Below are 72,089 nucleotides of genomic sequence, written 5' to 3'. Positions count from 1 at the left end.
TTTGCGGTATATAAGGTCTGACAATTTCAGGTTTTGGAAATGAAGTTGAATCATCCAAAGGTTTTTCCTTAAAACACTCAAGTATTTTAGGAACCTCTACCTTATGATTATTCTTATTACTTTGACACACCGGGCGAGTTAAAAAATCAAATGACTCATCAATTAATTCATTATTGAAGTAAACATTTGCACCCTTCTTTAGAAAATCATCTTCTTCAATATCACCATGACTTGGTCTCACAAATTGGTTGGTCATCCCACTTTTCATATGAGATTCTCTATACAATGAAGGAACCTCTTTTTATGCTTCGAGCAAATGTTCTGGATTGACATACCCTAACCCAGAGTTGAATTGAGTTTTTGAATTTCGTGGCCTATTCAAATAGATTTGTTGATAAGTTCGATTTATCTTGTACAAATTTTCTTGATAAAAATTGATTTCAATTTTGAGTTCTTCATTTGTCTTTTCAAGTTGTTGGTAAAGAGAATCTTTTATACAACAATCATATTTTACGTTAAAAATTTGATCTTCCAATTTCTTTCAACTCAGTGGTAGACTCATTTAGTTTGACATTTAATGACACTACGTCCTCTGCCAAAGCATTTGCCCAAAGCATCTCGTTGGTCTTTTCAACTTCCAATTGTGTCATGAGCTTGGTTAATTCAAGAACTTTGATTTCAAGTTCTCAGTTTTTTCAGATTTCAAATTCTCAAATTCTTTTTGAAAAAGATCAAACTTATCTTGTAAATTGAGCAAAATTTGGTATTTTTCTTTCAAATCATTGTTTATTTTTGAAATCTCTTTGTTTTTCTTTTTCCCTTCTAGAATAGTTGCTTCACTTTTATCCATATAAAAACCTAACAGTTTCTTGGGAATTGTAATTACCTCATCATCTTCTTGAGTAGAATCTGCAGCTTCATCATTTAGCTCTTTTGACTTCTTGATCTTTGTCATGAAGCACACATTCACTGCCAATTCATTAGTCTCATCATCAGTGAGGTGAAACCACTTGTCATCTTCAGCCAAAAGGGCAATTCCACTCTCTTCTTACTTTGCCAACATGAGTTTGTACTTGTAGTACTCTGAATTCTTCTTTCTGGCTTTGGTACACTCTGTGGTAATATGACCAAGAATTCCACAATTATAGCATTTTCTCTCTCCATAGAAAAAGATTTGAAAAAGAGCTAAAGCCTCTCTTGCAGCCATAGAAAAAGATTTGAAAACAAAACAAAAAGTTTAAGTTTTGAAACTGGATTTCTGAAGAATGCCGAGCTTAGACTTCGGCAAATAGAAGAAGTAGAAGAAGTTGTCTTTAACACAAGTTGAGTTGTGAAGGATGCCGAGCAAATATCTCGGTATATAGACTAAGTGTTTTGATTAGTGTCAACTTTAACTAAGTACCGAGGTTGTACTACGAAAACTAGTACAATCACTAACAGATCACCAACACTTAACCAAAATTTCTCAACTTACTTGTTTACCGAGATAATATCTCTACAAACTGAACAATTTCTTCCAACACTTAACCAAGAAATCCAAGATGTATAATCTCAATTATTTGCCGAGTTAACAACTCTGCAAATAAAGCAATATCTCCGCTCTTTGTTATATGCTTAAAATTCCCGAGCAAGAAGCTCTGCAAAGAGAACAAATCAAGATCAATAACCTCTACAAACACCAAATTTCACAAAACGACAAAATAGTCGAATATCAATCGTCTTCTTCGTCTAGCAACCCTTTCAAATGCCGAGCTAACTGTAAATCTCCATTTTCTTCTTCAATACTGGGAAATAAAACTCCAAATTTGTACCAAAATGTTCAGAATCTAAGTGCGAACAAATCCTTAAACAAATTAAACTCTAAAATCAACCAGAATTCAAACCCACTGATTTATGCTTTTGCCGAGCTTAGATCAAATCTTACTTTCTGATTGAATTAAACTCTAATTTTGATACAGGAATGATGCTAATCAAAATCCTAGATGATCGGTGAACAAACTTGGAAGAAAAACACGCTAATTTTGCTGAAATTAATCAAACAGTAATCTCGGCAAAACAGGAAGTTTATGAACAGCTCAAAAACACCAAAATTAAGAACAAATTCAGCTTATATTTTGATTCTAGATCGTTCAGATTGACTGATTTTGCTCTGATACCAAATGTAATGTATGTAATTGAGCTTTACTTTGTGTTTTAGTGTGTGTTAATGGAGGTAATGTGTGTGTTAGTGTGTGTATGTGCCAAGAGAGAAAAGTAAGAGTGTGGAAAGATTGGATAGCATGGAATGTGATCAAAGTTACAATTCAAAGTATGGAGGGGGCTTTATATACTTCCTATACAATTTACACTAGTCTCCCTTCCATACTTATGAGAATTACAAATAAGTACAAAACATTATAAACATACAAATCAACTACTAGAAATTATATTTCTAACAACCAACTCAAACCCAATCTGAAAATCTTCCAATGATGCATGTTGAATGACGCTAGACATGTACCTCTTCACTGCATCAAAGGCAATTAGATCTTCATAATATCTTTGAATAGCATTCACGTAGTGGATGTAGAGGAAAATCAAGTCATCAACCGGCAACAGTTTGAAATGAGCTTCATTGAATCTATAAATCAAGCCATTATCTCTTTTGACATGAAAACAAGGTCTTAAGATATGAGTCTTCCTTATCAAGATCACTCTGATTAGCACCACTATCCTGTACTTCCTCTGATCTTCAAGAATACTTGGATTGTAGCTATCGGCAAGTTTAAGGAGAGATCTGTATTCTTCAACTTGTTTTGGATCCTTAAACTTGTACATAGCAGCAAATTCTGGTCTTCCCACTTTGACAACTTTAATGGCTCCGTAGAAGATTGGAAATGCTCTTTCTTCCAAGAATCTTGATTTGATTGCCGCTTGCTTTGGCTTAATACCAAGCGCAACCATTCTAGCTTGATCTCTGACGAAGCGCAACTATTCACGAAGTTCCATTGTTCTTCTGTTAGTTCTATAGGGAAGTAGTCGGGAAGTGGTTCTTCTTCAGAAATGATGGCTTCTCTTAACACTTGTTTAAATGTAGACTTTTTGAAATCTTGAGAGACAGAATCTGGAGTTTTTCTTAGCTCATCAAACCCTTCAAAATCATTGAAAGAGTATTGCTTAGGAGTAGACACAGATGGAATTGTAGACTCTTCAGCTTCATTTCTTCCTGAAGTACCAGTGGTAAAATAATCAAGATCAGCAAATTCTTCAAACACTGGTTCTTCAGTTGATTTTTGAGTCTCCACAGATTCCGGAACATTCAACACTATGTTGTCTCTAATAGCTTCTGCGTCAGCCTCTCCTTCAGCAAATTCTATTATAGCCTCATCAACTACATCTTCATCAACAAACTCATTATCTTCCTCCTCTCCTTCTATTTCTCCCATTCCAAACACCTCTTCCAACCTCTTCCTTATTTCTTCCCTTTGTTCAGCATTTTCTATTTCCTCAACATTCAACCCAAGTCCTTTCCACATTTCATCAGATCTAGCCCTACACTCGGCTAATCTATCTATCTCAGCTTGATCATCCTCAACTACATCAACATTTCCACCTTCAACTCTTTCCCTCATCTCCACATCTACATTCGTTTCTTCAACTCTTGTCGTATATACATTGGTTTGACCATCTCCTTGGATCATCCCATTTGGAAGAAACCAAGGCCGGTCGGCAAGACTCAAGAGCAATTAACCTGAGCTCGAAAGCAGTAAGTTTGGCATCATATTCAGCCTTCTGAGATAGTACTTGCTCTTTCAAAGCTTCAACTTGACTTGCATGCTCTATTTCTCTTTCTCTCAACTCCAAAGCATTCAACACCCCCTATCAATCATAGTTATGTTGTCACCTTCATCCCTCAAGATATGAAGTAAATGTTTGCATGTATTTTCTTTGTCTTGTTGTTTTGAGGTTGATGAAGTTTGTTGAGGTGTTGTTGTTTTTTGAAGTGGTGTTGGTGTTTGTATAGACGGTGGAAACAACCCGGAGGTTGTTGGCACACTGGTGCTGTGACCTAAACCAGCCGAAGCTGTTTTAGGATTTCCTATAGATCCTTGGGGTAAAGCCTCACCAGCAGTTGGAGATTCAATGGCTTTACAACTAGAATCAAGGTGTGTCCTAGACTGTGATAAATCACTGTCCGGGACTTGTTGTTGGGTAACACCTCTAACAACACCGGGGTCACTGAGAATGCCCGTTAATACAGTCTCAGGTTGATCCCGAGAAACAGCAGTGTCACCTTGGCGTTCATACTGTCTCTCAGTCTCAGTGTGAGAACTGTTGCCTGCGGCTAAAGCTGGCATAACGTTAGCTAAGGCAGGACTTCCAAGCTGTCCTAGAGGGTCACACACAGTGGGTCTCTCTCTGCTTGTTCCGGCATCAGTACTAAACTGAGCTTGTTGGTCCATGTCCCTAGGAGAACTAGACTCTAGTGCACGAAATGAAGGCGAGAGGTGGGGCTGGTCCTCTCTTATTTCAACACTCTCATCCTCCAAACGAGGAGAGTGTGGTGAACGTGGTTGTTCCCCGTGCATATCTGAGACTAACTCCTGTTGTGAGGAGTCAGAATGGCTGGCAGTTGTTTGTGCATGCAAGAGTGAGGAGCTCTCGACTTCTACCCTAGGGTTATCATCCCGGCTAGACTCATTGGTTTCATCTATTGGAGGGCAAACGTTTTCTTTACGCCCTTGTCCTAACCCGGACCTCTCAACCTCTTTTGTATTTTCAACCCTTCCCTCATTCCTTCCTTGTACCTCCGGCACAACCTCATCTCCAGTGCCCATATCCTCAGAAATAACATCAGATATCACACTTGCAATAGTTTTTGTGGATCATCATCAAAGTCTGTCGAGGTACCAAAAGATTGATCAACATTAAGTGTACCCGACTCATCTCTTTTCAAGCTTGAAGATGAAGCAGAGTGTCTCTTCTTGTGCTTCTTCTTTGTAAGTTTCAACAAATCAGACTTAGATTTAATCCTTCGAGCTTGCATTTTTAATCTTCTCCCAGGGATGGGAGCGGGAATGTTTGATGTGGTTTCAAGAATTGTTGATAGTTGTGATGGAGAATGAATTGGTTGAATTGGAGAATAGATGGAAGGAAGTGGTGTAGAAGGTGTTGTAGGAATCGATGATGTTGATTGTGATGGTGGTGGTGTTGTTTGAGAAGATGATATAGTTGGTAAGATAGGAGTTTCAAATGATACTTTTTTAAGTTTCCTCCTCGGTTGCTCAACAGTCCCCTCACCTCTATCCCCTCTTTTTCTTTTAGATAACCTAGGACCCTCACTTGGCGACCTATGCACAGTTGGGGTAGGTGTCTGTCGGCTTTCAGACCCCAGAACTGTGTCTAACCACTCTCTATATGTCCTAAGATGGGGACTGTTAGCCGATACAAGATTAAGCAAAAATGGTGGAATTGGAAAAGGTTTTGCTAGCTCACTTCCTGTGCCCCTTAGATTAGACCTATACATGGCAATGACACATTTGAACGAGTCATCTAACTTAGGGATTACATCAGTAGAATCAAGAACATTTTCAATCAACAACGTGAAGAATCTGATGTATGGGATATCCTTTCTTTCTTGCCCATCTTTGCCTTTCACTACTTGAGCCATTTTCTCCCAGATTATCTTTGCATAATCACATTGAACGTTATGAGTGACAGCATAATAAAGTGACAGAGAGTGTCGTGTCATTGCATCAATTCCTTTCTGGGAGGGCATCAAGCATGTATTTAAAACATTATACATGGTGTGCCAGAGAGTAGCAACATTCATTCTCTTAAAATGTCTCAGAGATCCCAATTCCCCTTCATACCCAAGGGCTTGAATTGCAGCCAACATTTCTTCAACAGATGGCAGTTCTTCATACTCTTCTTGTTCAGGAAACCCTAGGATGGATCTGAACTGTTCCAGATTAAATTTACATAGATAATATTTTCCTTCAGATTCCAATGTATATTGTAAGTAGTCTTCAGACTTCTTTCTTTTGTCTGCCTTTGTGTACACTATAGATTCCCATAAGTCGAAAACGCACTTCTCTAGAACTATAGCTCCATTAATGAGAACTATATTAAGTAGATGGTGATTCAGAATTTCAGTTATGATTGGGAATTTTGATGCAAATGGGATGTGCAAAGCTTGATTAGCTTGCATCTTCATAGAGGCACCTTCTTCAAATATAGACATCTTTTTATAAATTTTAAAAAGAACCTGAAATGAAACCAATTTGACCAAAATTTTGACCAGATTAGCAACTTTAGACATAACATAAAGAAATATACACATGATAACAAATTAGACACACCATTTACACAATGTTTCGTTCATATATCAAGTATGAGACAATAGAGGTAGTACACAAAGGCGTTCAATACCTTGCTTCTCACCCTAATATATATAAGAAATCATTACAATTTATAGAATCACATAAGTATTTAAAGATAAGATAACAAAGGTAGTACACAAAGGCGTTCAATACCTTACCGCTCGGCAGATAGTATAAAAGAAAAGTTTTGTCCGAAAACATTACAAGTATGGAAAAAGGAGTTGAAACAACTTTTGTGCAACTTGTAACATTTGTCGAGCTTAAACTTCGGTAAACAGAAGAAATGTAAGTGAAGTCTATGATATGCCGAGCAAATACCTCGGCGTATAGAACAAATAGATTGGACTTCACTTTGAATATATATATATATATATATATGAAAAATCATTTGATTAAACAACAAGAATGTAGCCAATTGATAAAGGACCATTTCAAGTAAAAATTAGTTTCAAGTCGTTTAGAAGAGATTTTAACTGTTTGCCGAGCAAAATGCTCTGCAAATAGTATAAATTGAAAAATGTGACTTAGAAACTTTTTCAAGGAAAATTGTGATTTGCCGAGCTTATTGCTCTGCAAATGGTTCAAAATGACTTAGAAAACTTTTCATGTGAAATGTGTTGTTTGCCGAGCTTAAAGCTTCGCAAACATCTTTATTCAAGAAAATCTTATGAAAATTATTTCAAGAAGATCTCACGAAAGAATTCAAGTACAAAGTTCTGTAAACAATGTATTTTTGAAAAAGATTTATATTGATTTCCCGAGCAAAATGCTCTGCAAATGAGAACTTTGGTACTATGGAAAAAATTTCATGAAACACTGGAAGGAGTCGAGATCAAAGCTCTGCATTCATTTAAAATCCTTTGAATGGGTTCAGAGAAATCAATGGTTTGCCGAGCAAACATCTCGGCAAATGGAAATTATGCTATTCCTTCCTTGTGAAAGTTTGAGGGTCAGGTTTAACACTTTTAAAGTATGTCGAGTAAAGAGCTCTGCATCTAGTTGATAAACTCTTGAAAGAAGTTTATGAAAACACTTGTTTGCCGAGCAAATATCTCGGCATCCTTTAGAAAAGATAGAAAGTTTCAATCCCATAAATCATGAAGGTTTGAAGATGACCGTTGATACTTGTATTAATTGCCGAGCAAACACCTCGGCACTTAGAAAAAAATCAAAGCATTTTTCCAGATATTACCCAAACCATCAAATCCAACCCAAAAACTTTATTCAGATGAAAAATAGAGAAGATTAAAGTGACAAACAACACTTATACATCCTAAACATGCAACTAAATTCATCAAACAACACATCAAAACATCACAGAACTCACAATAAACATGATCAGTTCATTCATACATTTAATCAAACAGTTTGTAAGGAAATAAGAATCAAGGATTTCTACCTTTAAATCTCGATGATTTGATGATGAAAGAAGATGGAATGGACTTAGTAATACTCAGACAACACAACCCTTTCAAGATATAACCCAAACGAATCAACAAAGTGATGAAGAAATTCGTGTGAAAGTGATCGGATGAAGATGAGAGAAAACAAGCAAGTTTTGAGAAATGTGAAAAACAATAAATGATCTCTCCCGCCCATTCCTTTTCCTTTTAAATTCAAACTCGGGTCAGGGGTGTGGATCGACCTACGTGACAACCTGAGTTCATTCTAGTGGGCCTGACATGTTCGGCATAAAATCTTTTTGGATTTTCAAATTAAAAATTGGGCTTAAAAAAATAGAAAAAAAAATAACAAAAAAAAAAAGTGAGAACATAAAATAGTAGAAAAATATAAACACAACATGACATATAATAATAACAAAAACACAAATATTTACACGCAAATATGCATACTCCCCCTCGAATTACGCATACAAAAGAAAAATTAATTTACAAACTCCCCCTAAAATCATGCATTCTACCCTTTTTCTCCCCTCAAACATTGCATGTAATAACAAGTAAAACACATAAATGTTTGAAACAGAAAATGAACATAGAATACATAGCATTAAAGCAATTAAGTTTGTAAATCTAGCATGCCAAGTTTGGTTTTGAGAAAATTGAACCTTTGTTCATCCAGTGGTTTAGTGAAAAGGTCAGCCAACTGGTAGTTAGTGGGAACAAAATAGAGTTCGATGTTACCTTTCTCAACATGATCTTTAATAAAATGGTACCGAACATCTATATGCTTGGTTTTAGTATTTTGTACTGGATTGCAGGATATAGCAATGGCACTCTTGGAGTCACAGTAGATGGGAATTCTGTCAAACTGAAATCCATAATCAGTTAATTGTGTCTTCATCCATAGAACTTGTGAACAACAACTAGCTGCAGCAACATATTCAGATTTGGCAGTAGATGTAGATACAGAATTCTGCTTCTTTGAAGACCAACTTACCAACCTATCCCCTAAAAATTGTACACTTCTCGAAGTGCTCTTTCTATCCAACTTACAACCTGTATGGCCAGCATCTGAGTATGCAACTAATTGAAAGCCGGTATCCTTTGGATACCACAAACCAAGGTTCACGGTGCCTTTAAGGTAACGGAAAATCCCTTTGACGGCCTGAAAATGACTTTCTTTGGGATTGGCCTGGTACCTTGCACACATACATGTGGAAAACATAATATCCGGGCGACTGGCAGTCAAATACATGAGTGACCCTATCATACTGCGATATTTCTTTTGATCAAAAGATTTACCATTTAAATCAGCATGAATTTGTGTTCGAGTTTCCATGGGTGTTCCAATTGGTTGACAATTTATCATATCAAATTTTTTCAACATGTCAAGGATATACTTATTTTGACAAATAAATGTACCATTTGACAACTGTTTTACTTGGAGACCAAGGAAAAAGTTTAATTCACTATCATACTCATTTCAAACTTGTTGATCATTAGTGCAGAAAAATTCTTGCAGTACTTAGAGTTAGTCGACCCAAAAATTATGTCATCAACATATATCTGGATTAAAATAATGTCACCACCTTGTCTTTTGATGAAGAAGGTAGTATCAATTGAACCTTTTTTAAATCCAGATTTCAAGAGAAAAGCAGTGAGAGCGTCATACCATGCATGAGGAGCTTGTTTCAAACCATACAAGGCTTTATCTAACCTGTAGACATAATCTGGATGTTCAGAGTTCACAAAACCATCAGGTTGTTCAACATAGACCTCTTGTTTGAGAACTCCGATCAAAAATGCTGTTTTGACATCCATCTGATATACAATAAAGTTCTTGTAAGCAGCATAGGCAAAAAACATCCGTATTGCTTCAATTCGTGCAACAGGTGCAAACGTCTCATCATAGTCGATTCCATCTTGTTGACAATATCCCTTTGCAACCAAACGTGCTTTGTTGCGGACAACATCTTCGTTTTCATCCTTTTTGTTCTTGAAGATCCACTTTGTTTTGATTGGTTCTTTGTTCTTGTAAGGATTCGGAACCAATCTCCACACTTGAAGCCTCTCAAATTGATTAAGTTCTTTCTGCATAGCCTTTACCCAATCTGGATGACCGAGTGCTTCATTCACTATTTTTGGCTCAACTATACTCAGGAAATTCACAAACATGCATTCATTCACTGATGCAAATCTTGTCTGTATTCCTGAGGCTGGATTGCCAATGATCTAAGAAATCAGATGAGATCTAGTCTATTTGGTTGAATGAGGAAGAGGTTCATGTGGATCATTTAATTCTTCAGTATCAATGAACGTCGGAGTATGTTGTGCAGTTATTTGCTCAAATGAAGTTGCCAGTGGTTCAACAAACTCTTCAGTGGCATAAACTTCTGGGTTATTTGCAGGATTTGTCACTTGTGAAATATGAGTATGTGAACTTTGTGACTTAGAAGTGGCAGTATGAAGATGAGATTCAGATGATGGTAAAGATATATCTGAATTGAGTGATGGTGATGACTCATCGTCTCCATTTGGTGCTGAAGAAGTATTCATGGTACTGGAACTTGCACTTGTATCTAAACTGGGTTCAGACATTCTTGGATGATCATGGTAGAATTCTTCAAACAAAATATCCAAATTCTCTGTGGTTGGAGTACTGAATTGAGATTTGACATTGGAAGCGATTATTGTTGCGGAAGCTTGTGGTCGATTAAGTTCGGGTCTTGAATTATTTTGTTCAAGAACCATACCAGATAGTTCATCAAATCGAACATTCATACTCTCAACTATCTTCTTCGTCCGATGATTGTAGACACGATATGCAATCGATTCTCTTGAATAACCAATAAAATATGCCTCATCACCTTTTGGTTCAAATTTACCCAAATTGTCTTGATCATTGAGAACATAACAAACACATCCAAAAATGTGTAAGAAGTTCACATTGGGTTTCCTCTTATTGATCACCTCATATGGAGTTTTATCAAATCTCTTGTTGATAATGGACCTATTCTGAGTAAAACAAGCAGTAGCTACAGCTTCAGCCGAAAGATTTGGAGGTAGCTTTGAATAGGCAAGCATTGTTCTGGCTTCTTCAACAAAAGTGCGATTTCGACGTTTAACTACTCCATTTTGTTGAGGTGTTCTTGTGGCAGAAAATTGATGAGTAATGCCTTGTGATTTAAAGAGAGAATCAATTGTTGCATTCTTGAATTCTGTGCCATTGTCAGAACGAACAATTCGAACTGATGATTGAAGATTGACTTGGGTTTGTTTGATGAAATCAATAATTTCCTTTGGAGCATCACTTTTGGCATTAAGAAAGAAAACCCAAGTGTAACGAGAAAAATCATCAACAATACAAGAATGTATCTCTTTCCATGAATGCTTCTGACTTTCATTGGTCCACACAAATCCATATCTAAAAGATGCAAAGGACCTTCGGTACTCAGATGTTTCTTAGGTTTGTGAGATGCCTTCTTCATCTCGCCAATAGCACAAGCTGGACATACATGTTCGGATTCGTACTTGTAATCAGGAAGACCTTCAACAAGTTGTTTGTCTACTAAAGCATTGATAGTTTGAAAGTTAAGATGAGACAAACGACGATGCCATAACCATGAATTTTGTGCAGAGGCTTTCGAGAGAAGGCAAATGTCAGAGTCTAGAGTTGGAACATTATTCAGATCAATGGTGAACAAATTATTGTCCCTTGTTCCAGTGAGAATATCCACCCCGTCTGCGGTTTGAACTTTGCATTCATATCTCTTGAAAAGCACTTGAAGATCATTGTCACAGAATTGTCCAACACTAAATAGATTGTGACCTAATCCTTCAACATAGGAAACTCTCTTTATGGTAATTCTATTTTTGACAATGTCTCCGTAACCAAGAATAGGGGCAATATGATCATTTCCAAATCTGACAGTTCCCATGAACTTCTCAACAAAATTAGAAAGTAGATACTTGTTTCCAGTCATGTGACGAGAACATTCCGAGTCAACATACCATACACAAATCAGATATACCTGCAGAAATGAGTTATGATGTTAAGGTCCCCACATATATTGGGTCCGTGCGGGTGAGAGAGGGATACAATATGCAAATACACATATATACAAACAAGATCACACAAACATGAATTTATTCAAATTTAACAAGTAAACACACATAATTGTTCAAATTGGACATACGAATTACAGAAATAGACAAAGTTTAAACATATGTTTTGATACAAGCGGGAGTAGTTATAGATGTATTAGCCCTATCTAATGAATTTGATATACGAACAATCCACACTTGTTTGATTTGAGTAGAAATGCCATCAAGCTTGATTTTTCTAGAAGCATGTAAAAATCTATCTTTTGGAATCCATTTACTGCTACTAGTTAAGCACACGTCACCTGAAACATGAAGATTCTTGAAATTAGAAAACAAGTTTTTCTTTGAGTTCTTTCCAGGATTCTTCTTGATGGTTTCACTGCTCACTTGACTTTTCTTAATATTATTAGGTGACAACCAACCATACTAATCTTTATACTTGGTAATCCCTGAGGTTTTGTCTCTAACTACCTTCAAAGTGGACTTAAAGGTTGTTTGAGGCTTCCTAGGAGTACTAGATGTTTTGCTAGTCTTTGGTTGTTTGTTACCTAATAATTCATGCTTCACCGTCTTTGAACACTTGTGAGTTTTCACATCTCTTGATGACATAGTTTCATTTTTGACTTTTGTTGATTTAGAGTCATTAGGGGTCTTTACAACTTGAAAAACTTTTGTGGCTTTTATTGGTTTTAAGGCATCAGGGGTCTTGTCAACTTGAAAAACTTTTGAGACTTTTGTTGATTTTGTCTTCTTACCTTGTTGGGTATGTGCTGACGAGTATGATTTTCGATTCTTTATCTCAACAAAAGTTGGTTTGTTTTCCTTTCTCACAAAGATTTTTTTAAAAGCTGGTTTAAATTTATGATTTCCATCCATAAAATCATTGAATTGCTGAGATTCTGTTTCCAATTTCACACTTGTTTCAGTCAAATTTGTAGGACTTGAACTTTGCTTAAATGATTGTGATGCTTTTTCTTTGTCAATCATTGAAGTTTCAAGGTTGTCAAAGTTAGTTCCACTTTGACTTTGTTGAGTTCCTCAACAACTTTATTCATTGATCCTTTCCTTTTCAAACTTTTTGATCACATCATTAAATTCATTAAAATAAGTTTGAGTGTCCTCAGAAAACTTAGGAATTGATGTATCAAAATAAATATCATTTGGATCAATAGAAACAACATCACATTCATTTTGAGCACAGTAAGTTTGAACAGAAGCATTTACAACTTCAACATCAGTTTGAACAGATGCATTCAAAATTTCACAGATCGAACAAGTAGACTGATTTGAAGTTTTCATGTTTTCAGAATTGTTTTGCTCAGTTTCATTCACGATTTCACAAACAGAGCATCCTGGTTGGTAACAGATTGAAGTATTTGTCTTTGATGGGTTTCTTTTATTGTCATAGTGATTTTGAGTCTTCAGATTTTCTATGAGTGCATGTTTTTGTAACAACCCTACTTTTTAAATAGTATATACGTGCTAGTTAGGTTGTCTATGTTCCCGCAAGCCATAGTATAGTTGAAGCTAGTAGATAATGCCCCTAAACTTGTAATCTAAAGCTATTATTAGTGTCAAGTTCAATTTAATAAAAAGCCATTAAACAAAAAAAATTTTAGTTGATAATCAATTAATTTATAAATAATAATACAAGTCTCACAAGTTGAGATAACAATTAAAAATCCTTATAAATGTCCAACAATTTGTATCATCAACCCAACTAAATAATATTTGGTCATGGAAATAGTATGAGCATCTTAAAATATTTATAAGTCCTTTTGTACATAAAAATGCATGAATAATAATAAGTGTATATATATAAGCCTAATATAATTACAAGATTGTAACCAATGAGCCATGTAACAAACTAAAAACACAAAAATATATATATACACATATATATACACGGCACACATATAGATGTATGTCCACAACTTTTTCCTTGCTTCTAAACTAGAAAACCTTTTGAATGCATGCATGAATACACTTAACCTATACATATACATAATATATACCAACAACCATTAACCATTTTAAAATTTAAACAAAAAAAATCCCCTCTTTTCTACCCTCCCAAGGCCGGCCCCCCTTTCCCCCATATTCATCCGCCAATCAACTTATGAGACTCCTTATACTCCCCATACACACATAACACTCAATTTCCTTACACTCCCAATACACACTCTTCACCTTTTACACACACATAACTCATTCTCTCTCTCAAAAACTCATCTCCCCTCCTTTCTTTTCTTCTTATTTTCGGCAGCAACAAGCAACAAAAAGGAAGAAAAAGTTCATCTAAACACTTATTAATAATAAGGATTATAGGCTAGATTAATAAAGGGTTAATTCAAGCATAGTTTAAGGGTTATATTAAGGTTGAAACAAGGGTTGTTGGAGGCTTAAAGAGTCACGAAATTTCTGTCATATTTCCATCTTCAAAAGTGTTCTTCAAGGGTATATATCTTTATCCCTTTACTAGTTTAATTTTTTTCTTGTTTATATTAAAAAGGTTTTATCAAAAGATTGTGTTTTCTTTTGAATATACACTTGATGAGGGCAAAGTTGATAGGATCTTTCTTTCCATGCTCATGCATGTTGGATCCATGAAGAAAGATCCAAGGATTCAACTAGTTTAAAGACCCAAAAGTGTAGATATATATAATATAGCTTTTGATATGGTTTTTCTTGTGAAAGATGGTCATATTAATATATATTATGAAGTTATATTTTCTGGAAAAATTTTATAAAAATATGGATTTTATGTTGTGTTGTTAGATCTATAAAAGTTAGCATGAAAAAGTGTTGGTTGTGTTGATAGTTGTAAGAAAATCTTTTTGCATGTAGAGAAGAACATGTCTTATACAATCTTTATGTTCATATTTTCTGGAATATTTCATAAAAATATGTTTTCTTATTGATGGATTTGAGATGGATAAAGATTTATGTTAAAAAGTATTGATTTAAGTGCATACATGTTAGATTTAAGAAGGTTGGCTTGTTGTTGGATTATGAGATGGTTAAAGACTTGTATTAACTGGAAAATATGTTAATCTTAGTGAATATAATCTGGAAAAATTTATAAAAATATCAAGTATCAAGGTTTGAATCAAAACAAGCAAAATATGCTTGAAATCGCAAACCGAAAACATGCAAAAATGCATTTTGAGCACACACATGCACCATAATCTTTTGAGCATGAAATTATGATGAACCTACTGGAAATATTTCATATCAAATGTATAAAATGCAAGTCACTTGATGTATGGCAAGAATTAGCTCAAAAATCACCTTTTCGGGTCAATAAATAAGTAACCGAAAGCACAAAATTACACATATCACACCACCACCACTATCACGACTTGAACCACCAAAATATGATGAACTTACTGTAATATTTGAGTTAAGAATGAAAATCCATTTTGAAGTACCTTTATAGCTTAAGAAATGAGGCTTAAATCACTATTTCGATAAACGATTTTTAATTATAAAGTCCTCAATTTAAGCAAGACACAAGAGAGGTTGAATTGATATGAATTTTCATTGATATGAGTTGCCAAAAAGGCCTATAATTTTTGGACTAAAGCTCTTGTGGTGATTTGTAAGAATTTCTATGATTTAATGAATTAAAATGATAATTAAAAGATATATAAATTAATTAATAAATTATATAAATCATGAATCTGATCAAAACTACTTAACCAATGATAAAAGTGACCAAAACCTACTGGGGAAAAATAATTACAAGCAAGGGAACAAGAACTGTACAAATTAAAAGTAAATTATTAAGTAAAAGTCACTAATTAATCGTTATTATTAAATAAACAGAAATAATGCACAAATAAATATAAAAATCATAATATTACAAATAAAAAAAGACTTAGAAATCAGTAAATAATCCATCTATAATTATCTATGAAGTTTAGAGATAATTTAAGGACTTAAAAATAATTATAGGGAATTATTTAATTAATAAATCAATAAAATAAATAAATAATCCATTAAATAATATTAATTTAAATAAATAATTATAAATCAGTAAAATATATCAACATTAATATTATAAGAACACAAATGTCAAATATGGTTATTAAACAAAGTATGCAATGAAAAATATATATAAAACAAAGTTAAACTACCGAAATTCCAATAACCGAACAAAATCGTATAAATGGCCTTCACTACCAAATGTTTTCAAACCAAATGAGGTGAACAACATAATGTACTTGAATTCCATAATTAAACAACAACCAAAGATGGGCAAGTCTACTAGCATACATCTCATGATCTAGTTTACTAGTCATGCAACACACACTTACGTTGTGTATATTTTAAATACCAAGGTTTAGTCTTGCTCGAGGGACGACACCACTAGACGTACTTCACGCATCTGATCAGCCCCTTTTCATACTCCAATCAAGTGAGTCATAGCCCCCTTTCAAACTACTTTATGTGTATAACTATCGGGGTGAAAAGCATGACATATAAATGAAATTGCTTATATATATATATAAATGATTTTTGATAATATGACTATGAAATGAAACTGTTTAGTATGTTCAATGTGATAAATGTTTTATGATAAGCTTGAGTTCTGTCAACCCGTTTGCTTTCGGTACACTACTATTTACTCCGAAAGCGGAGGCCTGTAGTTAAAGAGTTGCGCAACTAGGTTTCGTCCACCCACCCATAAGTGTAACGGTGGAAGGTTGGTTGCCTTCGTGACAACCTTCACTTCCAGTCCGACCATAGTGGTGCTCTAGCTACCTTAAATTTAAATGGTCGTCTCCATGGCACGACCCTATTATTACTAATACGGCACTTGATTGACAGCTTGTGCTATGAAATGAATTATATATATATATTGTTGGACTTGATAAAATGGTAGTAGTAGTGGCTCAAGCATTTACTCATCAAAGCTTACTTGAATTTTGCCTATGTGGCTAAATGATATTGATATTAATATGTTGGTTATTATAAGTTGAACATACGCTTTAGAATTGATTCTTTGAAAGAATACTTGGAAAATTTTAGGACTCATTATCCTTGAATATGGTTGGTATATATTTGTGTGTTGTTAGTTAAAACCTATGAACTCACTCAACACTCGTAGTTGACACTTTTTCTTCATGCTTTTCAGGTTTAGAGCAGTAAGTTAGCTTCATGGACCGCCTCTTGGATGTTGTGTGTTTGTTATATGGTTGGACAAGTAACGCAAACATTTGATCTTTTGATTATGAATTTGGTTATGTAATGGATTTAGACGTCATCTTGAACTTGTAATCTTTTGGATTTGAATGTCATTTGAAAACTTGTTTTGATGTTTTATATTTAAATCTTTTGTACCATGTCGTTCTGTGGCATCTCGTGTTTCCGCCTTAGTCGGGGTGTTACAGTTTTTCATTAAGAGACTTCTTCAAATCATCAATTTCTTTTTACAAAACACTTTGTGGAATATAAGGTCTGACAATTTTAGGTTTTGAAAATGAAGTTGAGTCATCCAAAGGATTTTCCTTAAAACACTCAAGTATTTCAGGAACCTTCACCTCATGATTATTCTTATTACTTTGACACACCGGACGAGTTAAAAAATCAAATGACTTATCAATTAATTCATAATTGAAGTAAACATTTGCACCCTTCTTTAGAAAATCACCTTCCTCAATATCACCATGACTTGGTCTCACAAATTGGTCGGTCATCCCACTTTTCATATGAGATTCTTTATACAGTGAAGGAACCTCTTCATGTGCTTTGAGCAAATGTTCTGGATTGACATACCCTAACCCGGAGTTGAATTGAGTTTTTGAATTTCTTGGCCTATTCATATAGATTTGTTGATAAGTTCGATTTATCTTGTACAACTTTTCTTGATAAAAATCGATTTCAGATTTGAGTTCTTCATTTGTCTTTTCAAGTTGTTTGTAAAGAGAATCTTTTATACAACAATCATATTTTAGGTTAGAAATTTGATCTTCCAATTCTTTCAACTCAGGGGTAGACTCGTTCAGTTTGACATTTAATGACTCTATGTCCTCTGCCAAAGCATTTGCTCGAAGCATCTCATTGGTCTTTTTAACTTCTAATTGTGTCATGAACTTGGTTAATTCAAGAACTTTGGTTTCAAGTTCTTGCTTCTGAAGATGAAGCTTTGAATTTGGAGTAAAAGTGACTGCAGCTTTTTCAGATTTCAAATTGTTAAATTCTTTATGAAGAACATCAAACTTATCTTAAAAATTGAGCAAAATTTGGTCTTTTTCTTTCAAATCATTGTTTATTTTGAAATCTCTTTAATTTTCTTTTTCCCTTCTTGAATAGCTGCTTCACTTTTATCCATATAAAAACCTAACAGTTTCTTGGGAATTGTGATTACCTCATCATCTTCCTCGGTAGAATCTGCGGCTTCATCATTTAGCTCCTTTGACTTCTTGATCTTTGTCATGAAGCACACATTCGCTGTCAATTCATCAGTCTCATCATCAGTGAGGTGAAGCCACTTGTCATCTTCAGCCAAAAGGGCAATTCCACTCTCTTCTTACTTTGCCAACATGAGTTTGTACTTGTAGTACTCTGAATTCTTCTTTCTGGGTTTGGTACACTCTGTGGCAATGTTACCAAGAATTCCACAATTATAGCATTTTCTCTCTCCATTCTTTTTCTCTCAAATTTTTTCTCACTATCAAACTTCTTTTCTCCAACTGGTTCCTTGAAAGTCGCAAATTTAGCAGCACTTGAATGCTTGGCATATAATGAAACTGAGGAAGACCGAAGCTGATTGTTGGTAGGTTTGTTTTTGAAGAATTTCTTCTTGAAAGATTTGGTGAAGTAAGCCAACTCTTTTTACATCTCAAGATGCTTTTCATCTAGTTCTGGATCACTTACATCACTCACCTCCGAATCAGTTTCAACTTCAATTCTGCTTTTTCTTGAACCTCTAGAAGACTTCTTCTCAACAACAAGAGCCAGTGGATCAGAATGAACAGCTTCCTCTTTCATCTTTCGTGTCTTTAGAACTTGATCATTGTTCAATGTGAGTTTCTCAAACAAAGTATGAATTGTCAAATTTTCCAAAGTCTGCTTGTTGGTTCAGCTGAGTTCCATACACTTGCCACTCTTCTTCAAGATTCTTGATGAACTTGATATTCAGTTCCATGTTTGTCCTTTTTACATCATTTTTCCTCAGTTCATTGATGATATTGCAAAATCTGATGTAGACATCATTGAGAGGTTCTCCTTTTTCTGTTTGAAGGTTTCAGACATGCTCAGAACAGTTGACAGCCTTATAGTGTTAGAAATCAGAACCTTCACTCGCTGCCCTAAACCTGAAAAATCAAAAGTATGTGAGCTAGAGGTAGAACCTCCGGTAGGAAAAAAGAAACCCTAATTCTCTCTCCCTGCATGGCAATTTTGAAACCCTTCTGTCCTCTCAATTTTCTGCCCTAAATTTGTGATTCTATTACTGATTATGGTAGTCGATCGTGATCATTGTATCTCTTTTGGTGATCTGATCATATTCGATTTATTGTTTTTAGTGTAGATTTTCACGTTTTTTAGGCTTTTCTTTTTCCGTTTCTTATTCACTAAAACACTAATTTAGTTTCTTCTTTCTTCCTGATTTCGTACCTGGTCTGTAATCGCTGCTGCCTCGTGTAGTTTAGCTAGATTAGCTCGGACCTGTTAAGGGATTAAGGCGACTGATTGACAAACTAGGGTTTCTTAGGGGGGGTTTTTTTCGCTTTGTTTGTTCTTCATTGAGTCTACAGTTTTTTGTCAAATCTGGTTACTATCGGCTGCATGAGTTTATTTTGAGTATGGAGAGATCGAATGCTTCAGGTAATCCACCGGGGGTTGCCTCTAAAGTGAAAAGTATTGATAGGAAACCAAGAGTTCCTATTCGTTCTATTCTCAAAAACCCTAGTAAGGGTTCCAAGGATGGAAAAATTGTTGCGGCTCCTAGCGTCAAAAATAACGAATCTCCAAGGAGTGGCCAACCAAGTACTACAAAAGTTAATGTTAATCCGACTTTTGAATGCAACCAGAGTGATGTGGATGATGATGTAGCTGGTCGTGGACAATTTCCCGCCGGGAGCTTTTCTACTACTAAGGATCAGCTTAATGATAATCTAAAAGACGGAGCTGGGTTTTTTTCTTGCGGATCTGGTAGGGAAGATACATCCACTCCCATGGATAAACAAGATATCAAACAGGACTCTAATCCTAAGAATTCAACACCAGCTGTTGAATTGGATGAATATGGGTACCCTCTTAATGATAGTAATGCACCAAGGGCTAATACTGATGCGCATATGAATAATGGTGATCAAGGAACAAATGCCAATGCGACAAATGCTACTGATGAAGGAGTCAAACCATCATATGCTGCAAATGTACAAGTTAATTCTGATAATAAGAAAGTTAACTTTAGATTACTTGAGTCTAAAGAAGTTATCGATAATGTGGATGTTGTTATACCTAGAGAATCAGTGAAACAGGTTCAAAGTTGATATGAGAATGTATTGTATGGTTATTTTCTGGGTGATCGTTTAGCCTATCCAGTGGTTGAGTATTTTGCAAGGAAATCATGGGCGAAATATGGGATTAGTAAAATTATTATGAACGCAAATGGGTTTTTCTTCTTCAAGTTCTCAACTAGGGAAGGCATGGAAAAACTTTTGTCAGAAGGGCCTTGGCTAATAAGAAATACACCGATTTTCCTCAATAAATGGTCTCCTAATGTTATTTTGAAAAAGAAAGATATAAAAAAGGTGTCCGTTTGGGTGAAATTATATGATGTTCCTCTAGTAGCTTATTCTGATGATGGTTTTAGCTTATTAGCTTCGAAACTGGGTGTACCAAAGATGTTAGATAGCTATACTGCTGCGATGTGTGTTCAGAATCATGGGGGCGTAGTAGCTATGCTCGTGCTCTTATTGAATTAGATGCTGAAAAAGAGCTGAAAAGTCAGCTACGAGTTGCGATTTCCGTTTTGGAGGGTGAGGGTTTTACAACAGTGTCTATCAAGGTGGAATATGAATGGAACCCCCCTAGGTGCCCAATTTATTGTGTTATTGGACATAAAAATGAAACTTGTCCTAAACAGGTCCGTAATGTAATAAAATTAACAGGCAAAACTGATGAGGATGGTTTCAATGAGGTGAATCGGAAAAAGAAGAAACCGGTCTTTCCAAAGCCAAACTTCGAGTATAGACGGGTTGTTAAATCAAAGGATCAATCGAATGTCGCTAGTACATCTTCTACAACAGAAACTAATGCAAATGTTAAACTTAGTAATTCCTTTAGTGCTTTGGTTGATGAAGATCGAATGAAAGGAGGTGGATTTGATCCTTTAACTGATTATGGTACTGAACCAAGTGAACCATTGATCCAGGAAGTTAGTGAGAATGAAAAGGATGAAATATTAAAGGCAAAGAAAGTTGCGGATGCTTAGAAATCTACTGATATGGATGATAACGCTGATTCGGAGGTGGATGAATGTATTACTATAGCGGATAATGAGACTGCAGGTTTCATGACATCGGGTACTATCCCAAAGGATACTTCTATAGGGGCAAGCACTCCTGCTAATAAGGTATCCAATGGGTAGCATAGCTTCCTGGAATATAATGGGGTTGAACCACCTTTGAAACAAAAAGAGGTTCAACAGGTTGTGCGGGAAAACCAGCTTAATGTTTGTGCAATTCTTGAGTCACATATGGATGTGTCTCATCTTTTTAAGGTCTGTAAGAAGATTTGTAGATCATGGGACTGGATTTCTAACGGAGGTGTTTGTAGTAAAGGTACACGTATCATTCTTGGCTGGAATTCTGATACAGTAGATATTATGCTGCCATCTCAAACGGACCAAGTGATGCATGTTCAGGTAGTTTTCAAAGTCGATCAAAAAGCCTTCTTTTGTTCGTTTGTGTATGCGGATAATTACTATAAAAATAGAAGGGTGCTTTGGCAGAATTTGTGTTATCATAAGAATTTTGTTAAGGATCGACCTTGAAGTATTCTTGGAGACTTCAACTCTGCTTTAGAGCTTGAAGACAGCTTTTTGGGTACCTCCACTTTTAGTATTGGTATGAGGGATTTCAGGGAATGCATTAACAGTTTGGAAATGTTTGATATTAATAGTTCGGGGCTGCATTATACTTGGAATCAAAAGCCAAAAAAGGGAGTTGGTATCATTAAAGAGAGTGATCGGGTTATGGGAAATACTCAATTTACTGATTGTTTTCCATCTGCATGTGCTATTTTTCAACCTTATAGAGTTTCTGATCATTCTCCTTGTGTTTTGAAGTTACCTAATATTGCTCGAGGTAGGAAACCCCCGTTTAAGTTTGCAAATTTTTTGACAACTAAAGCTGAATTTCAGGGGATTGTTGAAAAGGCTTGGGGTACTGATATTGATGGGTTTAATCAGTTCAGAGTAGTAAAGAAGTTAAAACATTTAAAGACTCCTTTTCGTAATCTCTTATTTAAGCAAGGTACTTGCATAAGAGAGTGGAGGGGTTGTGAGCTAAACTTTATGCCATTCAGAAATCTATTGATCTAGAGCCTACTAGTGCTAGTTTGCGAGAAGTGGAAAGTGCCTATCTTAAAAGATTCCAAGAAGCTGTCTTAGATGAAGAACAATTCCTTAAGCAAAAATCTAAGGTAGATTGGTTGGCGACAGGTGATGCTAATACTTCTTTTTTTCATAATACTCTTAAATGCAGAAACCACAAAAGTCGTATTGTTGTGATCAAAGATGTTCAGGGTGTTTTACATGAAGGTGACAACGTCTCTAAGGCTCTAGTTCAACACTATGAGACATTTTTAGGTAAAGAAGGAGATGTATCGTTACAACCTGCACCTGATTTATTTATTAGTGTGCTAGATGGACAAACAATTCTCAATATGATCCGTGATGTGTCTGATGAAGAAATCAAGGATGCTATGTTTTCTATAAGTGATATCAAAGCCCCGGGGCTTGATGGTTTTACCTCTGCTTTCTTCAAGAAATCAAGGTCGACTGTAGGGAAGGAGGTTACTTTGGCAATCCACAATTTCTTCAAGAAAGGTAAGTTTGCTCAAGGAGCTTAACCATACTATTCTTGCTCTCATCCCCAAAGTTACAAATCCCTCTAGTATTACTGATTTTCGACCAATATCTTGTTGTAATGTGTTACTTAAATGCATTAACAAGATTATTGCAAATAGAATCAAGGAGGGTTTGGATGAGGTGGTTAGTGTTAATCAGTCAGCCTTTGTTCCGGGTAGAAAGATTTCTGATAATGTTCCGCTCACCCAAGAAATTATGCATAACTATCATAGAAAGAAGGGACCTCCAAGATGTGCTTTTAAGGTGGATATTCAGAAGGCTTATGATACAGTTGATTGGGGTTTTTTACGAGCTGTTATGTATGGTTTTGGTTTCCATCCGGTTTTAATTAATTGGGTGATGGTATATGTTTCCTCCACGACTTTTTCATTAAGTATTAATGGTCGTCTGCATGGTTTTTTCAAGGGAAGGAGGGGACTTCGCCAAGGTGATCCTATTTCTCCTTATCTTTTTACTCTTGTCATGGAGGTGTTAACTCTTATTCTTCAACACTCTATTCGGTTGGATTCTTCGTTTAGATTCCATAACAGGTGTGTCAAGCAGAAAGTTATCAATTTATGTTTTGCAGATGATCTGTTTCTTTTTGCTAGGCGAGATATTAACTCAGCTAAATTGATCCTGGGGGCCCTTGATTCTTTTAAAAAGATGACAGGTTTAATTCCGAGCACTCAGAAAAGCACAGTTTTCTTCTATAATGTGCCTGATTTGGTTAAAAATTTGATTTTGAATATCATGCCTTTTGAAGAAGGTACACTCCCTGTTCGATTGTAAAGTTTTGATTGAAAGAATGGAGAAAAGAATTATGGACTGGAGGAATAAGTTCCTTTCATTTGCTGGAAGAGTACAACTTATTATGTCTTTTTTGTCCTCCATGTATATATTTTGGTCGTCTGTGTTCATCCTTCCTTCTAGAATCATGGCTGATTTGGAAAAGACTATGCGTGGGTTCCTTTGGTGTCAAGGTCCTATGCAAACAGGTAAGGCTAAGGTTTCTTGGAAAGCATTATGTGTGCCAAAATACGAAGGAGGATTAGGATTGAGGAAAGTATCTGAAATGAATAAAGCTTTAATGACCTCGCATGCTTGGAGTATTGTCTCTCATAGAAAATCACTTTGGGTTGATTGGATTTATGATCACAAGCTAAGAGGAAGAAGTTTTTGGGATATACCTAGTCGATCAACAGACAGTTGGAGCTGGAGAAAAATTCTATCCTTAAGACCCATTATCCGTAATTTTATATGGACAAATCTAGGGAATGGACAAGATACATCAGCTTGGTATGATACTTGGAGTAATATTGGACCCTTATCAAATGTTTTTCGGCCGCATGATATACGAAGGGCAGGATTTTCACTTCAAGCAAAAGTAGCCGATATTAATAGGAATGGGGAATGGATTTGGCCAGTTGATTGGCTAGATTCTTTTCCCATTCTATCTAACATTCCGACTTTAGTTTTGCAGGTACACAAAAATGATGAGCTGGTCACGGTGGATAATCAAATTTTTTAGGTTGCCTAGGAAGATAAGCCTTTTTCTTCTTCCGTGGTTTGGGACACAACTAGGAGTCGAGAACAACCTGTTGATTGGGTGAAGGCTGTATGGTTTCCACAATGTGTACCAGGACATGCCTTCAATCTATGGCTGATTATACGTAGGAAACTACTCACTCAGGACCGAATCCTATAGTGGTCACCAGCTAGAAGGAAGAATATGAACATGATGTGTTGCTCACTTTGCAAGGCTGATTTTGATTCGCACACACATCTGTTTTTCGATTGTTCTTACTCTTCACAGGTTTGGGATGCGGTTAAAAGTGATGCAAACATGCCATCTACCTCAGGTTCTTGGAATAATATCACAGCTTGGTTGATTGCACTAGCTAAATCACGCTCTATAATTCATGTTATTAGTAGGCTAGTTGTTGCAGCCACTGCTTACTTTATTTGGCAGGAGAGAAACAATAGGATGTTTGCTAATCATGCTCGGCCACCCGATATATTAGACAATCTTATCAAAGATACCGTCCGTTCAAGATTATGGAGATTGAAGTTTAAAAAGACAGCTCGAGTAGTTTCCATACTTGATTCTTAGAAGATTGGGGGTGACTACCTGTTTATGAATGGCAAGTTAATCTAGTATACTTTTCGTATTTTGTCTATGTCTAAATGTCATTGTACTTAGAATAGGCGTGTTTTAGCTTGTATAAGTGTTTCGTCCCTTGTGTTTCTTGTGGACATATATAGGGCATGTCCTATGTATGAACTAGTATGATACATTAGTCGTACTACTTGTTTTGTAATGTTTTTGGATGATATAAATGTTAACGGGGACAACCCCATTTACCAAAAACATCAGAACCTTCCATTTGTTTCTCAACCTCATCCTAAATCTCCTTTCCAGTCTCATATGAGTCTACATTGCAATATATATCATCTGGGAGTGCTTGATAGAGATAAGCAATAGACATTTGATCACCTTCAACACGATTTTTCTGCTCAGCATTCCAACTTTCTTCTGGAAGTGGTTCATTGTTCACAGGGTTCTTGGGAATTTCAGGACCTTCTTTTAAAGATTTTCTGATGTTCTTGGCATTCTTTTGGCGATCAATCCAATTCAGAAATCTTTTCTTCCATCTAAACAATACTGGAGGTCTTCCATCTGAACCAAGAGCCAGAGCCTCTCTTGCAGCCATAGAAAAAGATTTGAAAACAAAACAAAAAATTTAAGTTTTGAAACTGGATTTCCGAAGAATGCCGAGCTTAGACTTCGGCAAATAGAAGAAGTAGAAGAAGTTGTCTTTAACACAAGTTAGTTGTGAAGGATGTCGAGCAAATATCTCGGTATATAGACTAAGTGTTTTGATTAGTACCAAGGTTGTACTTCGGCAACTAGTATAATCACTAACAGATCACCAACACTTAACCAAATTTCTCAACTTTACTTGTTTGCCGAGATAATATCTATGCAAACTGAACAATTTCTTCCAACACTTAACCAAGAAATCCAAGATGTATAATCTCAATTATTTGCCGAGTTAACAACTCTGCAAATAAAGCAATATCTCCACTCTTTGTTTTATGCTTAAATTTGTCGAACCATAAGCTCTGCAAATAGAAAAAATCAAGATCAACAACCTCTGCAAACACCAGATTTCACATGACAACAAAATAGTCGAATTTCAGTCGGCTTCTTCGTCTAGCAACCCTTCAAATGCCGAGCTAATTGTAAATCTCCATTTTCTTCTTCAATACTGGAAATTAAAACTCCAAATTTGTACCAAAATGTTCAGAATCGAAGTGCAAACAAATCCTTTTTTTTGGGTAAAGGGGAGTTTAACCCCGATGACTTTATATTAATTACCCAAAAACATTACAATACAAGTAGTATGAAGAGTTCATAATAGTTCATACATGAGACATGCCTCATATATGTGAACAATGGAAAACAAGAACTACATAACCAATGCAACAAGCCTAGCTATACATAAACATGAAGAAAATACAACTAGACAAAAAAAGAAGATAGAAAACTAGCTAGCCTCCATCTTGGAATTGAAACTCTCCCATAATATTCCAAGCTTCAAGTGTGTAAGACACCCAAGCTGTCTTCTTGAACTTCAAATTCCATAATCGTGCCCCCACCGTGTCTTTTATAACTTTAACCAAATTGGCAAAAGGACGAGCATGATTCTTGAAAAGTCTATTGTTTCTCTCCTGCCATACATAATACGCAGTCGCAGCAACCACATCCCGACCCAAGACACTAGAAATAGATCTGGATTTAGCTTTAGATAGAAGATATGATACTATAGAGTCCCAATCTGATGGAATATGCTGCATATTAACAGACCTTTTAACCTCACCCCAGACTCTATCAGCATATTTACACATAAAGAATAGATGTCCATGCGAATCATAATCTGATACACATAAGCTACAACACATCATATTCATCGTTTTCCTCCTAGCAGGACTCCATTGCAAAATTTTGTCCTGTGTTAAGAGTTTCTCACGCATAATAAGCCACAGATTAAACGCATGCCTGGGGATACATTGAGGAAACCATACAATATTCACCCACCCCACATGATTTTCCTTTAATCTGATTGAATCCCAAACTGTTGTAGCTGAGAATGGCACTATCTCATCATCATTCTTCCAGATAAGCTCATCACGGTTTAAAGTAAGATGAATAGGAGGGTAATTAAGAAGATTAGGATATTTATCCAACCATACCTGTGGCCATAACCAGCTCCCGTTTCTATTAATATCCGCAATAGTAGACGTTAAATAGAAGCCCCCTCTTCTAATATCACTTGGTTGAATAAAATCAGAAAGAGGACCCATATCATACCACTGCAACCATTACCTAGCTTCTTCCATACAAATTTACGAACAAAATGCCTTAGCTGAAGAAGTTTACGCCAACCCCAACTTACTGATCCTCTAATAGGGACATCCCAAAAATTCTGTCCCCTAAGATGATAATCATGAATCCAATCCACCCAAAGTGATTTCCTTCTATCCATAATACTCCAAATATGTGATAACATCAGAGCATTATTCATATCCACAATTCTTCTAATGCCCAACCCCCCTTCATATTTAAGAACACAAACCGATTTCCAAGAGACTTTGCCTTTCCATTCTGCATGGGACCTTGGCACCACAAAAAACCCCGCATGGTTTTCTCAAGATCTTTAATAACTTGCCCAAGTAGAATAAAGACAGACGCCCAATAATATGCATAGAAGAAAGCACATAAATAATCAACTGCAAACCCACCTGCAAACGAAAGATATTTGTTTTTCCAGTCCGGTATCTTCTTCTCCATCCGTTCTACAAGAATTTTACAATCCTTATATAGCAATCGAGATGATAATAAAGGAACCCCCAAATATCTAACCGACAGTTTTCCTTCCTCAAAAGGTAAAATCGAAGAATGGAAGATTTTACCGATTGAGGCACATGATAGAAAAAAGCTGTGCTTTTCTGAACACTAGGAACTAATCCAAACATTCTCTTGAAAGAATCCAAGGAGCGCATAATAAGGCTTGCAGATTTGACATCCCCCCTGGAAAACAAGAAAAGATCATCTGCAAAACAAAGATTAATTAGCTTCTGCTTCTCACATCTGTTATGAAATCGAAATGATGGTTCCAATTGAGTGGCATGTTGTAAGATAAGTGTCAACACTTCCATAACCAAGGTGAATAGATATGGTGAAATCGGATCTCCCTGTCTAAGTCCCCTTTTCCCTTTGAAGTAGCCATGAACCTGTCCATTGATACTAATAGAGAAGGACATGGAAGACACACAAGTCATGATCGGATGAAATCCAAAGCCCTTAAGAGTAAGAGGCAAAAATTCCCAATCCACTGTATCATAAGCTTTCTGGATATCTACTTTGAATGCACATCTAGGAGGACCAGATTGATTAATACTATGTAATATTTCTTGAGTTAATAAAATATTATCAGAGATCCTCCTATCAGAGACAAACGCCGATTGATTAATACTAACAACAGTCTTCAAACCATCCTTAATACGATCAGCCAGTATCTTACTGATACACTTGTAGAGTACATTACAACACGAAATAGGCCTATAATCAGTAATTGAAGATGGCGTTAATACCTTTGGCACAAGAGCAATAATAGTATGATTCAGGTCTTTCAACAGTTTACCCTTATTGAAGAAGTCGTGAATAGCCAACTAAACATCCTTTCCAACAATGGACCATGACTTCTTAAAGAAAGCTGATGTAAACCCATCCAGACCAGGCGCTTTGCACTTACCAATAGAGAACATAGCCGCTTTTATCTCATCATCAGTAACCTTACGGATCATGTTAAGGGCAGCCTGATCCTTTATAGTAGAGAAAAGTTCATGTGAAGGCAATAAATCCATTCAGACTCTGGAAGACATGCTCAGAGCATGTGTGATCGACTTTGGCAATGGATGGGATAAGCACTTACCCCTAGCAGAATTTTCATACAACAATAGTTACCATACTAGTATTAAAACTGCCCTGTTTGAGGCACTTTATGGGAGAAAGTGTCGATCGCCTATGTGTTGGGCTGAAATAGGAGATAGTCAAATCACCAGGCCCGAAATTATACATGAAACCACTGAGAAGATTGTTCAAATCCAAGAAAGGTTGAAAGCGGCAAGAGACCGCCAGAAAAGCTATGCTGACATTAGGAGAAAACCATTGGAATTCCAAGTTGGTGACAAAGTCATGTTAAAAGTATCACCATGGAATGGGGTGATACGTTTTAGCAAACGAGGAAAGCTAAATCCCAGATACATCGGACCGTTTGAAATTATCGAAAGAATTGGCCCCGTAGCATACAAGTTGAAGTTGCCACAAGAACTTAGTGGTGTTCACAACACTTTTCATGTATCTAACTTGTAGAAATGTCTAGCTAATGAGAACCTTGTTATTCCTCTAGAAGAACTCCAATTGGATAACCAATTGCATTTTATTGAAGAACCTATGGAGATAATAGACCGAGATATCAAGAGGCTGAAACAAAGTCGCATCCCAATAGTTAAAGTTCGGTGGAACTCTAGGCGAGGTCCAGAATTTACATGGGAACGTGAAGATCAAATGAAACAGAAGTATCCTCATCTTTTCTCAACTCCTCCAAAGACCACAGCATAACTTTCGGGACGAAAGTTCATTTAATGGGTAGATACCGTAGCAACCGCCAAATTTCCAGGTCAACATTTAATATAAAAATCATTTAGTAAATTATATTGAATTGTGATTTGCAATTTCTCATGTTTATATATATAAATATATATGTGTATATGCCTTTCAATTAAAAACGAAAGATCATTATTTTTCTCTTGTTATCCAAATCGGCCAAATGGCCTTAACCATAGTACTATACTCACAAAATGGTATAAAATAAGGGAATTTTCTCTAATATGATATCCAAATAAAGAAACTAGTCAAGAAACTTTTATGACTATATACAAGGTTCTATCTAGTTTAATACAAATACTTACTCTCATCTCTTACCTCACTATATTTGTAAACTAGTGGTACATAAAACAACAACTCCTCAATTACTTGGATAAGAAACGAGATGGAGAAAAGAAAGAATATACACTTTTGACTAGTTTACAACCAAGCTTCTCAATCCTTGAAGATATAGATTCTTCCATTTTTATGTAACTATCTAACCCTCATGAGGGAACAAGGGTGTTAAGACAAAAGACATTATGAGTAATAGACAAATTACAACTATCTAGCTATTAATCGGTTATGAGTAACCATCTCATTCTAGTATAACTTCAAGTATGTCATCCTTAGTTAAGACAAAGAGAAAACCATTTTGATGAAAATATATTCTACTATCTACTCCTATAGTTGCAAGTACTAACACTAAATACTATCAAGCCAAATAAGAGAGAACAAATGAATGGGACAAAAATCTTTCTTTCCATACCATCAACCCATCGTAAATGAAGAGACGAAACCTTCAAATTGGAAGACCTCTAACATTGCTTCCTTCTACTTTGAATACTAGGTTTCTCTATTTAGTGTACCTCATAAGTTGTAGGTGACATATAGGAGGAATGTAATTAATGATTGGGAACAAAAACTACTTGACAAAACTCTCTTACACTCCTGATTGATCATCTCTTCTCTCCATCAACACATCTCTATTTCATCTATAAATAGTCTTGTTCATTTAGCCAAACCTTTTGCACCAATATATCATCTATTCCTTGGAACACATTTAAACAAGTTTATAATTCTATCTTCTTACTAGTTTGAGATCAGAATAACCACATCCCAAAAACACTATTAAATCATCATCACTATGGCCATAATAATTAGTTAATATAATGTTGCTGCTCTTGGTCGCGTAGTTGCGGTTTCGAGTTGGAGTCTAGAGGTTTAATAGCACTAAAATTATGTAAGTAAACTCATGCTCTGTATCCTTCAAATTCTCGCATGTTCTTAGTGTGTTTTTAAACTCGAACCTCTTTCTCTTGTTCACTAGTAGCACCATTTCGATCATCACTGTTCAGGAGCTTGTCTCGTCACTGTCTCACTTTTCGACTCTTCTTATTGTAAGTCCCATAAACCTCATATGTTAAGAGCAATTGTCTAGTTTCCATGTCATGCCATATCCATCCACCTGCTAATACTATCATGAAATAATAGTTAGATGGTTTCCATAAGAATGTGGCGAACCCGAACAGAGCAAGGTCTAAAAGATTACATATAAATCTGCATATTAGTAATATGAACATAGGTCGAATGTTGCTGCATAAATTGGTTAATGTAAGAACCATTAGATGAGGTTTTCACTTACATGATATGCTATCACTGATCATTTATAGTCAAACGAGCCTATTCAAAAATTAATAAAAATGTCCAAGTTTTATGGAAATAAATGAAAGGCAAATTATATAAATCTATCTTCTGACTATTCAGAATTACTAATATTTCCACCCATTGATACAATCAGATATTGAGCTTTGTACATATTTAAAATCACATTATCAATGTGGAAAACCATCTAGTATGGCAAGTTGTTAAGTAATATTATAATTAATAAAAACCATATGATTTATTTAGGAAGCTCGTAACTCGGACATCGTCATAACCTCATTACCACTCTAAGGTGAGTTCATAGCCCATTTTTATAGATTTCAATTTGGGGTGAGAATACATGCATTATTTTTACTTGTTTTAAGATTGGACACAAGTACTTTGTTATTATATACTGCCTCAATTATTTCTCATCCTATTAAATCCCCTATTTCAATACCGTCGGTTATGGACTTAAGCGTGAATATTTGTGAATAGATCTATTGGGTTTGACACCCCCACCCGAGTTAGTAGCGCTAACTTGATCGGCATGATCAAACGGGTGTACAATTAATTGATCCATAGTACTTGAGGATCAAAGTACTACGCATGGGGTAACTATATTATTGTTAAGCTTCGGTATTGGGAGCTCAGTGCTATAGTACTATATATATTATGAAAACCTTGTGATCTATAAACTATGTTGATATGATAAACCTATGACTCACCAACTTTATGTTAACGTTTTAGCATGTATTTCTCAGGTAACTAGTATGTTGGATTTTCATGGAGCAAAGTAGGGAACTCGTATGAAACATTCAAGAGTCTGGCATTAGTTAATAAAAATAAGCTCCTGTGTAATTTGAAATTAATATTATTGTAGAAGTTATGTTTTAAAGACAATAATATTGTATTTAATAAATAAAAACGACACATTTAGTGGTCGTTCTCTGTACAATTTGTGTTATGATTCCGCATTAGTTATAACTCGCCAAAATGATTAGGTGGGGTGTGACATCATGAAGCATTTATCGGAGGAAAGGTTACTGATCCTGCTTTGATTGACGAGGATTACAATCAAATAGATCCTGATGATTTAGAAGAAATGGATCTATAATGGCACTAACGGCTCTTTTAAAAAAAAAAAAAGATAATAGGGTTTCTCTCTCTACTCTCTCTCTCTACCCTCTGCTGTCTCCTTCCCCAACGGCTCTTTTTCCTGTATCCTTAGATCGGAGACTGAGCGTTTTTAAGATCGAGATCAGGGTTTTTGTGATCGAGATTATTCCTTTCGGGTTAAAGGTCCCACTCCGATGGATCTAACCATATTTTTTTATCATTCTTGGGCCAGAGGTCCCTTCCACCTTGGTGGATTTGGAAGCAGCCTCTCTACCTTTGAGTAGAGGTAAGGTCTGTCTACATAATACCTCCCCCGTACCCCGGCTTTGCCGGGATTGGGTACCGTTGCCGTTGCCGGATCTACAATGGCAGCTAGCTATGCTTACCATCAAGGTCAGGAGATTCACTCGGAGAACAGGGCGATTTGTAGGAAATGGCACTAAAGGTTTTGACAAATCCAAGGTGAAATGTTATAATTGCGATGGATTTGGTCATTTTGCTAGAGAGTGTCAACGACCTAAGAGAAATGATAATACCGTTGCTGGTAGACAAAACTACAATCAAGGCGGTATTACTCCTTCAAACAGTCAGAAAACTCAAGCAATGATAACGTTACCTGCTTCTCCACAACAAGCAAGTACTCCTCATTTTATGGAGTCAAAGGCAGTTGTTGTCCAAATTTAGATGGTACTTATCAGTGGGATACACAAACAGAAGATACCTCGAATCATGCTTACATGGTTGAAGTTTATGATGAGGTAGCTGCGACGATTGATTATGCTGTGTACTCAAGTGAAGAGAATGCATCTGAGATAGTAAAACAGAATGTGCGAAAAGTTGCTGAGACTGTGAGATTTGAGAGTGAACCTATGACAGCGGTAAGTGAATCTGAAGAAAAGATGGAGTCATCTAAGCCAGTAGATGATAATATCGGAGAGAGAATTGAAGATCAAATGAAGAATTTTGTGATACCTAAAGGTATGACAACTGAAGATTTCGTTGCATACATGGCAGATTGCAAGGCTGCAGATCAAAAGGTATCATGTTCTTTATTTTCAATTGTTGATGTTTGTAAAATGGTGTCAGATTTGAATCTTGAGGTGTTAACACTTAAAGAAAATTTAACTAGTTTAACTACTGAAAATGCTATTCTTAAGAAGGAAACTAAAGAGTGTGATTTATTTCTACAACAAGATTGCAAAAATGAAAAAGAGGTTGAACTAGATTTTGATCCTAATGTAGTATACTATACCTTGAAAGACTGTGATACAGTGTTTTATGATAGAGAAGTATTTATAACTAGGATTCAGCCTAAATCTAGAATTGGTAAATTTGGTTTGTAGAAAATAAAGAACAATGGTTAGCTGAACAAATTTCATATAAGGATAGACATTATGCTCCTTTTAAACCAGCAAGAACTATGGAAGAAGCAATACAAACGCTTGATACCATAGATGAAATGAAAGAGTATGGTATTCCAATTCCTGAAATAGAATATGGTCACTCTAGAAAACAACAAGTAAAAAAGTGTTATAATTGTCGTGAGAGAGGTCATATAGCTATTAAATGTAGGGAAGGATAAACTAGTTGAACAAGTAACTTCACCATAATTTATGAGTGCACATAGAAGAGATTATTATGAGGGGTATGCAAAAAGACATCCTGATTAAAAAAAATGCACAGAACTATGTTAAGTAACTTAAATCTTTGTCATATGGTGAGTCTGCTGTGATAGATCAAGGGATTAATTTCAATAGATCTAAGACACCAAAACGACAGGGACCTTCACGGAATACTACTTCTAGTAGTGGAAGTCCGAGTCGTTCCCGTACACCTCAAATGAGTAATTCACCTAGGAATAAGATGACTCAACAAAACCAACTACCCCCTTCTAGAATTAATAGTTCGACTAAATTCTATGATCGATTAGGGAGTCAACCTATATATGGTACAAATTCACCAAGGAATTCTCCTCCTAAGGCTCGTTTCAGTTCACCTAAGAAACAATCTATGACACCATCTTCATCCAAGGCTCCATTACAGAATGATGGATATTAGACCGAATTAATCATTAGAGATGAATATGGCAAACCTAAACCTCAGAAGGTTTGGGTTCTTTTCAGAAACTAACCATCTTATCATCTGATATGAAGGGAGAACCAAGGAAGCCTATCAGTATTTAGTATGTTGACAGTGGATGCTCTCGGCACATGACAGGGGACAAGAAAGTGTTGTCCAATTATGAAGATGTAAATGGTTCATATGTTAGTTTCGCAGGTCCCAAGGGCGGCAACATCTCGGGCCACGGTGATGTTGTCAATGGGAAAATTACGCTGGAGAAAGTCAATTATGTGGAACAATTAACACATAATCTATTGAGTGTTTCTCAGATTTGTGACAAGGGTAATCATGTCCATTTTACTGAGAAAGAAGCACTTATCTTGAAACCAGTATATGTTATTCCTGAAGACTGGATCCTGCTAAAAGCTCCTAGGAAGAGAGACATCTATGGCCTTGTATTAGGTGTTGATGATCCAAAGGAGTCAGTTTGCTTGTTGACTAAAGCAAACGAATCTGAATCATTGTTATGGCATAGAAGAATGGGACATATTAATTTCCAAAAGATGAATGATATTGTCAGACATGGTTTGGTTGAAGGTGTTCCCATGAAACGGTTTGAAATGGAAGACAAATGTGTACCTTGTCTGAAAGGGAAACAACAAAAGTCTGCCCATAAACCGAAGCAAGAAAATTCTATTGCCAGCCCATTTGAGCTACTTCACATGGATTTATTTGGTCCAGTAAATGTAAGAAGTATCGGTGGAATGTATTACTGTTGGGAGATTACTAATAACTACTCGAGATTCTCATGGGTATTCTTTCTTCAATCGAAAGATGAGACTCCACAGATTTTGATCAACTTCTTTGTTGAAACTGAAAATGTTTATGGAGTTCGTATTAAGAGAATCAGGAGTGACAACGGAACTGAATTTAAGAATAAGACATTGGAAATCTTTTGTTTGTCCAAAGGAATCCAACATCAATTCAGTACACCGTATGAACCACAACAGAATGGAGTTGTTGAAAGAAAGAATAGGACTCTAATCGAGACAGCCAGAACAATGCTTGCTGATTCAGGGCTCCCTACTATGTTTTGGGGGGAAGCAGTAAATATAGCTTGTCATAATTTAAATAAGGTTTCTGAAGTTAAGCATCATAATAAAACATGTTACGAGCTTCTACATAAGAAGAAACCAAATTTACAGAATGTTGAAGCATTTGGTGTACCGTGTACTTTCTTGAAATATTTACCTCAGTCAAAGTTTAGTCCAAAGGTTGAAGAGGGATTTTTCATGGGTTATAAACCGGGTACTCCAATTCGACGGGTTTACAACAAATTGACCGGCAAAGTTGACTTGGGTACTAATGTCAAGATTGTCAGTCATAAACCCGCTGTACATTCTAGAACTGCAAGAATATCGATTATGACAGTGTGTTTCGTTCATTACACGGTCCTGCTTCTTATTCAGATCCTGAAACAGTGGAAGATGTGATCATTTTAGGAGATCATATGGATTATTCCACTACTCCTACATCTCCTCCTGCTCAAAATGTTGATACTACTCCAACCAAAGTTCAGTCTACTGTTATTGGTGAAGGTAGTAAGGACAAGAATAAGCGAACAGATTCAGATGACTGTGAACCCGAGAATACTACATCACTTAATCCATCAAAGGTTTCACTGCCTGATGATGATCCTATTTCTGAAGAATTGGAAGATGATTTTAGCTCTCCTGAGTTTCAGATTAGAACGAATTTAAGAGAAGGTCTGAATGTTGATTCGGTTCCTCAATATCGAGTTAATAAGGATCATCCAGTTGAAAATATTCTTGGTAATGCTACAGAACCTGTTCAAACTAGAAATCAGTTGAATAAGGAACTGACTAGTTTGTTTTGTGAAGTGAAAGACACTGGATTGATAACTGAGTGTTTATATTCTGGTTTCATTTCACAAGTAGAACCCAAGAATGTGAAGGTAGCACTTCAAGATCCATGCTGGGTTGAAGCTATGCAAGAAGAATTAGCTCAATTTGAAAAACTTAGAATATGGGAGTTAGTAGATGTGCCTAGAAGTAAAGAACCGATTGGAACTCGTTGGGTATTTAAATGCAAACGAGATGACAAAGGGGTCATGACTAGGAACAAGGCACGTTTAGTAGTTCAGGGGTTTGCACAACGAGAAGGATATGACTATAACGAAACTTTTGCACCAGTTGATACGATTGAAACTATAAGGTTATTTTTAGCCTATGCAAGTTTCAAAGGTATAAAGGTGTATCAGTTAGACGTTAAGAGTGCCTTTTTATATGGTGAAGTTAAAGAAGAAGTATAAGTTCACCAACCACTGGGGTTTGAAGATCCGAATTATCCAAGAAGAGCATATCGACTGGATAAGGCTCTTTATGGATTACATCAAGCACCCAGAGTGTGGTATGAGAAGTTGTCGACACATATGTTGACAAACGGTTTTACAAGAGGATCGATCAACAACACATTGTTTATCAAATGGAGGAAGCGAGATTATCTAATTGTACAAGTTTATGTGGATGATATCATATAAGTTCATATAACACAAAGATGTGCAAAGAGTTCGAAATGAGCATGAAAAAGAATTTGAAATGAGTGCTATGGAGGAACTTCAATTCTTCCTCGGACTGCAAGTTGATCAAAGGAAAGATGGATTTATCATACACCAGTCTAAGTATGTCGATGACATCTTGGAGAGGTTTCAAATGTTAGAATCCAAGACATATGGTACTCCTATTTAGCAGAATCATGGTTTAGGTGTTCTTGATCCGAAAGATGAACTTGTGGATGCAACTTATTATCGTGCTATTTGTCTATGTGCTAGATTTCAAGCTAGTCCGAAAGAGTCACATTTGGTTGCAGCAAAACGTATTCTACGTTATCTTAAGGGAAACCAAGGGCTTGGTCTATGGTATCCTATGGGAGGAACGTTTGATTTTGTTGCATATACTGATTCGGACTTTGGCGGTTGTAACAATGACAGAAAGTCTACGACTGGAGGTTGTTAGTTTTTAGGAGGAAGATTAGTATCGTGGCAATGCAAGAAGCAGACATGTGTTGCTCAGTCTTCATGTGAGGCAAAGTATATGGCTGTTGGTAGCTGTTGTTCTTAGGTATTGTGGATTCAGCAACAACTTCGTGACTATGGTATGGATTTTCTTGATACTCCTGTTAGAATAGACAATAAGTCAGCTATAGATATTACTAATAACCCTGTCATGCATAAGGTCACCAAACATATTGATATTAGACATCATTTCTTATGTGCTTATGCCCAAAAAATGCTAATTCATTTGGAAAAAGTTATAACTGATGATAATTTAGCCGATTTATATACCAAAGTATTTGATAAGACTCGGTTTGAGAAGTTCATTCTTATCAATGGGATGAAGAATGCTGATTCATATTAAATCTCTCAAAGAACTGATTTTGTAAGTTTGTGTCTGTAAATAGCTAGAGTCATAAAAATACAAAAAGAGTTCTTAGTGTCATAAAACCCATAAAAATGAGAAAAATGAGAAAATGACAAAAATATGGGAGAAATTTAAGTTGATGCTTTAAGTCGATTAGACGTGAGGATACTTAGCTTTTAAGTCTGCTTAATCGTAATATAACTGCTTAGTTCAGTTATTACAATTTGGGATATATTGGTAGACACAAAGTACCAAGGTTTCCTCAATCTGAACTTAATTTATACAATGTTCTTATGGAAAACATATTCAGATATATGGCTAAGAATGCTTGCTTTTCAGTAATGAATTGATCTAGTCCTTAAATTTTGTGAAAGATCTAGCATTACTATAGGATTTGTTCAATGTATAGGCAAAAATCTCTACAACTCATGAGCATGAAAGTTAAATGTGATATTGTTTATGCAAGTGAAATGAATGTTAATTAAGGGGCTAATGTGGTCTTTGAGATTCAGAAAAGTATGTCCTCGGGGTGTCTTTGTATACCTAGCCTACCTAAAGCTTCCAACTTGGGATAGGTTGTCAGAAAGTTCATAGAAAATCACAGGTTCCTTATAAATAATGAAATGCAAAAGCAAATAATGTTAAATCACAAAGTGATTAAATTTTGTTATCTAAAAAGTGTCTCATGATTTGCTTAAGGATGTTTTTGAATATATATTGAATAAGTGTTATCTTAGTGCTTGTATCGATTACGGAAGTATATCTGAATGTGGGTCACATAAGTTCGCAAACTATTCAGTGGCATATTAGGCTACTCGGGTTACATGGTGACTGTCCGTGGCCAGGGTATGTTCAAAATGTCACAACCCAAAGGAAACTGGAAGTTGTTTAAGAGGACAAATATACCGGTAATCGTGGTTGGGTCACTGTTCATAACTAATTATAAGAGAATTATTTCTCACTTGCAGACTTATGTAAATGCTAATCTGATCTAATCCGCAGAAACTTAGAATTTCTTGTAAATAAATAAAGTAGTTTAGTTTTTATTTTAGTTATTTTTGTTTTTATTTTTATTTTTATTTTTATTTTTGTGCTAATAAGTGTCAGTTTGTGTGTCAAACTAGTTCTTATTGCACGAGAGATTTGATAAGCATCTAATGATTCTGTAGGAAATTATATGATTCTTAGTGAATTATATGAGTCTTGTTGTTTATGGTAAGTGTGTTTAAAAGATGGTTTTTCTAATTAATATATAAGTTGTTTAATTTAGAAAATGAAATGGAATTGAAATTGAAAAGTCAAAATTTTTTTGAATGTGTTTCAAGTAAATTTTTGAATTTTCAATTGTTTTTGGTTGATAAGTATGCTTGACAAAGATTGGACTTGCCTTAGATCTTGAATTGATCACTAGGTTAAGATGTTGATTGTTTTGCATATTTATGATATTTGATTGATTTTGATGCATTGATGAAGTTTTTTAAGTGTACAGGTTATAACTATCAAATTTCATTGTGGCCATTTTGCCTATGAAAGTGCAGAATGCATCATAATTTTCAGGGAAAACATATTTACGTGAAACATTGGTGTTCATGTAAATCATGAAGATTATAACCTAAGACTTAGTGTGATAGGTTATTATTGTATTATCAAGATCACAACCTAAGATGTAATGTGATAGGTTGTTGATATGATATTTTGATGTATTTGTAATGCATTATACATTAAATATGTTTTGATGTAAGTTTGCATTTGTTAAGTTAAACATCAATGAAGAAAATGATCGATTTTATGTCAAGATTATAATGTAAGATTTATTTGATACATTATTCTGATGACAAGTTAGTACGGATGATTTACGATTGCATACTCGAGTAGATACAGGTTTTTGGTAACGAGTATCTACAGGTTTATGTTTCTGGAATTTTTGTAATTTTTCTATGATAAGTTTTTTGGAAAAATTGACAAAATTTGGCTAAGGAATGCAACTCGTGTGAATTAAAATCTGGAAATTCGACTTCGTTCGTGCTGACGTCAGCATGCCTAGCGCTGACGTCATCACGCAGCCCACGAACTTGGTGTTCGGCCCGGCCCACGAAGCTCCGGATATAAATATGGGTTATTACTATTCATTAATTACCATTAATCGAAAATTAACCCCAAGTAAATCACACGAACTCGTCCTCCTTCATGCCACTATTCATCATACTCTAATTCGATCGATTTCATCCACTTTTCATCTTTTTCATTCAGATTTGTTGGTATAATTCCAATCTAGGATGATTGTTTGATATTTTAACTATGAAAATTAATGATTACAAGTCGTTATAATGCCCAATTTTTGAATCTTCCTCGCGTGAACAGTAACTAGGACGAACTACGAATTCGATCTTCAATTTTTGATGATTTGGACTTAAAATTGGACTTAAAATTGAATTAATTGATGTTTGTACACTTTAAATCTAAAATAAGTTCGTATTAACATGGTTTAAATCAAGATTAATTGAAGAATTTGTAATTTTCTGGGCATCAAGAACACTAACTACTTTGTGTTAATCGAATTCGTTTCGATTGTTAATTTTCTGGGCATATATTCGAAGCAAAACAAGTCCAAGATGATATAAAAGATTGATTTTGATCGATTATTTTATCAAATGGAGATGTTTTGTGCTTCGTGTTTCTGGGTTCACGAAGAACACTTCGTGCTAACGTCACACGAAGAGGTTTATCCTCGTCCTGATGTCACACAAAGGTGGTCGTGACACTTAGAAAAATTTTTGAAATTTTTATTTTTAATTTTTATTTTCTTGTCGTTTTCGATTGGTTTGTGCAGGTATGGAAGGACAAGGTGCTCGCGTGTTTGTCAAAGAACATAATGCTGCAATTGATCTCAGCAATACTTAGTCGGGATGTACACCAGAGTTTCACGGTGTCCACTAGTTTCTTGCACGTTCTCGCATTCGATTTGCATTGACCGAGAATCCTCCATTGGTCATAAGTCTCATTACTGAATTCTAGAACTCGGCCAGATTGGTGCAAGTTGGTGATCATACTATGATTCGCACTACTGTTGCTGGACGTAACATTCAGTTTACTGCTGGAGACTTAAGGACTATTTTAGACTTAGGTATTGATGATATGGATCAAGGTTCTGTTGAGCTTGAAGAAAGTTTTTGTGACAGTGCTCTCAGGCGTATGGGATATGTTGGTGATATTACTCATCCTTATCGCAAGAATCGTCTTCTAGGCAAATGGAGATTGCTTGCCTACTACTTATTGAGGTCTTTTAGTCATCGGAGTGCAGGTCATGATCAGTTGAACATTTTTACTGCTTGTCAGATGGTGGCTCTTGTGCTGAAGAAGCCTTACAGCTTTTCTCAATACATATACGATAATTTTGTTAAGCAATTGAGAGCTTTTGGAAACGATAAGAAATTCTTTCTGTTTCCAAGATTTGTGATGATAATCATTCGGCACAGAATAGCAGATTTACCTTTTGATGGTCCTACTTTCAATTTGGAACGTTTGACTCATAAAGTGTTTGTTGAGAGTATGAAACGCTTTGCAGGTCATGGTGTTCCTGATAAAGTTGCCAATCCACCATTGTTCGGACATCTTATCAGTCCAAACTATGTTGCACCTAGACAAGGTTGGGAAAATGATGAACCTGTTGCTGCTGATGATGATGATCAGGCTCAAGATAATCCTCAAGAAGAGCGAGCTGATTACTTTGAGGGACTCAATGATGTTCCTCTGTATGCTGGAGATCTAGAGAATGATCCAGATATGGATGCTCTTATGCAGGATGTTGATGATCCCGCAAATCTTGTGCTATCAACTACTGGAGTTTCTACTTCAACTTCAGCTCCAGTTGGTGATGATGTTGGTCCTTCTGAGCTACCGGTTACTGTTAATGCTGGTGATGACTCAGAAGATGATGAAGAAGAGGTTGAAAGATTTTCGAAGCGAAGAAGAAGACAAGGGAAAGGAGTTGACGTTGTGGAAAGATTTCCAACTTCTCGGTGATCTCAGACTGAAGTTGATAGAGATTTTGTTGCATATCAAGCTGCTATGGAGAGGTCTTATGCACCTAATATTGGTGATACTTCATCAGTTGTTGCTTTAAGAGCTTCAGTTTCTGAGATTCCTGTTTCTGTGTCTCCTACTTCTGTTATTGGGAAGAAAAGGTCGAGACCAAAGTTTATTATCTGAGGAATTGATTCTCGCGCACAAGTTGTCACTGACGCTACAACTGTTACGATTCCTACTGCCCCGGAGTCTACAGTTCGTCCAGAGCCAAGCCGACAGTTGCTGCTAGGCCTTCTTCTGCTTCCATTCAGGCTACAGTTCCTGTTTCTACATTTATGGGACGTTTGAGGATGCCTTTGGAAAGACCTCAGATGCCTCCCACAGGAACTTTCAGTGCTTATATGCCTTCATTTGAAGCTACGATGCCACCTCATGCCTCTACATCTGATGTTGCTTCTACTTCACGTACAGTTGCTCCGATTCAAGTGCAGCTGAATCGTCTGTTTTCTGAGAAGAAGATGTTAGAGATGAGGCTTATAGCTTTGGAGAGTCAGCTAAAGCTCCAAGCTGTTAAGCATCACGAAGAGATGGACTTGATGACAGCACTTGTTCATTCTCTTGGTTCTAGACTTGACCAATTCTTGGCTCAAGGGAGAGATAAGAGTGGTTGTAAGGATGATGAGCTAGCAAAGAAGACTATAGATGATGATCATGAAGATCAAGATCCAGCTCAAGGTCCAAATCAAGCACAACCATCAGTTGGTGAGCCAGAGAATCAGGGGAGGTCAAGATGCTGATGATGCTGCTATGGATATAGAGACTACAAATATTCAGGGGGAGTCGCCAAGACAGACAGAGTCAGAGATTGCTGATACAGCTGGTGCTAGTACTCCTAGGACTCAAGATAAAGGTAAAGCTGGGATGGTTGCTCCAGATGCAGATCTGGATGATCTAAATGATGATGATGATGAGGAAGATTCCAATTCAGGTAACTCCAATTCTATGTCTAATAGAATAGAAAGGGAGATTCGAGATAAGTTAGTGAAAGATCCTCATAATCATGGTGATAAAGAAAATCTTAGCAAAGGAAAATCTACTCAGAATAGTGAGTCAACTAAGACCGATTCTACTACCAATGCCTCTACAGAGTCAGATTTGCACCCATTAATTGTGCATAGACTAGAAAAGAGATTGGGTTATGTTCCACAGGCTCATTTGAGAGCTAGAGCAGAGATTATGGATTATGATGACTATTATGATCCAGGATCACTTAGGGATCAAATGAAAGAACGGTCAGGATTAACTCATACTTCGTCAAAGTCAGAGTCAAAGTCAGAGTCAGATTCGGATTATGAACCTTAGTGCTAATGATTTTTGTATTTTTAATAATGATTATAAGATAAATATGAATGTAATTGTTACATTATATTTATGATATAATATTATTGTTGTAAGTTAAAATAGATAAAGATTATAAGATAAATATTAATGTAATTGTTGCATTATATTTATGATATAGTATTAATTATTTTAATTTTTTTATGTATTTATACTATTTATCATGTCTTGACTTATGTTTTAGGTCCTTTATCTTTGCTTATTTGAATTGTTTGAGTTGCAAATAAGCTTCAAAAGATAGGTGCATTGGACGATTTTGATGCTGAAGATGACTTAGACAGTATCAATGATGAAGATCTGGAAGAAGGAGAGTTCATTACTTCAGAAGTTGATAGGAAAAGGTTGCTTGATATACCTTATGACTTTGATCGTGTCTTTAATGAAGATGAAGTCATTCAAGTTGAGCCAATAGCTGAAGTAGAACATCTTAATCTTAATACAGTCAGAGAAAGTCCAGATGAACCTAGGAATGTAGAAAATTTGAGGTTTGCTGTATCTGCAAATATAATTGATGAAGGACATGACAATATATTTGAGTTATACTGGAATATTGATGCTACACGAGAGGTTGATCTTAGAAGATTCAATATACCTCCGGTACATCAAGACCCTGAGTTTACTGTTGATCGAAGGGTTCCAGTGGTTTTAACTCGTGTTGGTTTTCATGTGGGTGGAAATTTGAAACCGTCAATGTATTGGGAGTTAATCTCAGACAAGGATGCACCCAAGTACTTCTTAGTGATACAAAGTTGGTTCTACGATCACAGAATCAAGTTATTTGTTATCAAGAGAAAAGAAGGATGCCAGTACATGTCAATGAGTCAAAGACACTCCCACTCTCTCAGTGATTCTGATATGATAGATTTGAGAAGATGATGGTTCGTTAATCTTCAGAGTAATGGACTTGCAGATTTCTACTGGAATAGATTCAGAGATGAAAGAATTAGGAATTTCAGTGATAGAGGTCTGAAGCCAGAAGAGAGGTTGATTAAACCTACACCTTTGAAGAAAATTAAGAATCCAGATGGCACATTTCATTTTTTACAGCAAATGATTAAATGTGTAAAGAAGGTTCCCGCTATCAAATGGGATCAAGATATGTTGACAATGATGACATTTTGGCAGATAGATATCAAGTCAGGCGAAGCATAGATGTTTGTTGATGATTTAAAGAAACAAATGTTGCTACGCATGTATGATCCAATGCAGGTTGTCAACTTGTCAAGAGGTGATCAGAGAAGACTTTTGAATACACCTTGTTCAGCAGTGGAATTTTGGAGAGTTGAAGAAAGGTGCTATCGCAACATTCTCGCTCATTGTTTACAAGAGAGAATTCATGCGAATAGCACAAGACTTTTGTTTAACGGATGACTTTGAAGTTCAAGTTTTGAAGACTTCAAAGAAATCTAGTTACAACTGTCAAGGGGGAATCTGTAGATGCAGATTCGTGTGACAATCGCAACATAGATTTGAATATCGTTTTTGTTTTAGGAACTGTGTTTGTAATCATTTAAGTAAGAACCTTTGTTGGTATTTAATGATTACGTTTGAACTTCAATATTATATCTGTTTATGTTTTGTTTTGTGTTTGTGTGTTATATATTGTTTTGCAGATACAAGAACATAGAACCAAGGTTTATAAGTGTCGTAGAATACTTAAACGATGGTTGGATGTTATGTATAGGTCAAACAAAGTCAAACAAAGGACCAAAGGGACATCCCTCGTGCTGACGGCAGCACGAGGTAGATTAGTTAATTGTTATTTGGGCTTAATTACGTCGATTAAGGCCTAATCCCACATGAACCAAAACCCTACTAGTATAAATAGAAACCTAATCTACGAAATTAGGTAATCCATTGAATCAATTATATTCATTAGTTGATATAATTAAGAATTCGGTCGACTTGTTGCTCGTGTGACCTCCTACACGAACCACAAGCTTCGTGCATCTCCTTAGGTTGATTAACTACTTGTTAATTGACAAAAGGCAATAGCAATCTAGTTATCTCAAGAGGATTCCACACTCTTGACATAACGAATCGCGTCTTATTACGATCCACGCAACCATAGGACCTTACATTGAGTACACCTCGAGGTAAGATAACATCTTTTATCACATGAGGGACAACAAAACATAGTTTTCATAAGTTAACTTCCCCCAAATTAATGTTTGTATGTTTATATGTATTCAGGAATGATTGGGAGGTTACTATGGGATTGATTATGATTACCATCGATGATGAATGGTAATCTTATGCATTCTATGATGATATGAAATTATGATAATGAAATGATATGACGATATGTTGCTACCATGTCAAGATTATATGATGCTAATATGACATGATGATATGATGTTATTATGATATAACGATATGATGTCATGATTGATACTTTAATACAGATTTACTATGATATGATGATGTGATGTTAATATGTGATGACGATATGTTGATGTACTTATGTCATATGATTGTTGCATAACTTAAACACCTAGTCACTAGACTTTTATAGGTTTGTCATAACACGTGCACGATTAAGGGCCCTAAAGTAAAGAAAGATGTATGTGATTGGTTTAGGTGAAAGTGTAGCCTAAGAGAATATAAAGTAAAGAAAGATACACGTGATTAGTTTAGGTGAAAGTGTAGCCTAAGCTAATATAATAAAGAAGTCTCGAGCATATGTAAAGTCTTGTGTTAAACTTAACCCATGCTAGTTCTTCGGAACTAGTGTGTACGTGGTCACGTGGTGTGGGAATCTAGATACCTCCCCGTGGCATAGTTATGTTTGAGTGTATCTGGGTGGAGTAACTAACCACTACACGCACAAAGTTCAAACGGTAGACTCAGTTGGATTGACATTGTCTTTCCTTAACGACGACGATGGACCACCGTAAGGTCTACCCATCAAGTCGGGTGTGAAGATCCCATGTAAGGTCTTATGGCCGCCTACACACAACCCCACATCCCTACGTATGTGTGGCTTATGTCACATAGCCTATGTCTAGGCTAAAGAAAAAAAAGTAAATAAATATAAGAAATAAAGAAAGTAAAGAAAGATGAAAAGTAAAGCTTTATGATGATAGACACATTTAGGACTACGATGAATTCCTATTGTGTTAACTTATGTATGTTGCTTTAATGTTGATGATATGATATTGCTAATGTATGATGTGATGGACACCATAGTAATATGGTGATTATAACGTGCTATGACGAATATGTGATATTAACAATATGAAATGTTTTTGTTAATATATAATGAATTGGCAAAGTTTTCATAAACTCATGTTATCTTACTTAGCTTTTAAAGCTAACACTTGCACTTTTGAAAAACGTTGTTCCCTCAGGTTAAGCAGGTTGAGCTAGTGAAACACTTAGCTTGGTGAGGTGGGTAGTTGCTATGAAGAAGACATTTAGTTTTCCCCCTTAATCATCTATGTTAGCCTCATGATGATTGGCTACTAATTATATGACTTATGTATTGTTTATATTGGCATTTATGTTAGTGTCAAATCTGGATTATCTTATACTATTTTAATGATATTAATGTTGTAACACCACTTTTATAAATGAACTATCCATTAAGGGTTAGTTATGTTTTAAGGATTCTGTTTTCCGCAATCTAAACGCCGTTAAGCAAAAAGTTTTTGAAAATCCATATTTTAAAATGACGGGTGTTACATTCATCCCCTTCACAATGATTTTTTAATGCTAACCAAAGTTCTTTTGATGTATTAAATCCGTTAAACAAATGCAATATATCTTGTGGCAATAACATTTTTAAACATGAAAGTATCTTTTTCTCTGCCTCATATAATTTTTTATCGGATTCAGTCATATCTTGATAAGCATATACTTTGGTAACACCACTGTCCTCATATGTTGGGGCTTTATATCCTTCAGTCATACAAGTCCACATTCTAATATCAGTGAATTGCATAAAGGATTCAAATCGACCGTTCCAAGAAAAGTATTGGTCTATGATCATCAGTTTGGGTGGTGAATTACCCTTACCGGACTCATGGTCCATTAGTATTATTTGGTTAAGATAGTTTGATGCCATTGTGTATGTGGTTCAACTTATAAACACGCAAGTGACACAAGAACACACAAACTGGGAACACTCAAATGAAACACACAAGAGTGTAGGAACACGCAAAATCCAGGAACACACAAAGTCCAGGAAACGAGCAAAATCTGAGAACACGCAAATAGGAGAAACACGCAAAATTCAAGAAACACAAAAAGTTCAAGAAACACACAAAATCTCAAGAACTCTCAAAGTTTCAAGAACAAGCAAAACACAGAAACACTCAAACGCCTTGGTAATATCGAAATGCGCAAAAAAGGTACTATGCAAGAATACGCATATAGTACATTTTTTCAAGAACACACAAAACACCACTTTCACACAATTTCTTAGATCCCGAGCCCGATATTGCTCAAGGATACACGAGATTATGAGAAAATATTACTAGGATATAGATTAATCAATATTTGGCAACAAGTTTGAACCTTTATTTCAAAAATGTGCCCAAAGATTAATTTTCACCTTAATCACGCAAACAAAGGGATACCACAAAACCGTTGTCAATCTCTAACAAAGGTTATGAAAACCTGTGGCTTTGATACCAGTTGTAAGTGGTCTTGTACTCTTATCTAACCGAGATTGACTTAAGGACATGTCGAGGTGCGGAAATTCCTCGAGATAACCCACGGTGTATATATCAACCTTTAGATGATATATATATCACTATATATATATGTGTATATATATATCTTTTTGCGTGATAGTAAACACTGCGGGAACGGCTCTCCGGATTCACCTTACCAAACACGTGGTAATCTAAATCTACGGGCCGTTTGGGGGGTCGGGTGTGTGTTTGCGGTACGTGCACGAGATGAGTATTACCCGCAAGATAGATCGTGCGTGTTCTTGGTATTCTCTCTCTAGGATTTGTTCATTTCTCTCTCTACACTCTTGTTGGAACACGCATGACACACACCCACTATTTATAGGCAAGGACTAGGAACACACAAATGGCCATTTGCGTGTTCTTAAACACACAGGCCCATGCGTGTTTCTAAGCCCAAGGCCCATTAGGGTTTTGGCCTGTTTTGCGCGTTTCCCTAAACACACAAAACTGTTTGAGTGTTTTTGTGGTCAAGCATACTTTTGCTTGTTTCCACAGAAACTCTCAAACCATTTGAGAGTTCTTGAGAACAAGCATACTTTTGCTTGTTTCTTAGAAACTCTCAAATGATCATTTGAGTGTTCTTACTTTGAACAAGCAAATCTTTTGCTTGTTCCTAAGAACTCTCAAATAACACTTAGGATATGGTGAGTAAATGTCTTTACTGCCGTCAAGACGCGGAACCGACATTGTACTCTGAGTTAATGTCTTTACTGCTGTCAAGACGCAGAACTAACATTAACTCAACTAATGCTTTAACTGCTGTAAATATACGCAGAACTAGCATAGCCTTCGACAACATTTCAACTGCTGTAAATACGCAGAAACAACGTCGTCTATATTACCTATTGGAAGTATGTATATAAGATAATGTTTATAATGTTGTAAATACGCAGAAACACAATTATCTTAACTTCCCTATGGAAGTACATTAAGTTAATATCTCAACTGCTGTTAATCGCAGAAACAATATTAACTTAAAGACTCTTTACATGTTATGTCTAAAACCTGCAAAATACAAATAATAAACAAACATATAAACATAAGTTGGATCCCAATTGTCTCAACAAAATATGCCAGAGTAATATTAAGACAAACGGTAATTACAAGATAATTACAAGACTTGAACTTATACACAAATATACTTCACATATCTAGAATGCTCATGTCAATGAGAATCATGCACTAACATAAGCACGAGGATGAGCGAATTTCTTCACTTTCACGAATTTGCACACGAATTTAACAGAAAATCCTCAATACAGATCGTGATTGAGAACGAAATTGTTCCCCCCGCTCTGATAGCAATTGAAAGTGCGGTTTGGATCGATTAAATCACGATCTAACAACATCTAAGTGTGTGGAATCCACTTAGATTTGTCTTTGAGGTTTCTGATTAAATCAAGACATACATGCACGAATTACATAACGAATAAGAGATAAAAACAGATGTAAGACTCGTAATATATCATTAATCATATGAACATTACACCAAATTGAGTATACATCTGACTAGCACGGGGTATAGATCTCTACCCCGTGCACATTGGACAATTTCTATCTAGACTAAAACCCTCAAAACGTAAATTGTAACCTAATTTTAGTATATATAGGCTGCTTCATGGGCTGGGCTTCAATCTCGTTCGTAGGCCTTGAACTCCCTTACACGAGCTAGTTGCCTCGTGCTGACATCATCATGAAGTGATGATGACATCATCACGACCTTGATGAAGCCTTCTCTTCATCACGACCAGCCTTTAGAATTGCATTGCAGCGGACAATAAAGGGTGCTCAGAAATTTCACCTACAATATCACGTAAGGATGTAATACCACATAGCATATCACTTCGTTCATGATAATCCGTATATTCGTGTATCTTCGAGCTCTTTGTCACATAAGACATTATCAAGTTTCAACATTTATAATACTACAAGCATATTCCACCTAATTCTTTAATAACATATCGTCTTACCATTAAGCATCAATATTTAGCAACGAGTTCAACAACCTTGTTTAAGGTTCAATTCATGACTTGATGTCACCCATTGATCCAAAATTCATCTACATCAATTCTATGATCGCTTAATTACCCGAAAACGTTATTAATCGATTAAAACATCATAATTATTCAATCCCAACCCTCAAGACCAAATCTAATCAACAAAACCTACTGAAATAACTTCATAAATAATCAAAGAATGCTAATATACCAGTAGGAGGGATTGTACGATCAAGATCTATCAAAAATCACTCACGAATCGACCCAAAACCAATCAAATGCTCTAGAGAGGCACTTAGGGTTTTTTGGCTGCTAAATTTCGTGATCAAGGTCAAATAGTGAGGTTATTAGAGCCTTTTATAACCTAAATCTCCAGCCATAAGTTTGCTAGTTCAACATCTAAGCCCTTCTACTTTCCGTTAGCTCTAATTATCGCTTTAAGAGTCATTTAACGGCTACGCGACCCCTCGTCTACACTTTAAATTCATCAAACACATAGTTTACTTTATTAATTGTCATCTTTAATTACTTTAGCACATATCTCACGTAAATCATTTAAGTCACACAATTACATATAAAACACATATCAACTAACAGTCACTAACGACAAGTTAACGGTCAACGTCAAAAATTTTGGGATGTTACACGTGGTGTACCCAAAATCTTCATGATAGGCGCACCATTTCGACTTGCCCTTGTTGGTGTCTGGTTTTGGATTCTTAGGGGGCCATCTAACTTTGTCCCCAAGATTCTTCATCGTCGTTACTATCCCTGCATCATTAACAGAAAAAAAATATTCAGATAATTTAGGATATCGAGGATTTCCGGGTTTTTTAATCGTGTTATGTTGCACTGATCTCGTGTAAGGTTTGTTTTTGCTTGGCCTAAACACATGAGTTTCTGCTCTCCTATTCGGACGATCATATGTTGATGGACCTTCCATCTTTTTTCTCAGTAGCTCGTCCTCTTCTAGCCTGATGAATCTTAAAGCACGGTTCCTTGCTTCATCCAGTGATCTGCAGGGTGTCATAACAAGATCCTGATAGAATAAGGATTCTTTACTCAATCCCATCTTCAAGGCTTGTACCGTAGTGGTCATATTTAGTTTTGGAATTTTTTAAGATTCTTTTGTAAACCTGTTAAGAAGTTCCTCTAAAGTCTCATTAGTTTTTTGAACAACTTGATAGAGGTCATTTGTTATTTTTTTGAAACCTCTACTACAAGAAAACTGTAAATTAAATTGATTAACTAAATGCGCGAAAGAAAATATGGAACCAGTTTGTAAATTAAGTAACCACTTTAAGGCTGCTCCTGATAATGTAGCCCCAAAACCTTTGCACAAACATGCTTCTCTTAAACCTGTTGGAATTGGGACTGTTTCCATTCTCTCCAAGTATTGGGCCACATGCTCTTCTGGATATGTGGTTCCATCATATGTTTTCATATGAGGCGCCGAAAACTTCTTTGGAATTTCCGCATTGGCGATGGCTTGAACAAATCTGGAAATTTTGTACGCAGACGGATCAGCCTCCGGAATTAGTTGACAATATCCCGGAAATGTAGCAATTAGTTCTCTAATTTTCTACAATTCTCTCGCCAGATATGTATTCGCCATATTATCCTGCATATTGTTAGCATTATTTTCGCAATTAAGAGAGGGAGTAGTTAAACCTGGAACCACCGTAGATGACGGAACTATTTGTTCGTTGTTATTATTGGAGTTATTTCATGCGTGAAAGAAGGATGCAGATCCAGGTTTTGGAGGAGGAGTAGAAAATAAATATCCCAGCGACTAGGTGGCTGAAGTTCCTTGTGTTCCCGTTCCTCCAAAATTGATGCTTCTGTTGTTCATGGGAGAATTTTCAGGAGTTTCTAGGTCGTGAATCCTGACTCCTTCATTCCTAGGGCCTTGAGTCCTACTTCCCATCATTCTTGACTCCAAGCAATCAAATCTAGAAAGATTCTCTGACTGTGCTTTTGCTAATTGTTCCTGCAGAGTTTTGAACATAGAAGCAACATATGTTTTAGTACTAGGTTCATCACGATGAATTCTTACTTGTGAACCCGCAAATGGATCTATGTAAGGCTCTGGCGCTTTAGGCATTGGGCGATTTGGATCATATTCTGCCGCTGAATCATCAATTGCCTTCCCCGCGTTTTTATTATTATTATTTTTTGGAGGCTTACTGACTAAATTCTTCAAAATTGTAGATCCAGAAACGGCAGAGGAAGCATTTTGAGAAGTCGGCATTCTTGGCAGATTGATTTGAGAAAATTCTTGGAATTAAGAATCGAGAAAATATTGCAAAAACACCTTTTTGCCCCACGGTGGGTATCAAATTGTTTCGGTTAAAAATTACGTAAGATAATTTTATAAAGGATTTTAGACAACTCAAGAACTGAAGATTTGTAAGTGGGGTTTGGTGTTCAAGGATCTTCAATTTAAAAAAGAAAGTTTTCTTAACAAAAGTTACTAAACTATGAGTTTAGGTTTAAAGAGAGTTTTAAGAAGATCTTTGAGATGCAAATACTTTGAGTAATTAAGAAAACGGTTGAAGATAATGCAAATGAATGTAAATTAAAGCTAAAATCTTAAAACAATACGATAAAGAAATGCGATAAAGAATAATGACACTAGATTTTGTTGACGAGAAAAAAACCCTTGATTCAATTTAGTGATCTTAGGTAAAAAAACCCTGAGAGGATGCAATCGACCTTTCCTTAGTTCTTTTATTATTATTCTTATGGATTACAATACAATGAAAGTGAGAGTGGATTGATCGAGCTAACGAAAGTAAGAATGCAATGATTAGGTGTGTGTGAATACAAGTGTAAGCAGATCTCTAATTTCGATCAATCACCCGTTATTTATAATGCAAAAATCTAACTAACTACTCGAAATATCCGGGATCTTCCATGTGAATTCTCTCAACGTGTTGAATTTGAAAAATAGACGTTGAGTCTTCCTTGACACGTTTATTCTTCAAGTCAGTTGCGATTTTCTTGGGATTGCTTGTTTACTCTTTCGCTGAATAAATGTTGACATATTTTCAACCATTGGAGATGTTTCGAACATCCTAGATCTTGATGTTGAACTCAGGATCCTGAAGAGTACGAAAAGTATTATCGTGTACAAATAAACTTATGTTAGCAATGTTCTTGGCCAGGATCCTAATTATAGAAAATCTGACCCCAAACAATGACCCCAAATAACTACAACTCGTTCATTTTGCTCTCAAATGATCTTTGTAAATTTAATCATTATTTCCAATAATAACCAAATATGGAACATGCTCCCAATCTTATAAGATGAACAATCAATCACGCAAACTTCATGTTGCGACTTTAATAACCCATTTAGACGATAAATCGATTTAAAACACTAAATGGTCTTTTGATGGACGATATATAGGCCTAATATATCTCTTTTACATGTGTTCCATAAACCAGGGGATTCAATCCCTATAATAGTAGGCAATAATATACTTTTCTATAGAGCAAATAATCACACAAATATTACTTTGAAGAACCTCTTGTTCTTTATATTCCCATTATCATTTATCCGAAATGATCCAATCGGTCATGCAACTTATCAAACAATATAGGTATATAAAATTCTCATTTATGATTCACATGTGTTATTAATATAAGCCACATAAATACATATAGATGAGATATTAGCGTAACATCACACTGTTAATTGTTTATCTCGAAAAATTCATGAAAACCTTTGTCCTTATTAGTGAAAAACACTAAGTGACACATTTTTATATCATTCATCAATTACCAAAGTATTAATCATAAAGACACGTAACTTATATAAAGAAAAATTAACAACGATCATTGGCTCCTTTCAATATCACAAAAAAATATATACTAGATCCTTTTCAATTCATCTAGTGTTCTTGTGTAAAATACTCTATCAGTTATATTGCAAAAATTCCATTCAAAACTTACAAGTGTAGGTATCATATCGTTTGTTTGCCATGAATCAACTTAAAATCATATCATATAAACATGTGAATCTTTTTATATCCACTTACAAGACATCGAAAGCATAAATTGACATAATAGTACAATATATATGTATGATTGCACATTACATGTATTCGCAAGCTCTAATATTAGTTTAACTTATTCAAAATCATTAGCTTTCGGTATAAAAGAAGACCTTTTAATCTACTCTGTATTATGATAAGCTAATATACGTCACATATTTTCATGAAACCTGTTGGTAACGAAAAGATCATCTTTCTTTCATAAAATCACTTCCATTGAAAAAAATACATAATTAGCAAGAAATCTTAAAATAATATCATGTCATCAAACTTTAACATAATTCAGTTGGTTAAAACAAACAGACTGATGTAATCGTCTAATATATTCACAATTAGCATAAAAATAAATGGATATTTTACCTCATATTCTTAGATATCAAACTCAAATTATCAAACTCAAATATATAATTAATATTATATTAAGCATCATAAATTTTTATAACTTTCATATTTTTACTTGTTACAAACAACGTTGTTTTTAGATCCAAGTTTCATATTCATCACCATGACTTTGGGATCGGATGCCGATGGCTTTCGGGTCATCGAAGTTTTAAACATTATTCAGTTTATTAGCAACTAGCTAGGAGCTCAATTTTACTACTTAATTCAAATATTATGCTCATATATATAACACCAAACTAAACAAGATGAACAAAAAAAATCCATATTGTCAAAGATCAATAAGAGAAAAAATCACATATGAAGTTACGAAGGTAGTTATAAATCTGACAATGATATAAATACTAAAATTTTATAGCATGAGTATTTAGATATATATTTTAGCAATGACCTCTTCATTCGCATGACAAAGAATCATGTACATAACTAAATACTAGGTGATACATGTGCGTTGCATCAGACTATCTTATAATAAAGTATTAAACCTTATTTCAAAGGAAAATTTGCAAATATATTTAAACCTTATAACGTAAACGGAAGGTTTTAAGTATATGCACATTATCATCCCGAATCATGTTAAATTAACAAAGGTTGGGTATTTTTTGTTAAGGTAGGAGTATACATCTTGCTATATATGAAGATCTATAACTATATAAACCAAAATCTATAGCTAACTATATCAACACCAATCTTCACAAAAACTTTAACCACCTATTATCAATCTAAATTTTTGAAGGGTCTTGTAGAACAATTAAATTACTACAATAACTACATGATCAAGTATATATGTTAATAATTTTTTTTAAAAAGGTATATATATTCATATAGTCGTATGCAATAAAGATAGTTTATCGTGACTCTCACCAGATAAAATCCATTTGTGAAGTTCATTAAGTTTTAGTATTTAAAAGTCATATGATTCTAATTGTGAGATTATTTCTATTTAACAGTAACACTTGATTATATATAATGTATATTTATCCAAATATAATAAATCTTTACAACATTTAAACATGTTAGACCTTGTTTAAAATTATATACTCAACTTTACCGCTATAAAAAGAGATTTTTTGATACCAGTAATATAGAACTTTAGCGTTAAAACATTTGCTAGTTTTTTATTTTCTAATTTTGATATGATAAATAATTGAATATTTTTGAAAAAGTTATCGAAAAATCGATTGAGCTAGTATACATAAAGAAGATATTGCCAAGAGTACCATATCATTTAACTTAAAAACCTTTTTTGTTTTATATGTTTTGTATCATCTTTAAATTTATTGTTTTTTTAACTTTTAGATTTATTTATATATTTTTTTATGAAAATACTTGCATAAGATAAGTATTTTATTTAAAGCAACATGAACTTACTTTTTTTATATGAATTATTATTTATTTAAACAAATATTATCGTCTATTTTACCTTTTTAATAACTTTATTATTAGTATTATTATAATTTTTAATATTTTAAGTTATATTTAATATACTAAAACACAGTTATTCTAATCTTATGACCAATTACAACTCTCGATTTCGTAAAGTTGACATTTTCAGTTTTGACTTTAACTTATATTTTTTTGTTTTCCAGCACAAATCTACTTTTTTTAACCAACAAATTTAAAATAATAAATAGAGAATAATAGTTAATGTAATGTTGTGAATTTGAGCTTTAGTGTGTGTTAATGGCGGTTTGTGTGTGTAAGTGTTTGTAGGTGCCGAGAGAAAGAGTGGTTGTAGAGAAAGATTATATCATCTACAGGTAAGAGTTTGAAATGAGTTTCACTGAATCTGTATATCAAACCATTCTCTCTTTTCACATGAAAGCAAGGAATAGATATATGTGTTTTCCTTATCAAAATCACTCTTACAAGCACCAAGATCACCTGAACTTTCTTTGATCTTCAAGAATATTTGGATTTTAACTATCTATAAGTTTAAGGAGAGCTCTGTATTCTTCAACTTGTCTTGGATCCTTAAACTTATACATAGCAGCAAATTCTGGTCTTTCTACTTCGACAGATAGAACAAGATGATTTTGAAGAATTGAAAATTTTTACAACTAAAGGAAAACAGATTAAATTCTAAACTTGAAACAATTTTTCTTGAAAAAGGTAGATTTGTGAAGAATATCGAGCAAATATCTCGGTAAATAGAACAAGTATCCTTCCAATATACTCAATCAATGTCAACTTTAACTCGGTGCCGAGCTTATACTTCGGCAAATAGTACAATCACTAACACTGATCACCAACACTTAGCCAAAATATCACACTTCACTTATTTGCCGAGATAATATCTCTGCAAACAGTACAACTTGTTCCAAGTCTTAACCAACTCCAAAGACTTCACGTATTTGCCGAGCAAACTTCTCTGCAAATAGAACAACTCGTCTCAACACTTCACAATTTTCAGAGAAATTAACTATTTTCCGAGCAAATATCTCTGCAAATACACAACACTTAACTAAAATTACACAACTTAATGATTTGCCGAGCTTATTTCTCTGCAAACCATACAAGTCATTCAAAACTTAGCCAATTTTCTCAAAACTTTTATTTGTCGAGCAAGGAGCTTTGCAAATAGAACAAGTTCAAGACCAACCACCTCGGTAAACACTAGAAATCACAAAACGACAAAATAGTCAGTTTGCAGTTTTCTTCTTCGTTCAGAACTTCACTTATATGCCGAGCTCACTGAAAATCTTCAATTTCTTCTTCAGTTTTGTGAATTAAAACTTCAAATTTGTACCAAAGTACTCAGAAACTAACTGCGAACAAATCCTAAAACAAATTAACAACAAAAATCAACCAGAATTCAAACCCACTGATATGGCCATTTGCCGAGCTCAAACGAAATCTGATCAAATGATGAAATTGAACTCTAAAATTGATATTGAATGAAGATAAACTAAATCCTAATCGATCGGTGAACACAGTTTGAAGAAAAACACACTAGTTTTGTTGAAATCACTAGAACAGTGATCTTGGCAAATAAAACAAATGTAGAACCGGCTCAAAAAAACAACAAAATTAGAACAAATTCAGTTTCTAAATAGCTTCTGGATCGTTTAGATTGACTAATTTTGCTCTGATACCAAATATAATGATGCGAATTTGAGCTTTAGTGTATGTTTCAGTGAGTGTTAATGGCGGTTTAGTGTGTGTGTGTGTCGAGAGAGAAAGTAAGAGTGTAAGGAAAGATTAGATTGTATTATGGGTGTGAAGGTTACAAAGCAAAGCTATGGAGGGAGTTTATATACTTTTATACAATTTATACTTATCCCCCTTCCATACTTATGAATATTACAATATTAGTACAAAGATGTTATTAATACAAATCAACTACTACAAATAATATTTCTAACAATTATCATTATGAAAGTTGTTGACTACGGATTCCATAGTTAAAACCAAAACAAATATTTTCGGCAAAAAAATAATAATAAAAAATTTCAATTAGGGTTAGAGACTCGTGCTAATAACGTGTTCTAAAACTAAAGAAACAGAATGATAAAGAAACAAGAGATATAGAGGAGAATAAAGAAAGTTATATTATTCATCTCATAAAGAGGTATATATAGTTACAAGCTGAAGTATCATCTAAGAATACAATCTCTTAATCATAGAAAAAATTACCATTCAATATATAGACATCTATTCTATATAATATTTATAACATTTTCTAACTTATATAGTTACATATAACACTATATCAATATATCCTCGACTCCTCCTATATCCCGGCCCATTTCTTTTTCCTCTTATTTCTTGAAATGCAAACCCGGCCCATTTATACATTTCGTAATCGCACTTCACACTCACCACCGCAAAACTATTCACTCTTCCGACGATCTCTCAGTCATTGATTCATATTTCCCCATAACACACACTGAAAACACACACACAAACATGGCGCCAAAGAAGAAACAACAACAAAATAAAAAATCATCATCTTCTTCATCAAAAAACAAACCACAGGCATCATCTTCAACCGGTCCAAAACTTCAAATTTCTGCGGAGAATGAAAATCGGCTGCGGCGGCTTTTACTTAACTCTGGCCGGTCCACCGTTGCTGCTCCGGTTCCGGAAGATTCTTCTAATCTTACCAAAGAACAAAAGGCGAAAAAATTGCATAATGTTTATGAAAAGTTATCTTGTGAAGGTTTTACTGATGATCATATCGAACGTGCTCTCTCTCATCTTAAGGTTTTTTATTTTTATTTTAATTTAATTACTTATTTAGAAAAGTTGGACTGATTGTATATGTTTTGTTGATAATTTTTATCTATAGATAAGATGTACTTCGACAAGTTGAAGTAGTAATGGCTAATGTCACATAGCATGATCAGAGAAATATTATAGTAGTACATTTGTCAAACATATAATACTTTTAGGCACCCGTTTTTAGGTTTATTTATCGTTACTCTAATGCTCTAATAGGGATGCGTCACGATCCCATTACTGTTAAAATCCACAATGTACCACTGGAATTTGCCAGAAATTGTCGTTCAAGTACTCGGGGGATAATCGGTAATCGGGTGTAGGTCAATCGATTTGAGGCTTTGAGCATAATCGGCCTTATTAATCGTTCAGATCAAATTGGTCAGCGACAGTCAAGATCGGTCAAACTGGATTAAATCAGTTAAAATTGGCTGAGCCTCTTTTTTTTTTTTTTGCAAAATCATTTAATCTATACAAAAGGGTTTAGGGTTGGCTGCTAATATTTATATGTTTGAAGTTTTATAATAAACTAGATAAATATAGGTTTGAAGTATTTAATGTTTTAAAGGATCATGTTTATGTTTCTAGACAATTATGTTGATGTTTTTAGTTTATTTCTATACATATAATATCAAAGTTGTTGCTTCCATAAAAAAAATCGATCCGAGTACTCCCCAAGGTCCCTGGCTGATCTGATTAGCGATTTTTGCGACCTTGGTGAAAGGGCCGTATTCTATAAAGCATATGTTATTACCAGCTTCTTTTTCTACCATGGTTTCTTCTTCAAGATAATATATCGTGGACAAAGCATGCGAAAATTAGAGTATTATGGTGACTGGTGAGCCTCTGGCTCATTTCTAGCGAGGCCATCTTGCATGCATTGGTATTTTGATGACTGGTGAGCCTCTGGCTCATTTCTATGAAAACGCCAGCTTGTAGAGTTACCCAAGTACATCTTAATGCACGAGTTCTCAAGGAAGTGAAGAAGCATGGTTGGTTACATAACCCAAGTACATATTAATGAACGAGTTCTCAAGGATTTGAAGCATGGTTGGTTACATATACCATTGAATTGATCACTTTCCTCTCTATTGGATTAGAACTAGGTTTCATATGTCATATCAGCTAACTTTAGAAAAGAAAATGTATTCCTTTCCACAAAACATATTCAAAGCAAAATTAATTTGTTTTGCATATTTGCCACTATTAAGCTAGTGTTATTTATTTATTACTTTTATAATTGCATTGTTTTATCACACATGCAGAGAGATGAACTCATTGAGATTTCGTTAGATAGATGTTATCGTATTGCCATTCATGCATAATGTGATTTACAGGCTAAGCTTATCCAGTCGTAACTTTTTTACATTGAATTGAAGTGAATGTCCTGCTGTATGATTTGCTCCAGTTTTTTCACTAGGTCATTTATTTGTCAAAAATGGGTGGCATTTTGCCAAATAACTAATTAAGTTACTTGCTTGGTCATTTCATTCTCAAAGTGGGAGACATTATAAAAAAACTAGTTCTAGTAGTGTGAACCTGAGTGCCCATTGACCCCTGAGATGGATTCACTTTGATTGAAAATTCAATCAAATTCTTACATGTAACTTTTGGGGCTTTTTGATAGATTAACTTTGTGCACCTCATATAATTGTTTATTATTCAGTTTTTTTAAGCGCCGCCTTTGTTTATTTACATAGTTTATGTTTCTCTGTGTTCCACGTCTGGTTCTTGTTTTAAGTTCATATAAGACGTAATGCAATTTGTATTTGACTGTTGACTGAAGCAAATAAAATCGAGAAGTTTAGCTTTGTGAATTTCTGATTGTGTACGTTTTGTCATTTTATCTTGTTCAATATATCAAAAGACTTCGCTCATTTTTCTTTTTTACTTGTTGCAAAGGAAAGGGCTACTTTTGAATCTGCCTTGGATTGGCTATGCTTGAGTTTGCCGCCAAATGAGCTCCCACTGAAGTTTCGCAGTAGCACTGCAATTCTTCCTGATGATGGTATGCAAAAAGGCATTTCTCATGTACTTGAATGTGGTTATGCTAAATTTTGTTCTACAGCTTAGATTTTCTCAGAGAAAGCAACTGCTATACCTTACAGTTCCATTTGACATAACAGGTGGTTCTGTCGGTGTCATATCAACTGCACGAGATGATTGGGCCCCTGCTCTACACTCAGCAGTTGCTACTGAAAATGAAAAGCCAGACATATCAATCAAGAGTATAGAGCAGCGAAAAGTTGATACTTTGGATACTTTCCAGCAGTCTCAAGCAGATTGGATCCGTCAGTATATGGAGCAACAAGAAGAGGTGCCGAATCAGAGTGCTTAAATTTTACCTTGTTTTGACACTTATGGCGTATTCTTCTATGTCATATTTATTTACTATAAATTTGTAATGGATAAATACAAACTAATGGGTTTGTTTTTTGTATTTGTTTGTAGGATGATTATGAATCTTGGGAAGATGCTGCGGTTGATCAGGTATGGTTGATGCTATGTATAGGTCGATGGGGTGATGGGTCTGCTAGGATGATGTGTTATTAGAAGTATAAGTTGGTCCTTGTTATGGAAATAAAGATATCTTTCTTAGTTTTCCAGTGCCCCCTTTCAGTAACAGTTACCCAGCCATTAGGTGCATCTTTTCATAGTGTTTTGATCTAATCCTATCAAATACCTTATTATAATGTTCAGCACATCATTTGAGAAGTCCAGAATATTATGTCTTGCAACCTATTAATTTTCCTTTGCATATGATCAACCCCAAATTGCAGAGTTTTAATCAGTTTATGGAAATTTATATAATTGTTTTCATTTGTGCAGTATTGATAACTAACAAGTATACATTTTAAAAATGTACTTCGTATTTATTACCATATTATTTAAGCAGCAACATAAATCTTTTTTGTACTGGTTTCCTTTTTTAGGAATGCGAGCCAAGAAACTATGAGATTATTCGCGAGGAATATCACAGTGCTCGGTTACAAGCTATAAATGCCAAAGAAAGAAAGGATAAGAAAGGCCAAGAACAATCTGGTCAATTAATTCGTAAACTTAAGCAAGAGATGGCTGCACTAGGTTAGCTTAAGCTTATGATCAATGTGTCGTTCCTTTTTTATACTGCACTATTTACATGTGTATATTTTCCATGCAGGTATATCGGTTGATACCTTGGCTGCAGAATTTGAGAGTCGCCATCGTGTTGTTGAGGAATCCCATAAAAAACACGTGGATGCTGCTTTACGTAAAGAAGATGCTTCTTTAGACTCTTTTGTTGAGAAATTGGACCCGGAAGATGATGGAACCTTTACAGATAATTACCCAGAAGATCTCTTAATGCAGGGTCTTGCGTTAAGTTTTCCTAGTCAAGATGGAACAGTTGTAAATGAGGACTCAGAAGAAATCGAGTTGGGTGATATGTTTCTGGAAGACTCATCATCTGGTGAAGTTTTGCATCCTCGGATTGTGGAACTGCAGAAGAAGGAGAAGATGAAAGAGTTAACTAGTGAAAAAAACTTGGAAAAGTTGGAGGGACTCTGGAAGAAGGTTATGCTTGTTTTAATATGAGCTTGTTGTAGTGCTAAAAGTATATTAGATGATTCTAAGTCCACTTGAGTTATGTGTATTGGGTGTTACGAAAGGTGACAATAATGGACCACCAGGGGGTGGGTTGGGTGATGCTTTATAAACAGGCACTGTCTTAATTATGAATACAAAAGTTGCAGTAGTTTATAGTAATCTGATCGATTGAATTAAGTGATTAGGAGGTTTTATGCGTTAAACATACTCTGCAAGCGACATTTGACCTTATTTTACCCGTATTATTGTTGGTCATCTTTCAAACCCTTTTGACCTCTAGTGTTCATGTTTGTCCCACTATACCTTTTCTTATTAGGTCATCAGCACCTTCATCACATTTTCACTGATATGACATTTTGTGAAGCATGGGTATGCCAACACAAAAGAGTTATCAGGCTATGGTTAGTACAAGTAAAGAAGAAGACATTTCTTCATTCATATTGTTCCATATATCTCGGTACAAATAGGAACTACTATTTAATTAGCAAAACAAAAGATATAGCTCATAGTCAAAGCACTTACAAATTTATGTATGTATTATTGATGGCTACATGATTTTTATGTATACACAAAGGCTATGATGGCTTTTTTTTTTCCTGGTCATTAGAGTTAAGAACACAACCTTTTTCTTATTAGGTCATCAGATCCTTGTCACATTTACTCTGATACATGACATTTTGTTGACACAGACTGAAAAATGTGTCCATATCTCCGATTATCTACATTAATTTATGCATGCATAAACTTGTGTTTACGAGAGTTAAAAACACAGCCTTTTCCTGTCTGTCATAGATTATTTATTCAAGTAGCGTTGGGTAAAATGCAATTGTAGTCTTAAGATTGTCTACATATATTCATTTTCGTATTGTCTACATATTATATATAGTTTCCGTCTTTCTTGATGCTGTCTACAAATATTAGGGGGACCCACTAAAGATTCCTAAGGCCATTCTTCACCAAGTTTGTCAAAGATCTGGATGGGAGGCACCAAAGTATATTAAAGTACAAGGCATAGGAGATGGGTGTAGTTATACTGTGAGTGTGATACGTAAATCTAGTGGGAGGGGTAAAAGCAGAAAAGCTGGAGGACTAACTACTGTTCAGCTACCTAGTCCTGGAGAAACATTTGAAACTGCTGAGGTATATTCCAAAGTTGCTTATCTGTTGATGAAATTAACGCTAGTATAATTTCCATTTGTTTATGTGGTTCAGGAAGATTTTTGTTTTCTGTTTACATTTCTGATAATGTTTCTGTTTTAGGATGCACAAAACAGAGTTGCTGCATTTGCTTTGTATCAACTCTTCCCTGACCTACCTGTTCATTTGATGATGACAGATCCATATGCTTCACTGGTTTTACAATGGCTGGAAGGTGAATTTCTGAGAACACAACCTAATCTATAAACTGATTCGTATGAATACTAAAAGAGTTGATTAAAACATTTGTTTTCATAAAATTCTGCTCTAGAATTGCTAATGGAAACTATGTAGGACCACCATCTATTTGTAATTAAATATGGTTTGTGTTTCGATGTACATTACTTTTCAAATCTTGTAGGAGACCTATCAGGAGATGTGAAAAACACGGAAGTAGATAGACGGGCAGGTTTTGTGGATTCGTTACTTGATGCCAATGTTATATCTGCGGATCTCCTGGATACTTCTATGCAGAATGATTATCAAACTACTCAGGCTCAAGAAGATACAAGTTCCAAGGATACTGGTATTAGTATGAATGTTGAAAGTATGTTTTTTTTTTTTTTGTTTTGTTTCTCCTAATTTGTTATACGATAGTCTGTTTATCTTTTTTTTTTTCTGCTTTAAAATGACCTACCATCCTACTCCTTCTCAATTACACAAATGCCTGGGGTGAACCCAGGACCCCCCCCCCCCCCCCCCCCCCCCCCCCACGCACACACACAATAATCCACTCCCACAAATATGGAGAGTGGGACTCGAATCAAAGTGGATTCCCCCAAGGTCAAAAACCCCATTGGTAGTCTGTTTATCTTTTTTTCAAAAACGACTTAACCGCCTTAGTAATAAAGCGATGGTTTATTTTGCAATCTTTTCTAGGAGTTGTTTATAAGATTTGTGTGCAGAAAGCATGAGATGCTGATATTTGTCTGAGAAACTTGAATTTGGTTAGATTTTAAATGGAAAAGTTAGCTTTTTAACCATTGTGCTTGTACTTTCAGTATAAATTCTAAAATGCAAAAGCAACACACCAGAGCACAATATAGTATGAGCGTTTTAGGCGAATTATAATGGGCTATTTCGAAACAAAACTTTTAGTGTGACGGTTAGAAATGCTCCGCATAACATGTGATGGCATATAAGCATGTACAATGATCAATGGAAAAGAAAAACTACAAGTAGAATGGCTATAAAATTTGCTTCAAGTGTAACTAATCACTGAATATTGTTTAAAAAGTGTGAAGTATAACATGTAAACCTTTCTCTTGATTTCTTTTGCAGGTACTGACTATCATAATCAGGTAGAGAGTACCTACTTAAAAAAGCAACAAGATAGTAAAAGAAAAATGAAGAAGTATGAGGTTAGCATATTTATTCTACCAACTTTTTTCTTTTATTGAAATTAAGTATGGAAATGTTAGAACTTCGCCAAAGGCACTCTTAAGATGCATATTAGTCTCTGGGCTTTGTGGATGATATATGTCGTTATTTCTGTAGGACATGTTAAAATCAAGAGCTGCTCTACCTATTGCTGAACTAAAAGGCGAAATTTTACATTTGTTAAATGATAATGATGTTCTAGTTGTCTGTGGAGAAACGGGTTGCGGAAAAACAACTCAGGTGAAAATTAATGCTTTACAGATTAGATTGTTGAAGCTATTAAACTAGGTTTGCCCTGATTTAGTGCCTTGTCCAGTATATGATTTGTATTTTTAATACGCCACATCGGTGCTCGAAATTTTTGTTTATTGTTTTGTGTAGGTGCCTCAGTTTATCTTGGATGACATGATTGAAGAGGGACATGGTGGGATTTGTAACATTGTGTGCACTCAACCAAGGAGGATAGCGGTCAGTCAACAAAAATTCTAATGTTATACATGGCCATGAAATAAAAAAATTGCAAGGCAATCGAAATTGTCTGGCATTGGGTATTGAGTATTATCGGTATTTCTAATATTCAACTTTAAATGAATTTGGGTGTATAAGGTACTTAGGAGTGACAGTGACCTTATTATATAATCATGGATGACTAAATATATGGACAGAGATTTGGCATTGCTATAAACTCTGTTTAAGTTATCTATTTAAATTTGAATATGATTGTGTACAGGCCATTTCTGTTGCTGAAAGAGTTGCTGACGAGCGTTGTGAGTCTTCACCAGGTTCTAATGATTCTTTGGTCGGTTATCAAGTACGTCTTGATAGTGCAAGGTGACTAAAATATTGTAATACCAGTAGATGGTTATTTTTATGATTGGATTTATGAAGTTTGGTTATAGAGTAGTTGTGCGTATCATAGGAGTTTTTTTATTATAATATATCGAGTTTTTTGATACTGTTTAGTAATTTTCAAATAAATTGATCGTTTTAAGGTTGCTGAGTACTTCATAATGAACGCACCTAATTTTAAGTATTTCTTGCTCAAATTTTACCAATGCTTATCATACTGATGTGTTTTACAACTGCTCTTTTTTCCCAGAACTGAGAGAACAAAACTTCTGTTTTGTACAACTGGCATTCTGTTGAGGATGATTGTGGTATGCTTATTCTTCTATGTAGAATGTTTGCTCTTTGACTCTATTTGGTAACAATCTATTGTTTGTTTTACATATATTATTCATATTATCTGTTGAAGTTAGAATCGTCATTTATTTAAGAATGTAATTATTTGTTTATTAATTTTGACTTCATCATATCATTAGAGAACTTATAAGATCAAGATCAAATAGCAGGGGGATCAAGGAGGTGTATCCCTGCTGGGTAGTTTCCATTCTTATCTTATACATTTTTAAATGCAGGGAAACAAAAGCTTTGCTGATATAACTCATGTTATTGTTGATGAAGTGCATGAGCGGTCTCTCTTGGTAAGTGAGTTTCAGACTTGTAATTCATCATTTCTTCATTGTTACACCAGTTCTCAGTTTTGATATAATTCTAGTTATTGATGGTATTAGTCCTTTTTTTATGCCATCTAATGTTTGGTGGTCAAATTTTAATAAACGAACCAAGCGAACGAGGCCTTGTTCGTGTTCCTCGTCTAACTTAACGAACGGTTAACCGAACAGAAAGCTGTGTTCATATTCGGTCATTAAGAATTTGGTTTGTTCATGCTCCTTTATTCGTGCTCATGAACGAACCGCCAATGAACGAACACAAACAAAATAACACAAACAAATAAATTTTCAAATGAACTTTCATAAGTTGTACAAATATGGAACATTTGACCAGACACCATGAATATCAGGCTACACTTAGTTTTTCTGGCGAAAAGTTTTTTCTCACAATTTTCACACATTTTCCACCTTCTTTTGGTAGAAACCGATCTTATAAACGAAGATTGGTATGCCTTAAATTCGGGAGCAATCAATTGAGACCTATAGATCAAAATTATGTCATGCCTTGAATTCATGTTTTCAACTTCTGCCATTATAATTTATGATGGATTACTCATTCTTGTTTTCTGTTGGCACTATATAATATTGCGGTGTGGCTTAAAACAGATGAGCTTGGTTGTAGGTCTAATTACTTATTGATGTCTTTCGTAACTTTCTGCATTGTGACAGGGTGATTTTCTGCTGATTATCTTGAAGAGTTTTATTCAAAAGCAATCTGCCCAAAACGCACAAAAGCTAAAAGTTATCCTTATGTATGTTTATATGAACAATGATAGTGGTTTCTCCATTGCTGATGTGATGTTTACATGTATGTTGGAACTTGCAAAATGTCATGAATTTTGTGTTGTTAATAATACGATGTTTTGTTCAGGTCTGCAACAGTTGATTCGCAACTGTTCTCACATTACTTTGGTGACTGCCCTGTTATTCATGCACAAGGCCGAACACATCCTGTGACAACCTATTTTCTTGAGGACATCCACGAAAAAACAGATTACCGGCTTGCTTCAGATTCCCCAGCTTCTTTGAGATCTGATGCGCCAAAACAGAAGGTGCCTCTCTCTCTCTCTCATGTTACACAAACACAAGTTGGTGACTAAGTGTATCAACCCGCCCTGGGTGATTGGTAAAAGAAATATGTTGTATCGGGGATAGTCTCAGTATTAACCCTCATCCTTGCACAAATGCTAATGATATTAAATAATACTTCTGGGGGCTTGTATCGTAAGACTCAAGTTGGGTTCAAAGTGGAATAGGTAGAAAAATTAGAGATGCTTTTGCTATATCCAAGCTTGTAAACAACGGTCGAAGGTTACTCGGCGGCCGACCACCTTTAAGGATAAATCTCATTTCGCGGAGATATATCAGCGTTATAACGGAGACTATAAATTATTAAAAAATTTCCTTTTTAAAAGATACTCGTATATATTAACAATATCTCTACTAAATAAGTCAATAACCATAAAAAACTAAAAAGGATAACATAAAATATCTATACTTATTTTTATATGAATTTTGTATTTATTTAATATTTACAGTTCTAATGTACCTACCAAAAAATGTTAATGATTTTATTTAGAACCAAGTCATCATTCTGTTTCATAAGATATTTGTATTGGTTTCAAAACCAAGGTTGGCCTAATAAACACAAAATCATTAGGTTAAATATATGTATTTATCTATTATCCATGGTCCTAGCCTTGTTAAGTTCGTTATTTGACCCTTATTGACTGCAACCTTTAAATCTACCCTACAAGATACATAACGTAACGGCAGACCAACTTTAAGCATTATGACGCCTTTATAACGGCCTTTAAAACCTTTATTTACAACACTGGCTATATCTGCCCTGTTGTGTGTCTCTTTCATTTATTTATGTAGGATCGTAAAGTTTCTTTCTGATTTTGTGAACATTAATACACATGGGTGTTATGTATCTCAATAAAATTGAAACCATTAAAAAAATTAATCTCTTGATATCTGACTCAGTTGTCTAAATTTTATTGCCTCTGACCTATCCTATGATGATGCCTTCTGCGATAGAACCACTTGCTATTTGCATATACCTGAGGTTTCCCATCTCATATTAGTTATTTGTGATGTTGCTCGATATTCATTTAAGCATTGTTATTTGTGATGATACCCATTGCCGTTTTTTTATAAGCGTATGTTTTAGATTTTGGTGGATTTCGTAAGTTTAGTGCTGTATTCTTGGTATTATCTGTATCATCGTATAACTTGATCGCGTCAGGGTGCCGCTGTTGACAACCACAGAGGCAAGAAGAATCTGGTCTTATCTGCATGGGGTGATGAATCCGTTCTGTCTGAAGGGTATACAAACCCCTATTATATTCCAGGAAACTATCAAACATACAGCGAGCAAACTCAGCAAAACCTGGTAAATGTTCTTACATTAAATTGTAAAAATTGTAATACATTTCAGGAATTTGCTCTTACAGTTTATATAACCTCTTAAACAGAAAAGGTTGAATGAAGATGTTATTGATTATGATCTTCTTGAAGACCTGATTTGTCACGTTGATGAAACTTATCCTGAGGGTGCAATATTGGTCTTTCTACCTGTAATTTCTTAATTAAGGATCTTCTATATTATATGCAATTTTATGATTTTTCTATTTGGTGTTTTATGTAAGTGGCTAAGGTAATTTTATTTTTCAATAGGGAGTTTCTGAAATTCACACATTGCTTGACAAGTTAGCTGCGTCGTACCAATTTCGTGGAGAAGCCTCTGAATGGCTTCTCCCATTGCATTCGTCTATTGCATCGTCTGAGCAGAAACAGGTGTTTCTGAGGCCTCCAGATGATATCCGTAAGGTAAATACTAAATTCACCTTAGTTGCTATTACTAGCTCATTAAACCTTTACTTAACAGAAAGGTATGATATATGATTTTGATGCTAGAAAGTTGAACAGAATTCACAAAGATGTGGTAAAGCGGGAATAAGCTTTTAGTGATAGTAGTTGGTTTCCCCTCGATTGTTCTGAAGATAATTAACTCTGGTTAAGTAAGTAAATAAAAAATAAGGACTTTTTATGCTCTGTAGTGCATCAAGGATACCAATATAAGATTACGTGTACAACATGTTGAGGTTAAATATCGAGAAAACTACTTGATTTCTCTTTGATGACCCTTCTGGAACGGTATTGGAGCATTTGGTGTAGAGGATGCTTTTTAAATCTTGGGTATAATTTCTAGCTTACCTTAAAATTTGGCAGAAGTGGCTTGTTGGGTATGTTGTTACAGCTTGCTGATGTTATTCTTCACCAATTTTTCCTAACATTGTTGTGATCATATGATTCTGTAAAATGTCTTTATATAGGTGATAATCGCCACAAATATCGCAGAGACTAGTATTACGATAGACGATGTAGTTTATGTCATTGATTGTGGCAAACATAAGGAGAATCGCTACAATCCGCGGAAGGTGTGCTCATTTCTCAACTATATTTTGTCAAAAAATGTTTGAATTGCTTGTAGATTCCATTTCCATTCTTGTTATGCTGTAAAATAAAAGCCACTTGTTGCTACTGTATCAACGTAATTATCAGAAAGCATCTTGCCTCCTAGCAATTACACTGTTGATTGAATATAAATAAGATCCCTATCAATACATTTTTTCAAATTTTAGACTAAAGAAAAAATGTATTTTAAACTGTCAAAAAATGTAGTTTATGTCATTATAAGTATTTTTTGTGATGTCACTAGAAACTGTCAAGCATGGTTGAAGATTGGATATCTCGAGCTAATGCAAGGCAGCGACGAGGAAGAGCTGGACGTGTAAAACCAGGAATCTGCTTTTGCATGTATACTCATCACCGATTTGAAAAGCTCATGCGCCCATTTCAGGTATCATTATCCTGATTATATGTAGGTATTGCTCTACTTCAAAGAGAAAAATATGTAGGTGTTGCTGATATGCTCTTTGTTGTCTTAAGCTTCCAGAGATGCTGCGGATGCCATTGGTAGAATTATGTTTACAAATCAAATTACTTTCTCTTGGTCGTATAATGCCATTTTTAGAGAAGGTAATTTAAATATATTTTAGAGGACTAAGTATAGCTTGCTGTAACATTGATTTTTTCCTGATATTCCTTTTTGTTCACTAATACATATTTTGTGGCTAATTATTCTCTAAGGCCCTTGAACCTCCAACAAAGGAGGCCATTACTTCAGCAATTTCATTGCTATACGAGGTATTATGCCTTTCAAAAAAAATTATGATGTCATACGATCTAATTTATATTAACCAGTGTCCTGCAACAACATGATTAAATATTTTTACTTTCAATTAAATAAAACATGTTAGTAACTGTTAGAATCTACTGTATGTATTGACTGATATATGGTTCAGGTTGGTGCAGTCGAAGGTGATGAAGTGTTGACACCTCTTGGGTATCATTTGGCAAAACTACCAGTTGATGTATTAGTTGGAAAGGTTTGCACCCAGTTTCTAATATTCTATATATATGTCATTCATATTTGCAGTATGTTTTTTTTTTAATGATAATGATACTTTGGTTGCGATGGTACAATTTGTCCCATGGACATGTATGGTGCAACTAAAGTACTCAATATGGTTTCTTTTTATCCCGGGTTTTGTGATGATGCTAATGTAGATATCAAGAAGAGCGTATTTGTAAGTTGTAAACAAGGTAAATTGGAGTTTATATTCTTAGGTGATGTGTAGTCTTTAGATAAAAGACATTAGCACAGACTAAAAGTATGAATTGAGTTCTCTTTGTAATGCCTCTCTTCTGCTCTAGAAACAAGAATAAAAATTTGAAAACCCAATATCACAACCTATATAATTCCAATGGGGAATCAAGTATTACAGTAAAACAAAGAAATTTCATATCTGTTAACCATAGCCTTTCCAAAATATTAGATATTGGAGTTTAAATATTAACTTTCTATCAGCATTTCAAATTTATAATGAATTTTCATAATCATTTCATCCGTGTCATGATTTCTTTTATATGACACTAGCTTTTGAATAAAACATTGTTATGGATCACATATGATAAGCCTGCGAGATTACACTATATTCACACATTATTAATTTGTGCTAACTCATTTGCTAGGTGATATTGTATGCATTTGTTTGTGATTTAATTCAGCAGCATTATTGAAACAATACTTTGTGTTTTGTATGTTTTTTTTCAATGCAGATGATGTTATATGGTGGAATATTTGGCTGCTTATCACCTATTCTCTCTATTTCAGCATTTCTGAGCTATAAATCTCCATTTATATACCCTAAGGATGAGGTCTTTCCTTTATTAATCAAAATTATCTTTATTCTCATGAAAAATATTTAAGATGTGCTATAGTATATATTTTTTATTTTAATTTCAGAGACATGCTGTTGAGAGAGCAAAATTCGCTCTATTAACTGATAATGTTGGCGGTGCAAATGATGTGGATAATTGGGATCGACAGTCTGACCATTTGATTATGATGATTGCATATAAGAAATGGGACAAAATTTTGCATGAGGTTAGTTTATATCGGATTTAGGCCATGTGTTAAGCAATTATCTCAATTCCTTTGGATTCAGAAACCATACATTATGCTTTTGTAAAGTCACCTACTTATTAAGGAACTCTATTATTGCAGAATGGAGCTAATGCTGCAGAACGTTTCTGCAAATCATATTTTTTAAGC

At 35.1% G+C, this 72,089-nt stretch overlaps 4 protein-coding genes and 1 long non-coding RNA gene across 5 annotated transcripts in view; 4 read left to right on the top strand and 1 right to left on the bottom strand.

Moving 5' to 3' along the window:
- Positions 1 to 14,312: 14,312 nt before the first annotated feature.
- LOC122598963 lies at positions 14,313 to 17,147 on the top strand. Its single transcript, XR_006323805.1, has 3 exons — positions 14,313 to 14,323; positions 16,216 to 16,286; positions 17,007 to 17,147. It is a non-coding gene; the product is annotated as an uncharacterized LOC122598963 (long non-coding RNA).
- A 6,742-nt stretch (positions 17,148 to 23,889) lies between these two features.
- Positions 23,890 to 25,065, top strand: LOC122601272. Its single transcript, XM_043774037.1, has 2 exons — positions 23,890 to 24,435; positions 24,769 to 25,065. Exons 1-2 carry the CDS (start codon positions 23,890 to 23,892, stop codon positions 25,063 to 25,065), a joined length of 843 nt encoding a protein of 280 aa, XP_043629972.1.
- Positions 25,066 to 26,507: 1,442 nt separating this feature from the next.
- On the bottom strand, positions 26,508 to 28,883 carry LOC122601271. The gene is made up of 5 exons (XM_043774036.1): positions 28,695 to 28,883; positions 27,930 to 28,610; positions 27,593 to 27,831; positions 27,413 to 27,494; positions 26,508 to 27,329 (listed from the first exon to the last, which is right to left on the bottom strand). Exons 1-5 carry the CDS (start codon positions 28,881 to 28,883, stop codon positions 26,508 to 26,510), a joined length of 2,013 nt encoding a protein of 670 aa, XP_043629971.1.
- Positions 28,884 to 28,899: 16 nt separating this feature from the next.
- Positions 28,900 to 29,640, top strand: LOC122601270. Its single transcript, XM_043774034.1, has 2 exons — positions 28,900 to 29,241; positions 29,392 to 29,640. The coding sequence occupies exons 1-2, from the start codon at positions 28,900 to 28,902 to the stop codon at positions 29,638 to 29,640; spliced, it is 591 nt and encodes a 196-aa protein (XP_043629969.1).
- Positions 29,641 to 58,293: 28,653 nt separating this feature from the next.
- The window catches only part of LOC122600209 (DExH-box ATP-dependent RNA helicase DExH7, chloroplastic), a 17,295-nt gene continuing 3,499 nt past the window's right edge, over positions 58,294 to 72,089 (top strand). The window contains exons 1-28 of the mRNA XM_043772887.1: positions 58,294 to 58,712; positions 60,630 to 60,735; positions 60,854 to 61,044; positions 61,179 to 61,217; positions 61,661 to 61,811; positions 61,888 to 62,279; positions 63,234 to 63,452; positions 63,573 to 63,684; positions 63,871 to 64,056; positions 64,791 to 64,870; positions 65,007 to 65,129; positions 65,271 to 65,357; positions 65,620 to 65,720; positions 65,989 to 66,046; positions 66,308 to 66,373; positions 67,073 to 67,155; positions 67,275 to 67,455; positions 68,655 to 68,801; positions 68,884 to 68,985; positions 69,086 to 69,238; positions 69,745 to 69,849; positions 70,131 to 70,271; positions 70,361 to 70,450; positions 70,562 to 70,618; positions 70,777 to 70,860; positions 71,594 to 71,692; positions 71,781 to 71,921; positions 72,042 to 72,089. The exon at positions 72,042 to 72,089 is cut by the window's right edge and continues 23 nt beyond it. Coding sequence (XP_043628822.1) covers positions 58,416 to 58,712; positions 60,630 to 60,735; positions 60,854 to 61,044; positions 61,179 to 61,217; positions 61,661 to 61,811; positions 61,888 to 62,279; positions 63,234 to 63,452; positions 63,573 to 63,684; positions 63,871 to 64,056; positions 64,791 to 64,870; positions 65,007 to 65,129; positions 65,271 to 65,357; positions 65,620 to 65,720; positions 65,989 to 66,046; positions 66,308 to 66,373; positions 67,073 to 67,155; positions 67,275 to 67,455; positions 68,655 to 68,801; positions 68,884 to 68,985; positions 69,086 to 69,238; positions 69,745 to 69,849; positions 70,131 to 70,271; positions 70,361 to 70,450; positions 70,562 to 70,618; positions 70,777 to 70,860; positions 71,594 to 71,692; positions 71,781 to 71,921; positions 72,042 to 72,089 — 3,639 coding nt within the window. The 5' untranslated portion in view covers positions 58,294 to 58,415. The remainder of the gene's footprint in view (positions 58,713 to 60,629; positions 60,736 to 60,853; positions 61,045 to 61,178; positions 61,218 to 61,660; positions 61,812 to 61,887; positions 62,280 to 63,233; positions 63,453 to 63,572; positions 63,685 to 63,870; positions 64,057 to 64,790; positions 64,871 to 65,006; positions 65,130 to 65,270; positions 65,358 to 65,619; positions 65,721 to 65,988; positions 66,047 to 66,307; positions 66,374 to 67,072; positions 67,156 to 67,274; positions 67,456 to 68,654; positions 68,802 to 68,883; positions 68,986 to 69,085; positions 69,239 to 69,744; positions 69,850 to 70,130; positions 70,272 to 70,360; positions 70,451 to 70,561; positions 70,619 to 70,776; positions 70,861 to 71,593; positions 71,693 to 71,780; positions 71,922 to 72,041) is intronic.

This window comes from Erigeron canadensis, chromosome 5 (assembly GCF_010389155.1).
Source record: "Erigeron canadensis isolate Cc75 chromosome 5, C_canadensis_v1, whole genome shotgun sequence".
In the NCBI taxonomy this organism is placed as follows: Eukaryota; Viridiplantae; Streptophyta; class Magnoliopsida; order Asterales; family Asteraceae; genus Erigeron; species Erigeron canadensis.
Note: the sequence above shows the minus strand (reverse complement) of the source record. Positions and strands in the feature narration are given on the sequence as shown.

Excerpts from the sequence above, each read along its gene's own strand:
- LOC122601271 (XM_043774036.1), bottom strand. The coding sequence starts at position 28,883 with ATGGATTTATTGCCTTCACATGAACTTTTCTCTACTATAAAGGATCAG. Across the intron at positions 28,611-28,694 it reads GGTCCATTGTTGGAAAGGAT|GTATTAACGCCATCTTCAAT; the intron begins GTTTAGTTGGCT and ends CTTGTGCCAAAG. Across the intron at positions 27,495-27,592 it reads GCAAAGTCTCTTGGAAATCG|AAGGAAATCACTTTGGGTGG; the intron begins GTTTGTGTTCTT and ends TATTATGGATAG.
- LOC122601270 (XM_043774034.1), top strand. The coding sequence starts at position 28,900 with ATGCTCAGAGCATGTGTGATCGACTTTGGCAATGGATGGGATAAGCAC. Across the intron at positions 29,242-29,391 it reads AAGTATCACCATGGAATGGG|AAATGTCTAGCTAATGAGAA; the intron begins GTGATACGTTTT and ends TCTAACTTGTAG.
- LOC122601272 (XM_043774037.1), top strand. The coding sequence starts at position 23,890 with ATGGCTGATTTGGAAAAGACTATGCGTGGGTTCCTTTGGTGTCAAGGT. Across the intron at positions 24,436-24,768 it reads TTCCGACTTTAGTTTTGCAG|GTTTGGGATGCGGTTAAAAG; the intron begins GTACACAAAAAT and ends TACTCTTCACAG.